Genomic DNA, 71,862 nt, shown 5'->3' on the forward strand with positions numbered 1-71,862 from the left:
TAGGAAAGGAAAAGAAACCAGCTGTTTAAAAGGTCTATATGGGCCTCTTTTGAAACGTTCAGTCCCTATTTCCATATACCGGTACCCCTGGGCTTTGCACTCAAGCTAAGGAGTATTAAAAGGGTATTAATAGGGATTTCCCTACTATAGTGAGAGAAATGTGGCTTAGTGGTCTGAGTATCAATGGGATTCAGAATCTCCTCCTCTCTGACCTGGCTCTGAGAGTAACTCCCTCTGTAACTCTGCACACCATGTCTCAGTTAGTCTGTCTGTTTTTGTCTTTGCAGCTATCTTCTCAAGGTGATCATGGAAGGTGAGGATGCAGTCAAGTTTCACTCTGGCGCATCATCATGTTGCACATTTTTACCACAGAAAGCTACGTTCGGTGTGTTTTTGGCACTCCAATTATCAAGATGAAATGCATTTACGATTGTTTTTCCAGATGTTGGTTTGAGCCTCCATTTCTGGAAGTATTTTTCCATCATTCGGAGGTCCTCTGTTAATGCTTCCTCAATGTCATGGAAGTTTGGTGCTTGGATTGTCATGGCAAGATCATCTGCATATCCAAATTTAAGCGATTTAGTTGGAGACATGTCACTTATGTAAACATTAAAAAGGGTTGGCACGAGTACAGAGCCTTGTAGTAGCCCGTCGTTTATGGCACAGGGTAAGCTGGTCTTATTACTCTGTCTGTTACTCAGCATGGTTCAAAGCAGGCAAAGTGTTTGGTAGCAAGGTATAATTCTTGCAGGTTTCTGCATCAGGCCCTTAATCCATACAGTGTCATATGCAGATGACAGGTCGACAAATACTGTGCCAGAGCTTAATTTTTTTTGATAGCCAGCCTCAGTGTGAGTTGTGAGTGCCAGAACTTGGTCACAACAACTACGTTTTGGCCAGAAGCCTGCCTGTTCAACAGGGATAACTGGCTCAGTAAAAGGGCGTATTCTTTTGAGGATGATCCGCTCAAGAAGTTTATAGGTTGTGCTCAGTGGAGAAATCAGCCTATAGCTTCCCAGTTCACCAGTGGGCTTCCCAGGCTTTGGAATGGCAATGACCATTGCTGCAAAGATAAAAACGAGAGCCAACATCATTCAGAAACTCGCAAGCACAACCTGGGGTGCATTGGCATCAGTGTTGTGACCATCTGCCTTGGCGCTTGTATAGTTGGCAGATGAATATTGTGCACCGGTATGGAGCAGAGGCAGCCAGACATGACTTGTTGACACCCAGCATCTCCTAGCAGCACCCACCAGGACTGGGGCCCCACTGGGCTACACTTTGGTACAAAACATTTTGCTAGCCAATTCTTTGGGGGGGGGGGTGTCTCCTACTCTATTCAGCATTGCTGAGGCCTCATCTGGAGTACTGTGTCCAGTTTTGGGCCCCACACTACAAGAAGGATGTGGAAAAATTGGAAAGAGTCCAGCAGAGGGCAACAAAAATGATTAGGGGGCTAGACCACATGATTTATGAGGAGAGTTTGAGGGAACGGGGATTATTTAGTCTGCAGAAGAGAAGAATGAGGGGGGATTTGATAGCTGCTTTCAACTACCCGAAAGGGGGTTTCAAAGAGGATGGATCAAGACTGTTCTCAGTGGTAGCAGGTGACAGAACAAGGAGTAATGGTCTCAAGTTGCAGCGGGGGAGTTTTCGCTTGGATATTAGGAAAAACTTTTTCACTAGGAGGGTGGTGAAGCACTGGAATGGGTTACCTAGGAAGGTGGTGAAATCTCCTTCCTTAGAGGTTTTTAAGGTCAGGCTTGACAACACCCTGGCTGGGATGATTTAGTTGAGGATGGGTCCTGCTCGAGCAGGGGGTTGGACTAGGTGACCTCCTGAGGTCCCTTCCAACCCTGAGATTCTATGATACTCAAGCTGTTTCCCCTGGGGTCAGGAACGGCCACACCCAGTGACACCTCATTTCGCAAAGATGGTGCAGACCCTTTTTCCAGGTCCTCTCCTGCCCGGCACTGTGAGACCCATGGGGGTGCGGCTGGAGAAGAGAGAGTGAAGATGATCATTACTGTGTGCACTGCGGTAGCTCCCAGGAGAGGCAGCCAGGGAGCAGGACCCCCTTTGGGCTCGGGGCAGGGCGCCCACCCACACAGCTAGCCGGGTCTCTGCCCCAAAGAGCTTCCAAGCAGGGTGAGATGGGGGGCAGAGGGGAAGACCAGGGGCAGCTCGGCTCGGCCCTTGGGAAGAGAGGCGCTAAGGGGCCACGCCCTGCTGCTCCCGGGGGTGGGCAACTCTCGCCCTGGCCTCGCCCCCCTGGCCAGCCCCAGCCGCGGCGGGAGGCCCGCAGCACAGCGGGGTCCCGCCCCGCGCAGGCAGGGGAAGGCGCCGGGTGGGGTCCGGGTCCGCAGGCGGCGGTGGCTGGGCGCACGGCGGGGCGTGGGCGCGGGCTGGGGGTTCCCGGTTCCCAGCACCCCGCCTCCTCCTCCTGCGGCCGGAGCGAGCCACCGGAAACCCGACTGGCTGCGAAGCGGGGCGAGGAGGAGCAGGAGGGAGCCGGGGCGGGGGGAAGGCGCCGGGGCCAGGCTGGCTGCACGTCCCGCTCCCCGGGCAGGCGGATCCGGACCCCCCCCGGCCCGGCATGTTTGAGCGCCCGGATCCGGTGTCTGCACCACCAGCCGCGGGGCTCCTGCTGCCGGGGACGAGCCCGTGACTCGCGGCGAGCAGGGGACGCTAGCGGGCTCCGGCCATGGAAGAGGAGGTGAGTAACTGGGGGGGGGCCCGCGGGAGCCGCCCCGACATCCCCCCCCCTTTCCGGGTGGGGGGGGAAGGAGCCCTGAAAACTAGCAGCCCCGCAGGGGGAGGAGAGGGCAGGACGCGGGGGGGGGGGGGGCGGCAGGGCGAAAATCCACCTCCCCCGGGGTAGAAGGGAAGACGCTGCCCCGGAGCCTGAGTTTTCACACCCCCCCCCCCCCCATCCCTAGTTGCATGTGTTGCAATCCGCAGAGTTCCTTGGGCTGGACAGACTCTTCAGCCCCTTTTTCTTTTTATTCTTTTTGGGTGCAGCTCTGCCCCCAGCCCAGCGCGTTGCAGTTCTTAAAAAGCAAAATAGGAATAACAGGATGGAGACAGGGAAAGAAAGTCTGCTCCTTGTGTGTGTCACCCCCCCCGGGGGGGGCTGGCGGGTGAAAGGGAACAGGGGAGAACAGAGGCAGCTCTGACTAGGGCCTGGCCTGGCCTGAAGACTTTTTTTTTTTTCTTTTTCTTCGGTTTTGGTATGCGATGGCATTTGGCCCGGGAAGCGGAGGGTGAGCAGATTGTTGTTGATGGATGATAGGCTGGTAATAAGGGGGAAAGGAGAACTCACTGCTTCTGTGAGAGCTGCTCACTCTGCTTTTGCTCTGACCCAAGCTAGACGCCGGCCCAAACACGCACCTTCTAGTGCACTGGGTCTCCTGGGTGGCACTGGAAGATGCTGTCCCCTTCTGCCAGCTGGGGTTATCTAAAGTGCCCCCAAAGCTCCTTGCTGAATGCAAACGTGGATGGGTTAGTTTGAAACCGAAACAGGAAAAGGGGCACCGGGCATCGCAACCCCCCAGCAGCTGGGTGCCGGTTATCACACGGAAGAGCCGCTGAGAATGGCCGCCCAACATGAACAAGCAAAACACCTAATGTCTTGGTGCCCCAGGTCCTCCTGTTCTTTTTGCGGATACAGACGAACGCGGCTGCTACTCTGAAACCTAATGCCTGTTGCAGTTTCTGCTGTCTTGGCAGTGCAGCAGGTGCAAGGCGCTCACGCTGCTGTAAATCGCTGCCTGATAAAGAGTATAAAGGCCTCCGTTTTTTTAAATGGCAGTCTTGCTGACTTTTGGCTTTCCCATGGACAAGTTACAGAATAGCAGCAATTCATTGGATACAAAAAGAAAAGGAGGACTTGTGGCACCTTAGAGACTAACCAATTTATTTGAGCATGAGCTTTCGTGAGCTACAGCTCACTTCATCGGATGCATACCGTGGAAACTGCAGCAGACATTGTATACACACAGAGATCATGAAACAATACCTCCTCCCACCCCACTGTCCTGCTGGTAATAGCTTATCTAAAGTGATCATCAAGTTGGGCCATTTCCAGCACAAATCCAGGTTTTCTCACCCTCCACCCCCCCACACACAAACTCACTCTCCTGCTGGTAATAGCCCATCCAAAGTGACAACTCTCTTCACAATGTGCATGATAATCAAGGTGGGCCATTTCCTGCACAAATCCAGGTTCTCTCACCCCCCCCCACCCCCCTCCAAAAACCACACACACAAACTCACTATCCTGCTGGTAATAGCTCATCCAAAGTGACCACTCTCCCTACAATGTGCATGGTAATCAAGGTGGGCCATGTCCAGCACAAATCCAGGCTTTCTCACCCCCTCCCCTTTTTTTTTTCCCCCGGGGACACACACACACACACAAACTCACTCTCCTGCTGGCTGTAGCTCACGAAAGCTCATGCTCAAATAAATTGGTTAGTCTCTAAGGTGCCACAAGTACTCCTTTTCTTTTTGCGAATACAGACTAACACGGCTGTTACTCTGAAACCTGTCATTGGATATAGTTTTCCCTCTGGCTTTTAAATACGAACAGCCACACTGGATGAGACCAGTGGTCCATCTAGCCCAGTATCCTGTCACAGGCCAATGCCAGATGCATCAGAGAGAATGAACAGAACAAGGCAATTTATCGTGTGATTCATCCTCTGTTGACCTGTCCCAGCTTCTGCCAGTCAGAGGCTTAGGGGCATGCAGAGCGTGGAGTTGTATCCTCGACCATCTTGGCTAATAGCCATTGATGGACCTATCCTCCAGGAACTTATCTAATTTTTTCTGAACCTGGTTATGCTTTTGGCCTTCACAACACACCCTGGCAACAAGTTCCACGGGTTGACTGTGCATTGTGTGAAGCAGTACTTCCTTATGTTTGCTTTAAACCTGCTGCCTATTAATATCATTTGGTGCCCCCTGGTTCTTGTGTTGTGTGAAGGTGTTAATAACACTTCCTTATTCGCTTCCTTCACACCAATCATGATTTTATAGACCTCTGTTGTATCGCCTCTTAATAGTCTCTTTTCTAAGATGCGCCATTCCAGTCTTTTTAATCTGTCCTCACATGGAAGCTGATCTGTAACCCTAATCATTTTTGTTGCCCTTCTCTGTACTTTTTCTGATTCTTGCATATCTTTTTTGAGATGGGATGACCAGAATTGCACGCAGTATTCAAAGGGTGAGCATACCATGGATTTATTAAGCAGCATTGGTATTTTCTATCTTATTATGTGTCCCTTTCCTTATGGTTCCTAACATTCGGTTAGATTTTTATGACTGATGCTGCACGCTGAACAGATGTTTTCAGAGAACTTTCCATGATGACTCCAAGATTTTTTCCTTGAGTGGTAACAGCTAAGTTAGACCCCATCATTTTGTACATAGAGTTGGGATTATGTTTTCCAATGTGCGTTACTTTGCACTTATCAACATAGAATTTCATCTTCCATTTTCTTGCCAGTCATCCAGTTTAATGAGATCCCTTTGCAACTCTTTGCAATCAGCTGTGGACTTAACTATCTTGAGTTATTTAAATGGTTTCAATTCGTTGCGTGAAACTGGTCTATCCCTATTTTTGTACTTTCAAAGTATGGGTATGATGAAACCCAGCCATTTAAAATGAAACCCTTATTTATGTCATCATACTTCCCAATTCTCTCCGTTTAAGGATTTTGTACTGGTGCCCATCACCATAATGTCTGAGCCTCTGCCAGGCTAATAGATTGACAAAGAGCCTTGTGCTTCATGAGGGTGTCAACTCTTCTCCCATATCAGGCTATGGGAGGTTCTGCTTGGGAAGGGATTGAATTTGGGAAAATGCATGTGGCAATTGTTTCTCTTTCCATGCACTGTCTGTGTTCGTGCATCTTCGACCCATTGCATAGTAATCTGTCTCTTCCAGGATTTATTCTATAAACTACGAGCTTGCAAGCAACTTAAACAAATGTCATTCTTTTTCTCACATCATCTGGCTACAGCATTATTTCCTCCTCCTTTCCCCAAATGAGAGTCTGCTGCCCTTATATGGGCAAAGCTCCCACTGCTAACTGGAATGGGAGTTCATCCTGCTTGAGGACTTCAGAATTGGGCCACGGCACATTTGATGTTAAGCCTTCAAGTTATGCCTTTCCCTACTTCATTTCCGGCTCCAAAACTGTGTGGCAAGGCCCAGGGTGTCTGAAACCTGGCAATAAGACAGTTGGGAGACTGCAGTGCAGCCCAAGTTGGTAGCGACTGAAAGTTATTAACCATGGGCCTACATGAAATTAATCCACATCACAAAAGCCACCTTCCAGCTGGCAACCTTCTTAGCTGTTTTGGTAAGCAGGCCGAGGCCTGAATGAGCTTGGATACTGAACCAGACCAAGAGGTGGTCACCCCCGGTTCAGGAGTGAGGCGCATTGGCAGGGTGCTGGGATGACAGCTTTCACTCCAGCTGCCAAGGCTGCCCCTTCTGTGTACCGATGACTTAAGTTTGCAGTTCCGCTCGCTCTGCACTTTTTTTCTAATGCTAAATTAACACTTCACAGGCCACTTTTTCAAAGACAGCCTCGAATTCTGCACCCACCAGTAATTGCAAATGTAGTTTCATGAGCCCGATCAACCATAGGTGGCAACGGTTAGCGTTAATTGTCTAGTTACCTGATTTGCTGTTACAGTGTTGATAGAAAGCTAAATTAGAACACTTTGGCCTGCAATATTGTATGTGCAAGATCAGAGGCCAAGTTGAGGTCCCCTGGGGAAAAAAAATAGTTTTACCAGATGGCACTAGGGCATTGGTTCTCAACCAGGGGTACGCAGAGGTCTTACAGCAACTCATCTAGAGATTTGCCTAGTTTTCCAAGGGGCTACATAAAAAGCACTAGCTAAGTCAGTACAACACTAAAATTTTATAAGGCTCTATCTACTATACACTGAAAAGTAAGTACACTATTTGTATTCCAATTGATTTATAATTATATGGTAAAAACAAGAAAGTAAGCAATGTTTCAGTAACCGTGAGCTGTGACATTTTTGTATGTTTATGTCTGATTTTGTAAGCAAGTAGTTTTTAAGTGAGGTGAAACTTGCAGGTACGCAAGACGGGTCACAGATTTCAGAGGAACAGCCGTGTTAGTCTGTATTCGCAAAAAGAAAAGGAGTACTTGTGGCACCTTAGAGACTAACCAATTTATTTGAGCATGAGCTTTCGTGAGCTAGGGGGACAGTTGTCTGGAAAGGTTGAGAGCCTCTGCACTAGGATATTCGTCAAAAGTAGAGGGAAGTAGTTCTTGTTAGAGGTGTACTTTTGATTAGTCATAGTTAGTTACAGTTGCTATCTATCTGCTTGAAATGAGATTAGTGAAACTGAGGCAGGAACTTCAATACCTTATGTATAGTTAGTTCATAAACCACCATAGTGATTAAATTTTTTTTTTGCTCAGAAGACATGAAACTTGTGGTTTTGTGAGCCTGAAAATACTGGGAGAGGAGGCTGAGGGGAAGTTAGAGCTGGTTGTTTAAGTTTAAAAAATAAAAAGCCTCTGAAGTTTTCCATCCTTGCTAAGATTTGTAATCCTATGTGACCCACATACCAGGTCCGAGAGCACAGAGTGGAACTGAGGCCCCGATCCTGCAGTCCTTGCTCTGGCAAAGCTCCCATTAACATGATATGCTAATGTTGTCCCTTCTGGCACGAACCTACTTCGTTGCCACAAAAATAGTCCACGAAAATGTCAGATGCTGTTTCTGAGCGGACCCTCCCCTGTTTCACTGTAACAAACATGAATGTTTAGTTATGTTGACGTTTATGCCTGTGACATTACATGTTTCCTTTGCTCATTTTCACCTCTCTCTTGAGAAAGGATTAGACTAGAAGCCAGATCCTGGGCTCGTATAAACTGGTTCACACTAGCTAAGGATCACACCCAATGGGTTTGATTTTACATTCCTGGTACAGTCAAAACTCTTTAGGATCTGATCCTTGGGTCTGGTCAAGTTTTTCTCGATGCCAGGCTGAGGGATGGGAGACTAAGAAGTAGAGCAAAGGATGACCATACCCTGCTCTAAGGGATGGGGCTAACGAAAGATGCCTTGTTTAGGCAATTCGACCCCCTTTGCACCACCGTAGTATCCAAGGAATGCTGACTTGAACCCCTAGTGTTTATGTTTTAGGAGAGGCCAGGGGGCTGGATGGCAAGTTCAGGCCTAGATAATTTCCCCCCGGATCTGCAGGGTGGGCATCTCTGCTCATGGATCTCCCTGCCTGCTTGGAAAGGAACTGGGGGCTGGTAGTCTCCACAGCACCATTCCACTGCCTGTTTATGGGAGCCTGCTCTGTGGGGTAAGGATCTGTGCAGGCCCAGACTGGCAGGGTGCAGGGCTGACCCGGTTTTGGTGGGTCCCACATCATCCCCCAACATCATTCCCTGGGGACAGTATCACAGCCCAGGCTTTATTTCCTTTTCCCCAGAAGCTGTTGGCACTGGGGAACCCTTCTGTAAGGGGGTGGGTCAAGTGTTCTGGCTCCCTTGGGCTATGCGGACAGGGAGCAGGAGGTTTTGGTGCCAGCAGCCAGATGCTAACCCTCCATGTGGATGGCTGCTGCAGAGCCCCTGGGCTACATGCAGATCCTGGAAGTTCTGCATAGTTTCGAGGCAGAACCATATGTGGCTCATTTCATGGTATGGAGCAGACTTGTGCCCCTGAACGATTGGAGGGGAAGCTCCACAAAGGGGTCCTTACAGGGATCCTCCTCCCTCTTATTCCCTCCTTGTGGATTCCAGCATGGAGGGGTCCGTCTAACCCTAACTGAAATGATAAAGGAGTATAGCGAATATCACTGAGTTTGAAATGTTAAAGAACGAGTGGATCCACAGGGAGCGCACAGGATCAGGACTGGTCCTAAATATAAGCCATGAAAGAGTACGGACTGGAAGGTTGTGGCTCTTACGGCACCCCTTGAACTCCAACATAACCTTGCACATTTGCCTCTTATAGTATAAGCTTGATGATGAAGATGAACTAAAACATGAGTAGTAACAGGGCCGGTAGGTTTCTAGGAGAATAAATTAACAGCTTATGTTTTACACCGAACATTTTTTATTTAAAACCACAGAAATAACAGGAATGGGGGAGTTTTCCCTCTGCAGAGCTAAATCCGAGGTCTGACACGTACATCCCTGGATGTATTTCCTGACAACATTGCTGCCATCTGATGGGTTAAGTGAGGATCACGCATGTTTTAATATTCTCTTGCAAAAAACCTGTTAGAACTCTGAGATTTCTGTAAAATTAAGCCCTTGGGGCTGACAGATTCTCCTCCCCGTATAAATCCAGAGCGGCTCCAGTGAACCCAGCAGAATTACACCAGTGTAAAACTGCTGTAAGTGAGATTGGAACCAGGCCCCAAGGACCTATGAATGACATCGAAAGGCAGCTCATTCAGGAAACCAGCATGTCTATATTTGTGCACTAGCTGATGTTTCCTGAAGTGGCAGATCACAACAGAGTACAACTTCCTGGCAACCTAAAAAGTTAGGTAGAACAAACGAACAAGAATTATAATACCGCCTCATTTCCATGAAGAGCTTTGCATGGACTGCCATCCTGTATTGCAGCATTTTCAATTACTATTTAGTGTGATCAAGATGGCACCTGCCTAGTGACCCAACTATCCCAGGTAAATCTCTCTCTAAATACATGCCAAAATACACAATTTCTTAGTATTGGCCTGCTCCAAAGCCCATTAAAATTAATAGGAGCTGTTCCATTGACTTCAGTAGGCACCGGAAAAGGCCCTATATACAGAACAACTCCGTCACTTTCTCCCCCTCTCTCTATTGGCGTGGCTGCCTTCCCTGCAGTTCCAGTTCAAACAAATGGCAGCTGCAATCCAAGGGTGTGTTCATTGTGAGTTGGATGCATGGAAACAGACTTGTTACCAAGGCTCATATCATCTGTCAGTAAATCTCACACTAAGTTTTTGGAACACCTCCTTCTACGCTCGCTCTGTCTGTAATCAGTTCTGGCCATGGGACTATCTGGTTTCGATCTCCGTCCCTGCGCATTGCATTTCCTCATTTGAAAAAAAAAAAAAACGATGGCCAAATTACAGTTACTTTGATGAACTTCTTTCCTACAAGAAGAGTTGCATTTTGTAACTAACCAGGACCATATTGGGATGGGTTGGGATTCTGCCTTCATATTGCATGCTAATTTAGCATTGCTAAGGAGAGCACAAAGCTTCTGTGATTTATCTTAGACAGAACAAGCCTCTTGTCCCAACAGAGTACGGAGGAAACTCAGCCTGTGTTTAAAGTGTCATTCTCCTGAAATACACTGGAGAATTCTGGGTCGGCCTCCCTGTTGCAGTCACGAGTTTGCTGAAGCGCTGTTTGCAGGGGAGTTGGCTCAGCTGAAGGTAGAGTAAGGAATTCCAAATCTCTGCCTGATCCTGCAGAAGAGACTCAGAAAAGGGTCATTTCTCCAACAGCAGCACAGATGAAACAGTGAGAAGCACTGGGGAAGGATGGATTCGGTTTGTGTGGAAGCCTCATCTTCCATTGCAGTGGCTATTCAAGAGCATGTCCTGAAGCTTGAAAAGAGCTTGTGCCTTCAGTGTTTTGTATTTAGGGGAGCTTTGCTGACCACAGACTCCCCCTCCTGGGTTTCTTTCTTCCAGCTGAAAAGCTTATTGGCACCAGATACATTTCCGTTTATTTTTTAAATCATGAGAGTCATTCATCCCCGCCGTTGTAAGTGGATTTGGAAAATGACAGGGCTCAAGAATGAAAAACTTGTGTTCCTTGTGACTCCCGGGACTTGTGATTCTCCTCCACATGTTGCAGTCACAGCACCTGCAGCAAGCCAATGGCTGTGGGACCTGCTTCCTCCCCCAAATCCTGAGATTTTTGGGGACAATCCTGAGACCCTCAAAAATTCCACTTCCCACAAACCTGAGATTAAGCAGGAATAGTTCTGGGTGGGGTACATTGCTGTAAACTGTGAATGAACTCTTAGGACAAATGAGTGGGTTCTAAACCCACAGTCCTGATTCTGATCCCACAGTGGTGGGAATCAGGAGTGACTTCACTGTGGTGAATGGAAGGCAGCACTTGTGTGTGGGAGATGAGAATCAGGCCTTGTAGCTCTGGAGCAGAGCAGATCTATGTCTGATAAACCCATGCAGCCAGCAGTTGTCTGTGAGCTGCCTGCACACGTATACAGTAGCGTCTGCGTGTCTAAGTGGTGTCTTATGATGATGGAACCTAAGACCAGCCTGGGGAATAAGCAAAAAAGGTACATTAATGTAGCAGCAGGGACTAGAGATTGGAAACTGATTTGCCCACCAGTGTTTCGTTAAACACCAAGGCACTGAAACAAAGCAGGCGTGCACAGCCAACATTTGGACATTGATTTTGCTCTTCTACAATCTCTGCCCCTTTGCACATACTTACAACCCCCTTCTTCCCATGTTTTCAATGCCAGGACTCAGACTGACAGGGAGGTTTCCCTAGCGCCAGCTTCCCTAAAGCAGTGTATTGCCTTTGCAGCATATTCCACTGGGAACTGGGGAGGGATAATGCACAACCCGAGCCCCACGGAGGGCCTCCCTTTCCCTATGGGCCAGGGGAGATGTGTGTGCAGTGGGTGCCCTCAGGATGATTCAAGCCCTAGCATCCCCTCCAGCAGTGAATTGGAGGTCTGGAAAAGGTGGCTGTGGGGAGGCAAGGATTGGCGGTTAGATGAAGATGGGGCGGGTGAGGGGGACACAGAAAACTTTGCTTGCAACAGCTACAAATGCCCCAACTAAAAGGAACTGTTGCTTTAAACTTCCTTCTTTTCCTGCTAGTCCTTTCCACTCAAGTTAAAATCAGCACGCTGCAGAAGTTAGCCTGACTGTAGGGAATGAGTCAGTGTGAGGAACAACAGAGTGCCGAGAGCTAAGCCCTTGTTCCTGCTGCCCTCGCGTTGCACGGTGCAATTCAGCCTAGCAGTGTTAATACGCAAGTCTCAGAATGCCGAACCCGGCATGACAGCGGGGCCCGGAATTCCACAGGGTACAGCAGTGCAGCCCACAGCTGACAGCATCGTGTGTCTGGAAGAAATGGCCAAGCTTCCAGGAGAAAAACTGGGCCTGGAGAAACTGCCTAAGAGCGGCTCTGGGCTGGATCCTGGGAGTTGTGGCATTGACTACAATGGGAGCAGGAGTAAGGCCAGGAGATTTTCCGGGTTTCCTAGAGTGGGTTAGGAACAGAGCGGAGTCGAACTCCAGCTCACAACAACTTGAGATGTGGGTGATGTTTTTCAGATGCTGTGGTGCAGGGAGCCCCTGGGATCATGGGAATTTAAAAAGGGGCCCAGGGGAGCAGCGGTAAGGAAAATCCCAGCAGTGCAGCTACACTACTGTGCTGAAAGTGCAGAGAGCACCCTGGGGGCTAACAAGGGGTGTGGTGGCAGAGGCAGCCTTCGCTTCTGCCAGCTCCCTCCTGAGGCGTTGGTTCTGGAGTCCATTCTGCCAACCCCCTCCCCGAGCTGGAAGCTGCCTGAGGGGACCCTGCCTGAGTTGTCCTTGCCCTGCAAGGTGAAAGCCTGACCCCAGCCTTTCTTCAGAGTTAGTGAACGGCGGGGAGTGTATGTCCCTGGCCAGATTGTGACTCCTGGTAAGAGACGTGCGTGGCAAAGAGGACCTGCCAAACTGAAAGGGATTGTAAGAGCACATGTGGGCCCTACGTCCTGCCAGTGGCCTGAGTGCGAGGGGTGGGGGGGCCTAGCACCTCTCCTCAGCAGGCCCTTTGGAATACGTAGCTACTGCTGCCTAGGTCTGGAAAGTGCAACTGAACGTAATCTTCCTTCCCTTTGCTTTTTGTGGTGTCTTTGCAGGGTGTGAAAGAAGAGGTCACGGAGAAACCGAAACGTGCTCCGACCGCAGACAAAGCTGGCTGGATTAAGAAAAGCAGTGGAGGGCTTTTGGGATTATGGAAAGACCGTTACATCCTGTTATGTAAAACGCAGCTACTGGTGTATGAAGATGAGGTACGGTTTGCTCAGGCTTTCCGGAATAAGGGCCCTCTCCTGCATGGTGCGGAATGGGATCAGGCCCTTAGTCGACACTGGATGTTTGTCCTTCACCCTTTCCTCCAGTTCATTTAGTCCCATTCAGTTTCTCAGGAAAAATCTTGGAAAGTTAAATGCAATAGAGAGGAGACAGCTGGTGCATTTTAGAGTATATTGTATATTATAAATATTTTCACCCATAACAAGAAACTGCCAATGTTTTTGCCAAATTTGGAAAAAAAAGAGATTCTGTAAGAAACGGAGCAGATTATCAATTTGGGAGCAGTGGGAAGGAGAGTGGGACATGGATTTTTTTGCTTTTTAAATTATAAAACTGAATTGCAACAGGCTGACTTCCCACCTGCTACTCAAGTGAATGACACAGCCTTGCAGCTGTTTGGCAGCCTTCAAATGTCTGGCCTGCAACGTTTCAAGCTTTTCAGGGTTTTACTTACCCATTCATGGGTGTGGAGTGTGTTTGTGAGCATTTGTAATGCTCCTTAAATGCAGACACAAGGCAGATTTTACTTGGCTTTCCCCTTCTATTTGATCAAAAGCAGGACTAAACTGCACTGGAGTAGGACCTGTTCCTTCAGCCTTTCTCCTGAGAGCCCTTCTATGCACTTCACTGGGATTACTTGCATGCAAAAAGTTAGAGGGCCTGGCTCTAGTTTAATACTCTTTTCAATCAACCGAGAAGTAAAAGCCAAATTAAATCTTCCTCGCATCTGCATTCAATGAGGATTATAAATGCATGAAAATATGGGGCCCAGTCCCACAGAGACTGCATGCGTGAGTAAAGATTTCCAGGATTGGGCCCCATGATTTCAGTGGGATTTCCTGTGTGAGCAAGATTTTGTGGCATCCAGCCCAGAAGTGTAAGAAAATTGTAAAGCAAAGCATGTAAATAAAGTTTGTGTGTCCTGTGTCAGGGCCACTAGAATGGGGAAATATTTTACCAGTTACATTATTGTGATGATTTGAGGAAGAGCAACCCTGAAAATACTTTTGGTTCTCTCTTCCCCCTCCCCCAAATGTGCTACATGATGGAGAAGGTTTGACACAAATCAGTCAAGCCAAATGCCACTTGGTATGCCCCCCGGCAATCACCATTGCCCCTTTGAGGCCATTTGTTCTGAGCAGAGCCAGTTAGAAAATGGAAATCCCCTTGTGCAAAAAAATTACACGTTTTTCAAAGACTGTTCATCCCAAACTGGGACACAAAGTCAGAAATGTGAGATTATTCATGGGAAGGGATTTCCTGAAAAACACCCATTTTGAGAGAACCAAACCCTAATTTTTTTGGCTTGCTGGAGACTGAGTACCTCTGTTTTCTGCCTCCCTCCCAAGTCTGGCTGAGGTCCCCCCAAGAGGCTCTTGGCAGTTTCACTCTCTCCCTGCGGGCAGAAAGGGAAATTGCCAGGAGCCTTCCAGGAGGGCACCTGGGGAGCCACCATTTTAGCTGGGGGGGCCTGATAGAAAAATCAAAAGTTGTTCATCAAAATCAAAATTTTCCCATGCGAAAAGGGCATTTTCCACCAATCCACCCTGAAGGGAAATTTCCAGCTAGCTCTGAAACTGCCAGCACCATGAAGTGCTTTTCTGAGCATTTAAATGAGGAGTTGGAATAAAATGCTCACCAGCAGCCAGAAAGTTAGGCACACGTTTATTAGCTTGGGTGTAGGGGGCGTAACTAGGCCTACGGCTGTGTGGCAAGACATGGGACCCAATTCTGCAAATTGCTGAGCCTCTCTTTAGAGCTGCCAAGTACCCCGGACTGCTGTAGACTCCAGCTGAAGTTTCAAGTGCTCAGAGCCACACAGATTTGGGGCTATAAAGACGACATAGGCTTCTAAACGGGGACATCTTTGAAAACTAGATATACGGAGGTTTTTATCTTCACAGAAGGAAATGAGGCATTTTAAAGTAAGATTAATCTCCACTGACGTTCAGGGGAAGGAAAACCCCTAGTTCTTTAAAGAGGTATTTTATTTTCTCAACAGGGAAAAAAGGACATTTGTAACAACCAGGCACAATATTTTCTGGTAGTGTATCGGTTGTGGTAACATCCTGTAGTAAATTGCATCTGTGACCTTGGTTAGCAGGCTCGTCCCACTGTTGGAAATACAGGGCCATGGTAATATCTATAGGCTGTTAAAGTGGCACATATTGAAGAAGTGTATCTTAGGAGTAGAAATTCTATGAAGTTATGTGGTAGTGTAATAAGACAGCATATGCTTGTGCAGATTTGCTGCCGGGCTACTGAAGGAAATGGCTGTTTTTAGTGAGGCACTTATAAAAAGGTCCCCATCCCTGTAATATGTGAGCCACTCACACTGCATGTCTTTGTCTCCGCAGCAACCCAGCAAGGTAGGGAAGTGGTATTATCTCCATTTTAGAGAGAGAGAACCGAGTCCCAGAGAAATGAAAATGATTTGCTCAAGGTCACACAAAAAGTCTGTGGCACGGGGGGAACTGAAACTGCATCTTCTGCTTCCTGGTGCCCAATCTGAACCCCAGACCCCAGGGCCATCCTACATTCCTTTCCGGTATCTCTCATTGCAGGCCTAAAGAGGAATACAGCTTCCCTTGCTCTTTTGAGAATCAAATAGTTTTAAATGGAATTGCTTGTGCTTTTGAAAGGTTGGGGTTATTAGCCCTAGGAAGTGAAGGTCTCTCCTTAGCCTGTGCAACATGATAGTACATGATTCCTTCCTAATGTGTCCCAAGCCTGACCCGAAGGGGTGAGATGGGAGGTGAGCTTCAAAGGCCTCTCTGCTGAGAGAGGGAAGGGAAGGGTTTTAGGATAGGCATGGCTGTCTATGAAGCAGTAGACCAGGCCCCACCAGTTCACTGGACTTCAACCAGTGACCAAGAGGCAAAAGGCAACACATCCTTTTACCAGCCTTCCAACCCTTCATGAATCAGTAGAAGGCCAGGTTTTCTAATGCTGACCCCTGACAGTTGCTTCATTTGTAGGTCTAAATGCCATGCTTGTTTTTCTGAGTGCACAAGTGTGCAAGCTGCACATGGAAACATTTGTGTGTACAAAGTTTGTGCATACACAATTGGAGGCAAAGCTAAGAGCAGCTGAAAATCTAGCTACGTCATATTGCATCACTGAAAAATATAGCATAAGACTAGCACAAATACTGTGTTAGCATCATTTGTGGTTATCTTCTATAATTTATCTTAGATTGAGATTTGGCAGTTAGGACTTGCCAGTCCCTTCTGAAACATGTTCATCATCTCTTAGCCAGGCTTAGGGTTGTTTTAAAGGGTAGCTGTCTGCCCAAGGCAAACTGTAATTGGCTATCATATTAGCCATGAGCGTATGGTTGGTGAAAATCTCTGGTACCTTTAATATGCTTCAAACTTCCTTCAGTTGATGTGGTATGAAGTTAGGTGTATTTCCTGTATCCCATTTTGGCTTCACCTACATTACCCACACCCTAATCTCCACATGAACTCAGACTGTGCTACCCGAGATACATTTATAGTATATACGTTGCACATATAACAGTAACTTTGGCTGCCCGCATACCCAAACTAATACATACAAGAACATGTATTACATCACATTCTCAGGGAGCTGCTCAGCTACTACAATGATAAACACGGTATAAAGCATATATAGAATAGAATAGAGTTGTTAAGAAATAATGATTCTGACTGTCTTCAAGAGAAATGTATATCCTGGCCAGAATGAAAATGAAACTCTGAGAATTACAAAGGATATCTGAAGAAAATAGACTCCTGTACAGACGGAGGTTAAACATAAAACTTGGTGCAGTCCCAGTACAAATTAGACAGTATCACTCACTCTTGAAATTACCTCTGATCCTTTTTTGTGCAAAGTAACAGAACTAATTTAAAAAGTTGGTGCGTTATGTTATTAAATGTATATCATTTAAGGCATCAAGGAACATAATCTAGCATGTAAAGAACAGGACTGGAGGTCAGGGCAGCTGGATACTATCTCTGGTTCTGCAGTAGACTTCCTGTGTGACCCTGGTCAAGTGCTCACCATCTCTGCCTGCATTTCCCCATTTGTAAAGTGGAGATAATGCATTCCCTACTTCAAGGCTTAATTAATTAAATTACTTGGAGATCCTCAGAAACAGAAATTATTATTACAGCCAATCTAGACATATACTCAGTGGATAGCCACAACTAGTACATGGGGGGCTGGACAAAAATTTTCAATCAAAACTTTTTTTTTTAAATGGAAAAATGGCATTTTCAGCTTGATGAAAAATATTATGCCCATGACAACTTTCATAGAAAATTCTTGATGATTATGTTGGAAAATCATAAAACCAAATCCCACCCCTCCTCCCCCCCCCCCAACACACATTTTGTCATTTTTACAGTTTTGGGCAGTTTTCAGTCAAAGATTCTTGACTGCCAAACACAACAAAATTTCAGTTTTGGGTTTTTCAACAAACATTTGAAATTTTTGGGTGGGCGGGGCAGGGAGGGACCTTCAGTTTTTCACTCAGCTGTACCCATATGATTTTTAAACACACAGTGCTTTGAGTACACGTATTAATGTGTTAAAAAGTGTCCCAGTGTGAACAACTTTCTGCCTCAGGCCCCCAGTCCAGCAAAGCACTTAAAGTTACATCTGTGCTTAAGCTACCTGAGTAATCAATGAGTTTATTTTCATGCTTCAGGTTACACACATGCTTAATTGCTTTCTTGCATCAGGGTTTTAAGTGTCTCATTAATGCCCCTAACCCTAGCCAGTGCAAAAGTGATTTAAAAATCATCCTCTAACACATGTCAAGAGAAAGGAGGATGGAATAAAATTTACCGTCCTGCTGTCACCTCTCAACAGTTACGTGTAGTGCTCCTGAACCAGTAACTGAACAGTATTTGAAATGCCATGGGACATCCCCAAACAGCTGTGCTACAATATAAAGGGAAACACTTGATTGCAGATTAAGGCAGCTGCTGAATTAAACTTTTGAATCTTAGCATGACAGAAAATGGTTTTTGTAACTCTCCTGTGACACGAGAGAAAACCAGAACCCAAGCAGGTGTGGGACAGACTGAAGAGTCCCATTTATAAGAGCAGGTCTCCAGAACTCAGAGGTGGCCTTAAAGTTACAGAAACATGCTGGCCGATCCTGGAAGATGCTATGTGTATATCGCTGCCACAAGATCCTAGGGACATGCTGGCACTCAGCGCCTCTCAGAGTCAGGCCCTTCAATTCTGTATTTCTGCTGTGGACATTAGATAGGTTGGATCTCCTTGTGACCTGGCTGGGCACAGAAAAAAGGCCAGCCCCTTGCCATTGGTAAACTGTCACATTTACACACACAAGTCACATTAAGACATAGTCCAAGCCTAGAATCTTCCTTGGCCTCTTATATAGGGTTTCCTTCTTCATATTGGTCCAGGCTACCCTTTTCTCCCCCTCACTAGAGGGGGTAATTTACTTGGGAAACTCTGATTTCTGAAATCCCCTCTCCCCTATGGGGGCATGGCCTAGAAATCAGGCCTGTGCCCTAGGACAGGGCCTGTGCACAGAGAGTTAGCCCTTCTGCAGTTCTCTGTGTCCCCCATCTGTACTGCACCGGAGGCGGACGTGTCCTCACTTATTCCCTGGCTGTGCCTAAGCCCCAACTCCTCCCCCCAGGGAACTAGTGAAGGTTAAATGCTGCAGTGACCAGCATATTTCCAGAGCTTTGGAGTGGGGGTGATGTCCATTGTAGAGCTTCTGGTCCCTCACCTGCCATGCCTTCCACTCCCCCAAAACCAACTATTCTTAGACAGGAGAAGGGCTTCTCTGGGATCTGGAGGAGGGTGCCTGTCAAACCCTCCAGGCAGGAAAGAAGGGGTGGAGAGATGGGGAGGATTACATGGCCCTTAGAGACATGCTGAGAGCACAGCTGCTGGCATGGAGTATTGCCCACAAGCTTTTTGAGCGAACCTCCCCACAAAGCTCTGCCAATCCACCTTAGTCCTCATCCCCAACAGACTTGCACAGAGAGGCGGCTAACTGGGTGGCAATTTTATGATGTGGGCAGCTCTCCTCTAACAACCCAGCTGAGTTCACCCAGCCTATAGGCACATGTGTTTGACCTCACTCTCCTCTGTCATTTGCTGGCTTGGAGGGATTATTAAATGTTCTATTTCCATCCTTTACAAGTTTGTAATTATATGGCAAGGAAAGGCAGCGTGAGCCCTGTGTCAGAATGCCTGCCATCTACATAGAGGGCTTGATCCAATGCTTAATTTGTGCCAGGGCTGAGTCCCGGCATGGCACCTCTAGGCGTGGCAGTTCAAAGCCCCAGCACCTCTGGGCTTGCTGCATCAATTATGAATGTACAAAAAATTGCTTGAGCCCTGGCACCAATTTCATTACAAATTAAGCAGTGACTTGGTCCTGCATTTTTGGAGTGAGTTGGTTTCAGTGTGAGCAGGAGCAGGTTCACGCTGCACATCAGACGCTGATGCAAATGCTCCCAGTTCTCCCCTCACACTCACCTCCTCTGTTTAAAATGGAAATAAATGCTACTTTCATTACAAAAAATCCAAACCTAAGTTAGGTCCAGACACCTTCACGTAGCTCGCACCCTGCTCTGCATCCCAGCACTGCAGCTGGGGCCTCCTCTGCAAATATAATGCAATGAAAGAAATTGCAACACAGCCAGAGCTGGCCCCTGTGACTTAAATGTCAGGTGGTAAACCAAGGAAATTCCCCTCAGCTCACTTCCTTGTGACTCTTCCCTGCCTCTAACTGTTCAGTAACTTCCTGGCTAGGACATGCAGCCCACAGCCTACACTCCTCCTCTGCACTATTTCCCTGGTGTTTGTTAATCATAGCTAGAGGCTGGTCTGAGCCACTAAACATTGGGCTGAGACCAGACCTCACAATTTGGGGGTGCTCACAGCTGGAGTTTTAGTGTGCGACGGAGACGGGCCTGAGTCACGATGTTTGGATTTGGATCCCCACCTTCCATAAAGTCCATGGGAGTTGGCGGCCAAGTCCCAGTCAGAGCCCACCCCTTCGCAGAACACCCCTTGGTTCACATCTCAGAGACCTCGGTGTTGCTGCTTCTCTCTCTCCTTCTGTGAGCGTCCCTCCTGCAGAGGCTGCTGTTCTCCACTTATGTGGCTTCAGGATTTGCTACACTAATGTGAGAGATTGATATGTCTGAACACTGAGCTGATCATGAACTCTTCCGGGCAGGGACCCCGCCCACCTCTGTGTTTGTACAGCACCTTGCACTGTGTGGCCCAAATGAGATTGGCACCTCTGTGATATAAACACATCATCATATCCCCTGTGTGTTACACTGTGCTCCCTACCAAATGGACCAGTTGAGAACGATGCTGTTTCTGTGTAACTACACTGAACCTGGACAACGTGTGCATGACATTTTCGCTATGTCATTAGGAAGAATGGGCCAAGTTCGTCTGATTGAAATCATCATGAACTGCCGTGGAGTTGCGCCAGGGACAGCTAGGCCGCAGCGAGGAACTGGCAGTGCTGCTTTCTTTGTCGGAAAATGATTCCGTTTTGACAGATCAAACGTGCAGGCAGGGAAAAATGTTCTTCACCAACCTACAGCGGTCACTGACCTTGTTCGTGTTGAGGGGAAAGGTGACCCAAGCCTGCAGCACAAGAGATCCTGGAGAGCTGAATTCTTGTCCCAGTTCTGCCAGACGCCCTGTGTGATCCTGAGTAGTCACAGTCTGTGCCTCAGTTTCCCCACATGTAAAACAGGGATAACCTTTACCTAATGCAGTGGAGGACTGCAAGGCTCAGTTAGGGCTTGTAAAGCGCTTTGAGATGGTGATAGAAAGTATGACAGAAATGCGAAGTTTTGCCAGTTCTGCTCAGAGCAACAAGAGTCCTGCGAGCGGACGCCTCTTCCGAGTGACATACAGCCTATACAACAGCAGGTTTTCTTCCACGAGGCCTTTGCCTGATTTATGGAGGCTTGCTGCCTGCGTAACTATAATTGCACATGGATTTTTTAAAGGAGAAAGAGCATCGGGGAGACATAAAGGTGGGCTGAAAAGGCAGATGTTGTTGGTATGGATTTGATTTAGAGGTATCATGTTGCAGATAAAGGTTTGCTTTCCCCTTCTCTCCCCACTCTGCAGGAGGAACAGAAATGCTTAGAAACGGTGGAACTGGAGAGCTATGAAAAGTGCCAGGATTTGCGCGCTCTCTTGAAAAGGAAAAACCGTTTCATTTTAATTCGATCCCCGGGTAAGAAGGTAGGATTATCCTTCTCTTCCCCTTAAACTCCACTGCCTACTGACGTATCTATGTATATGTGCCTAGACACACAAGGACACCAGAATTCTCATTCTGATTTTGCAGTGATTTACGGCAAAGAACTAGCTAATGTGTGTATCTATCATCCCCGCCCCGTCCCTCCTTCTGGGCTCTGCTGTGTCTCATAGATCCTAGATTGCTAACAAACAAGGGCGATTCTCCCTTTAATGAAATATGGACCTGTGCTTTTGGAGTGGGAGGCTCTCAGGTTCATCCCCAATGCAGCAGGGATGTTGTGAGCAACAGAGGAACCATCATAAAGTGGCTGTGAATTCTTTACAGGAGGTGGGGAGGGTGGAATGCCCTGTTCTTCTTGTGGGGCAGCAAGACGGGGGAGGAATTCTGTCTTCACAGCTACTTTCCCTCAGGAGAAGTGTTTCCTCATGAATTTTTCAGCTTCAGAGTCTTCTGTCCTTCTGTCACAGATACTGTTTCATCAGTGGAGAATGAAAAAACCTGCTTCTTTCTGCACCCATCTGTTCTCCCCTGGGTCCTGATTTAGGACAGCACTTAAGTTAAACATGTACTCGAGTCCCACTGAAGTCAGTGAGAGTTATATAGGAAAGCGTATGGCTAAGTGGCTAGAGCATTGGACAGGGACTCCAGTGACCTGGGTTCTATTCCTGGCTCTGACCTGATGCCCTGTGCCTCAGTTTCCCCATGTGTAAAACGGGAATACTGATCTCCTTGGAGAACTAGTGTTATTATAGGAAATCCCCCAAACTCTAGCACAAGGGGTTCCTGTGTTACCATCTGGTTCCACCTAAAATTAGTGCAGGAGTCAAAATGCCTTCATAAATATACTATAGCACTGAGCCACAGTGTCAAACCCTGCTTGCCTCGCTCGCCCACACAGCCTCGCGGCTTTCAACATAAGATTGTTGTGAGCCAGAAGAGCTGGATTGTGCCCCTAGTTTTGATAGTCGTGTGTCATAAACAACTCAGCTAGCCATTTTGTCCCGAAGGTGTGATTCAGCAGAATTCTCTGAACGCCAGTGTGTTTATTTGACTTATGGGTAGTGATTGTTTTACAGCACTGCTTGCTACTGGTTCTGCTTGGGGGTTTACCATAATTCCCGAATTATAGGCTACATAGTTAGTCATCTTTATGAGACAGAACTTTGCAATCATAGAAATGTAGGGCTGGAAGGGACCTTCCGAGGCCATCAACTCCAGCCCCCTGCACTGAGGCAGGACCAAGTACACCTAGACCATCCCTGACAAGTGTTTGTCCAAACTGTTCTTTAAAACCTCCAGTGATGAGAATTCCACAACTTTCCTTGGAAATCTACTCCAGAACTTACCTATCCTTAGAGTTAGAAAGTTTTTCCTAATAGCTAACCTAACTCTCCCTTGCTGGAGATTAAGCCCATTACTTGTTGTCCTGCCTTCAGTGGACATGGAGAACAATTGATCATGGTCCTCTTTATAACAACCATTAACATATTTGAAGACTGTTAACAGGTTCCCCCCTCCATCTTCTTTTCTCAGGACTAAACATGCCCAGGGGTTTTTTTAACTTTTCCTCCGATCTCAGGTTTTCTAAACCTTTGATCACTTTCGTTGCCAGTTATTCCCCATTGTGTAGTTATGGGCTGGGGTTGCAGGCTCTGGGGTGGGGTCGGGGATGAAGGGTTTGCTCTTAGCTGAGCAGTGCCACCGATACGTCCCGCTCGGTGGTGCTGCCCAGAGCGACCCAGTACCTGACATGCCGCCACCCAGTACTGGGTTGCGACCCAAACTTTGAAAAACGCTGCTCTAAGTGCTTACAAATTGATGACTTGATAATGCGTTCCAGTATCTTTGTTGCACTGCAATCTCTCACTTCTGGTTTTTCTTTTGATTTGTTTTGTTGTTGGTTTTCTTTGGCCTAAGATGGAGAACATGTCACTGTATTCCTGTGTGTCTTCCTAGTTCAGATCTGACAGGCTGGGGGCAAGGGGATTGATCAAAACAAATTCATTTCTACAAGGGTTTCTGCAGCCAAAGGTGTCAGCATCTCAGCTCTGCATATTTTACCTGAATGAGGACTATTTAGTCACTGCAGTGTTTTTTGCGCACACCCAGGTTTCAGTTCGTATTTATTATTACAGTAGTGCTGAGAAGTCTCAACTGAGTTCAGGGCAGAATTGTGCTACCTGCTGTACAAACCCATAGAGAGAGGCCCTTCCGCTAGGATCCTGCACCCCGACCAGGAGAAAGGAGGTAACTTTATACTAATTTTGCAGAGGGGAAGTGGAGATAGAGTGACTCGCCCAAGGTCACAGCGGAACTCAGTGGCAGAGCTAGGCTCCTAAGTGCCACACCAGAGCTGTCAACACAAGACCAGCCTTCCTCTCCTATTTGTGGGGTTTCTTGCAATATGACTAAAAATGAAGAGCAACTTAATCTCATATTTTAGGTCCTAAGAGCCTAACTGCACAAGACGCTGTGCAGAGCCTGTTCAGGGCCGAGCACCCACAGCTCCAGTTGCTGGGTCCCAGTAGATACTTCGGATCATTCACTTTTAAGCCGAAATCCCAGCTGCAGTCAATGGAGATAAGTCTGCTTAGAAATGACAGGCCCAGTAGGAACCTAGTGTATGTTGCTTAGATAGTAAAGGATCAAATCCTGCTCAGCTTACTCATGCAAGGAACGGTATACGTTTCAGCGGCACGACGCACGTGCATACGGGCACAAGAGGTGACTCCAGATATATCATACCTTACCGTAAAGGTCATGATTTCCACTCCCAAAACCCACCGCTGAAGGTTAACTTCACCTTTCCAAAGCACAGGCCTCATGACAGCCCCCCTCTATAGCCCCCCGGTCCACTGCCCTGTATAATACCAGGCACCTCCTTAAACGGAGACCCAGAGAGAGACCACTTGTTAATAACTCCATTTTGATACGTGAAAAGTTCACTGTCTGTAGTGGTCTTTTCCCCTTTGACTGTGAACTTAGGGAGGGTGTTGACACACAACGTACTTTCGCAGATGTCAGAACAGGCTTCCTCGAGCAGGCCAACGTACACAACTGTTGTCTTGCTGTTTTAAAATGGCAGCTGCGGTGATCCTTATCAACGAAACATTTTCCATTTGGGAGCCTTGCTGCCATCCCCTGTACGTGCAGCAGTTATCTGGATCTCTGCGCTCCTCAGGCCTAGCTGTCTTTTCTTGGCCACATTTGCTGATTGTGGTCTAAATGGGTGTAAAAAGTTTAAATATGGGAATATTACCCAAGATGTTCAATTCCATCCATAGTGTGTTTAGGTGCAAGTGCATGCTGTAAACATCTATCATGGATCTACGATATCATGAAGTATCTATCAATTGAAAAAAACTAGGCATTTTGTCCTGGTTTTAGAGACAGTATCTTCCAGTTGCCTTGCTAGAGATGGCCTCTTGCAAAAATATCTCAGGTTTTATTTGGCCTAGTCTCTAGGATGGAGGCTGTGTTATTCTGGGAGAATGTTTGAGCATAGACATTTTCATGCAGTCTTTACTCTTGTCTTGCTCTTTTGTTGGTTTACTTACTCCCACGGAACTGAAACAAAGTATAATTAAAGAGAAGTAAGTACAGCACTTTGCTGAAGACTTGAGACCAGGAGAAAGAAAGGTGGACGCACGCAAATAATTTGTTCGTTTAGAAATCTTCAAATGAGTCAATCCACCCTCATCAATTAAATTAAGCAAGTCATACAGAACTGAGCCTGTAACTGAGGACAATAACCTTGGAAATCTCTGGGCCAGATTTACTGGTGTAAAATTTATCTGGTGCAAGTGGGAATCTACATGAAAGGGAATCTACAAGGCAGTAACTTGCATTCAGTGGTTGTTAAAGCCTGCACCGCGGGGGGGGGGGGGCGCTGAGGAGTGAGGGATGTAGCAAGAAAAGCAACTAGCAAAGACTCATTTCAGGTGATGTCACTCCATTCCCAATGCAACCCAGGCATAAATGGGTGGAAATTCCCCGTGACTTTGCTGAACTCAACTCCAGTTCACTTCAATGGGGACTGCGTACCTGTGTATGCCAGGAGCTGAATTTGGAGCCCACCACAAGTTACAAGACTTTGCCACATACACATGATTTCTGATGGACTTGAGTCTGATGGACTGATTTCTGATCCTACCCGAGTTTGACGCAGATACTGCTCTGCATCCAGCCGCTGAGAAATACAATAAATCCCCACATGAACCATCCATTCTGATCCCACTTTTCACCTGAAGACATAATCTGATGGGGACCAGGATTCATGGTAGAAACAGGGAGGGAGAGGATTTCTTGCAGGGCCTATGGACAGGATGCATGTACCTTTCCCTCTCCTAAATGGAAAGCCGGGTAGGTGTGACTAGGAGGCCCTTTTAGTGCTTACTGGATGTACTATGTGTGGGAGGGGACACATGGGATCATATTGAGAGATGCCTCTTCATTTTACGGCTGAGAATGAACTGGATGTGCACCTCTTTTATCCCATTGTATCAAGTCAGTGATTCAGCCTGAACAGGCTGGTCTGTGCCCTCCTCTGAGTTCAGTTATAGTAAATTGCATAGCCCTATTCATTGCTTGCAGACGTCACTATTGCATCAGATTTAACCACAAGGGCTTTTACTAGAACATCAGGACTTTGTTTATGTCATGACTCAGTCTCAGCTGGCTTAGGAAACAGGAGAGCAAATTTATCATCTAGCTCATTGTCCTTTGGCTGTACAGTTGGGCTGCTGAATTTTTCTACTTTCAAGGGTTCTGAGCAGAAGGTCAGGCCACATGTTACATATCTGCCATTATAAAACTACTCACAGATGGTCTGTGGCTGCTCAGTGTCTCTCCTGCACTTCTTTAATATTCAGATTGGGAATACCTATACCAGAAAACATACAAAGAGAAGCAACTCTGTTTACTTTTCCTAGGTCCCACATCAAAGTCTGTGGTAACCTGAGCAAGACTAGTTTATAGACCCTTATGGGGAAAGGGCGGGTCAGAATTGGGCTCCAAGTCTTCCAGGGTCACTCTTGTATCTCCTCTTACCCTACTTTCAAAACACATGCATTGCAGAGTGCTTCTCCACATCAGCAATGGCTCGCTGCGGCTTCTCTTTAAGGCCATCAGCAGCACCTCTCTTCCTCCATCAAGGGTATGTCCTTGACAGTACAACACAGCTTAGACCCCAGACTCTGCAGATCCACAGTGAGGGTGTTCTTAGCAAGGATTTTCCTTAAGAAAAGATGCCCCGGGCAGCCCATCCTCTTCTCTCTGCCTGTGATAGTTAGCCTTTAACTTCACTGATTTAAAACAGAACGGTCTGGAACGCTGCTTCCCTGTGCTAAGAATGCATAGTACAGAGCCCAAAAGTGGTGACCATCTTCAGCATAAGGAGATAGAAGGGAGGGACTTGACTTGTGCGGGGATCATTAAGCCGACAGCGCCTGTGAAAATACTTAACACCTACACAGCACTGTCCCTATTCAGCCAATATATAACCTTCAGCCATTCTGGGTGGAAGGTAACGGTGTTATCCCCATTTTCTGATGGGGAAATAGAGTCAGTTCCCTCCACATGGCTGTTTGCATTAAGTAACCAAGGTTGTTCCATGTATCAAGACTTACGGAGTGGATGGAAGGCGAGTATAAGTAGCTAAAATACTGCCCTCAAAATACAGGTGCTTCCACAAGAAAGCCTATGACTTGAAGAAAAGACCAAGGGACGTACACAGTATCATCTTTGCACCCCTGAATTTGCTGGTAGTGAGGATTAGTGGCATTTTGGGGTGGGCAGAATTATTGCAAGTTTTTTAAAATACTTGCCACTTTTATGCAAGGATCTCAAAATGCTTTACAGATATTAGGGTGAAATTCACTGCATGCAGAGGGCCAGTCCAAGTCCCAGACATCACTCAACTCCCCAGAAGAGGGCTCAAGCGGGACCAAGACCCTTGTGCTGGTCTCTGGTCACCAATTAATGAATTTAGCCTTAATCCTCCTGCGAATACATGGGTTTTAAGGCAAAAAGGGACTGTTATGATCATCAAATCTGCCCTCCCACATAACAGGTCACAGGACTCCCCTGAACAAGTTGATGGCAGAACCGTGTCTGGCTCCTAGTCCAGTGTGCTACCCACAGGAGCACAAAGCTGGGCCTGTCACACAAGCCCCATTTTAGAAATCAGAAGACAACTAGCACAGAGCACGACTTGTGCCACGTTACACAGCCAGTCTCTCCCCCCTCCCAGTCCCGTACTGGAGCCTGATGAGCATCCTTCCACAATCTCCCAACCCACCTGGTGGGGTATTGCAACTGCCATAGCTGCATGTAGGTGCCTGTAACTGTAAGTCAGCATTAAAGTGTGCAACCCACAATTACATGCCAGAGGGACACCTCAGCTTCTCCTTAACGATGAACAGTCCCTGGAGCCTTCGCTCAGCCCTGCCACACAACCAACGCTTCGTCACGCTCCACTCTCGGAGGCCCATGGGCTTTGTCAGGGACACAGAAATGAGGCACATAAAGTGGCCACAGAGGAGGAAGCTTGAAAGCAGGGGATCTTTTCCTTGAACAACATGTCCCGAGTTCTCTGTACTCCCGGTGTAAGCTGCCAGGTCTTTGCCAGGCGGCCCAACAGCTGAGCTGTGCACAAGGAAATCTTTCTCAGAGGCTTTTCTAATCGCTTAAGAGCAAAACTGTTTCCAAACAAAGAGGGTTTTAAGCACACACAAAAAACAGGCCCTTTTGGGCTAAAACAAAACCAGCCTGGCACTGCGTTTTGGAGACTTGCTTTCCCTTAGGTTCCCTGGTTAGCGTGAGCTCTCGGCCTCCCCATCAGGGAGTTGTTTGTATAAAGCTCAGGCCCTTACATCTTAGTCGAGCTATTTGGGAGCATCTCCGCCTCATCTCCTCACCTTTTCCACTGGTTCCCATGTAGGAAGCAGGACATTCTAGGAAGGATTAACTCCCTTTTTACTATGCTGAAGCTAAGGGTCTCCTAAGGTGCCACAAGTACTCCTGTTCTTTTTGCAAATACAGACTAACACGGCTGCTACTCTGAAACCTGCCCTGTAACAGTCACCTTCATGGCCTTGTTAATGACTTATAGACGTTTAAAGAGAGGGTTTGCGCAGGACTGAGGCGAATTAGAAACTAAAGCCAGTGACACCCCATCCCTCCTGATGAAGGGCAGCTGCAGAGCAAAAGGACGATGGCCGAGTGGTTAACACTCAGGAGAGGGAAGGAGGAGGCCTGGCTTCTAGGCCTGTCAGCCTTCCTGTGACGTTGAACGTTTTGGCCCTGGTGATCTGCCTAGACAGAGGTTGCCTGTTGATGGTCACCTAAAAAAGGGACCTGGTTTTCAGAGGGTGCCAAGAACCCATCCCTCCGGTTAACGTCTGTGCTGCATGCTCAGAATATCAAACCCTTTGTAAGTGCCTCTGTAAGTATAGGTGCGATCGGTAGCCCTGCCTATTAAGGATGCCTGACACTTCTTCCCATTATAAGACCCTGTTTTCAGCTGCTTATAATTTGACCAAACTTCAACTGTTTGGGCTCAAACTTTCTAGGCCAGTGTCTGCTTTAGGCTGAATTTTTCTGGAAAATTTCAGCCAACACAGTTCAGCCATTTCCAAGAATGAGGCTAAGGAAAAATATAGGGGTTTGCCCTTGTTAAAATTCTGCTCATCTTTCCTTGCACCCCCCAGGCTTTGGAACAGGGAGACTGAGGTCAGGGCACCTAAGTTCTGTTCCCAGCTCTGCTGTGTTAGACAAAGTCAATTAACCTCTCTGCCTCAATTTCCCTCTCTGTATGCTTGAGGAAACTTATTTTATTAGCTAACGGATCCCTGTCAGGAAGCTTTTCCAGGTATGCAGACTAAGTTTTTCCTCTCTTAATTTCACTCCATTGCTCCTAATAGAAATAAAAGCCAGCGATGGAGAATGCCCATTAGGTCATTTCACTGCTGCCCAACTGAGAAACTTGCATAATTCCTTCAGGAATGGATAACTGTGTCATCATTTTAGTTACATTCCAACATCTGGATGCATGAGAGGATGTTACATTTGCCAGTGGCCACGGCCATTCTTTTGAACAAATGCACTGTTTCAGAACAGGCCTTGGGAGAATTTCCACACCATTCACTTATAGCTATTGCCAAGAATTGTCTCAATCAGGTTCAGAGATAAGTAGAAGAGAAATATTTATCATGCAGTGATCAAAAAACACTGAACTTTCTGGCATGGACATTATCAGGAGACCATCCAGTTAAGCACAGAGTTCAGACTCTTGGAATTCCGTTGCTTATTCATTCACTAGAGAGATTACATCCCACCTAAGATTTCCTTCAGGGACTGCTGCCTGGGGTTTGTCAAGGCAGAACACCAGGAATTCCTAGGACTAGTCAGAGCTGGTTGGGAAATTGGCTCCCTCACTGCAGAAAATTGTGATTAAAGTGGTAAAAAGAGTAGTTTTAATTGAAATTTTCCACGGAAAAGTTTGACCTTTCAGTGAAAAATCAAAAATTGAAATATTTTAAATGCTGCCATGGTTCAGAATGGAAGTTGTAGTTTATGTGCCTTGTGCACTCATTCTTTTCTATAGATTGGGCTCCTGGGTCAAACTACATCTCCCATGATGCACCATAGGCTCAGCTGGTGGTGAGCAGAACAGTTGCATCATGGGAGTCCATGGCCCCCCTGCACAGTCTGAAGGAACGGGTTCTGTGCTGGGGATCTCCTGCTCCTCTCCAGGCTTCAGCACAGCCTCTGTCCGGCCATAGCAGTGGCTCATGTCTGTATCTGGTACTACAGTCTCAGAGCTGCTGAGCCCCTGCTCTGTCAGGGTGGAAAGGGGAGAAATTATGGCAGGTGGATCCATGTGGCTCTGCCAGTTTATCCCTCTGAACCTTCACATCTTGTGATTCGGGTGAGCACTCCCCACCGCCCTGCAAGCCTGTCTGTGCTCTGCAGAACCAGGCTGCACGTACCCCTGTGCAGAGTCCCAGAATCCTGCCCCAGTCCTATGCAGCAGCACTATGCAAGAGCAAGCAGAGGTTGTTCCTCACAGATTTCACACTGTGTGTGTGTGTGGTGGGGGGGGGAGTTGGAGATACGGCATCTTATTGCACCTAACACCACAACATGAGTTGCCCATTTGGGCACGTCCCCTATACACAGTCCATCTATTCCCTAAGTAACAGCCATCTGTTGCTCCAGGAACATTTCATCACTCTTTGTGGGAGGAAGAAACTGTCACTCGCTTTATTAATTTAATTGCTAGTTGCAAAAATAAAAACTATAGCAACAAACCATCCAGCATAACAAAGGTTTGTTGATTGCGGCTGTGGAGTGAAGCCATTGCCAAAGTGCAAAGGAATGTCTAGTTTAAACACGGGCTCAGCTGGAGATTGAATTTAACACACTAATGATGTATAGGCTACTTCTCTGTCCTTGGCACGTAACGTTAAGATGAAAACATCTCTCTACATCTCTCATCTTGCAGGTCCATGATATCAAATTTCAGGGTCAGAACGCAGAAGAGAAAGAATCATGGATGAAAGCCCTGAATGAAGGGATCAGCAGAGCCAAAAATAAAATACTTGATGAGGTAAGACAAAATGGGTTTCAAGCTGTATGTGTTTGTGTGTCAACCTTCATTCACTACCGTGTAGAGGGGCGCTGACATCCCCTGCCTCCCGCACCTCCTAGCTTCATGGGCGTTCCAGCTCCAGGTCCAAATTGTGCACCTGGAGTCCAATACTGCTGTTAGCAGGTTTAGATTATAACAACACTCTTGACCTAGTGGCCAGGTGTCACGTTTGCCTTTCTCCCCCTTCCTTCCTTTGCTCGGGCCTCCTAAATACTAAGCAGCAACAAAGGTTAAAGCAAAAAAGAAAAAAAACTCTTGTGGCCAGATTCAGAGGTGGCATAAGGAGAAGTGAGTTACGCTCCCTTACGCTGAGTTACACCGCTTACCAATGTGTAGGCAAGGCTTAGTCATGGCAGCGGAGCCAGAGCATGTAAGAAGTTAAAGTAGCAGCTGGTTCACACCATCTCATGTCCTGCTGCTAGTTGCTTTTCCCCCTCTCTTCTGGCCCTGTGGTATGTGTGTTACACAGACTACCTAAGACTCAGTGAGCCAAATTCAGAAGAGCAGTGTGTGGAGAGTGATAGGGGTATATTAGGTTGTTAAATGGGTTAAACTCTGATTTGGCAACATGTACATGCGGAGGGGCCTGGAAGGTGTAGGTATGTGTGGGTCTGTGTGAAATCAAGCTAGAGTCTCTCTAGACTTCCCCAGAATTTGCCCCTTGAAAGTGGGAGAACAATGCCACATCTTTTCCTCTCTAACAACATACCTGTGAATGCGGAACATGGTCGTTTCAGCAGCATTTTATAGAAGCCTCTATGGGATAACATGTCTAGAATCCACCACCCACTAAGCTGGGCATTCACCATACACGTCATTTGCCCCCTGCCTCCACTGTAACGCTGGGACTCTCCAGGAGGACAAGAGGGGGGAGTAGAGGAAATTGCTGACACAATGGGGTTGGCCTGAGCTGCAAAAGCAACTAAGAGCCTGGTCCAGAGCCCACTGAAGTCAGTGAGAGACATTGTAATGACTCCAGAGGGCTTTGGATCAGGCTCTAAGTTAATCCACTGGAATCTGTGTCCATCCCTGTGGAAGGAACTTGGGCACGAGAGCTGCTGCAGCTCGGAATTTGCCAAGCAGCTGCTCTGCCCCATGGAAGGACTTTCCTTCCTCTCAGCCCCGTGGCTCCCTGCAGCACACAGCCTGGTTACTGCACCTTTAAATCTGGACACGCGTGTAATGTGACACAGAGTCCACCAGCTTTTCATGCTGCCTGGAGAGACGTCTAGTGGAAAGTTACTACATGGGCTGTTAGCGCTACCATCCGGCAAGACGTCGCCAAGAGCTACCTGCGGCTGTGGCGGAGAGGTTGCAAGGAGCTGCCTCCCCCCCCACGACTCTGAAACTACCCCCAAATCCAGACATTCGGGCAAAGGAAGGACTAAAATTACACAGCGTAGGGTTTGACATGGAGCTAACCTCAATCCCTTACCAGGAAGGGCAGTATCTACTATGCAGTAGTTGGAAGGAAGTTCGTAAACTCCACCAAGCTAAGGAGAAGCCACCACAAAGGGAATGAAGCCACCCTGAAGAAATGAGTAGGGGGAACTTGGAGACTAAGAAACCAACAAGATCTGATTAGTGAGAAACAGTCTTTAGGGAAGTGGAAACTGGAGTGTTGTGTAAAAATCTTTGAGAGAAAGGCAAGGGATTAAAAGACACCACATGCCTTCATCAAGCATGCATTACAGACGTGGAGTTGTAGAATGCATACTCGTCGGGCTCCATCCTGGGCCTCTTATTCAGGCAATGAAGTCAATGGGAAATTGGAGTAAGGGGTGGAGAATCGGACTCCAATTGTAGTGTGCCATTTTGATGAGAAAACATTTACATTTAAAAGATCCAGACTCTCTATTTTTATTCACGGGAGGCACCTCGCAGTAACTGGAGGTGGCCCAGAGAAGCACCCTCCTGGCATTACCAAATCACGTTCAGTGTCAGGTGTTTTTAGGGCAGGCATTGCTCATTCATCCTTCCACATAAAAAGCAGCATTTGTAAGTAACTGGACCTACTGGGAGCAGCAGACAAGCGAGGGCTACATTATAAATCTGAGCAGCAGCGAACTCAGCATTCAAGCTCGCTCTCTTGTTACCGATGAGCAGGAGAGGTGATGTAATGTAGCGTAATGCTGGGCAGTCTTTGCTGTAGCAACCTGCCTCTGGCTCCCTGGTTGCTGGGGGAGACCGGCGCTGGTGCTGTGCTGTCTTTCCGAAGTGGAGGTCTCTCTCTCTCTCCCGCCCCGGTGATGATGACGTGCGATGAATGCCGCACTCCCTAGCGCAGAGTATCGAAGAGGGAGCTCAGATGATCACCCCCAGCCACAGGACCTGTGGGGAGGGAAGTGCTGCTCACTAACTGCTTCAACATCTGTGTGCACAGGCCCTGTTGAAAACCAGCGGGCCCAGTCCTCCGCTGGCACAAGTCAGCTGTGCTCCACTGAAATCAATGGGGCTATGCCGACTTACACCAGCTGAGGACTTGGCCCATTTTGTTTTTAATCCCTCCCAATTTTTTTTTTTTAAATTGACTCCATAGGCCTGGTCAGTCTTTCTACTCCAGAGAACTCTCTTCTCTCTGGGGAGCTGAGCCAGGTAACTGGAAAGAGATGCATGCAATCAGTTGGCATTTCTAAAGCCCCTATTGGAGCTTCCCCCTGTGCCTTCAGACACCGAGGACTGAACCCCTGGCTGTGGCCAATAAGCGCTGGGTGCGGCTTGGGGGATGCAAAGGAGACTTTCATGGCTCCCCGTTCCTGAGGTCAGCTCTGTGACCAGCGTAGTTTAGAGCAGCCTTAGAGACACTCTGAACTATATCAGCTTAGGACCATTATGCCAGCTGGGATCATTCGAGTGTGGTACGCTGTGGCAACACCCCAGCATGCCCCCTTCGCGAGGTAGCTGGAGGGGTGGGGGAGGCAGGAATGATAGGCATAGAGCCAGAATAGTAACAGGACTTAGCATTGGCTCTCATTTTCCATGTGCGACGCAATGAATTTTAAATCTGATTCCAGTAAGTAAACGTGTTAATTGAGCCACTGTTGCAATTAATCCAGGTCACTGCTCACATCTTCTGTTCAGCTTCCTGAGATCATTAAAGCTGTACAAAGAAAGGTCTGTTAACAAGGCCTGCGGATACAGTTCACAGTCAGGTCAGGATTATTAACGTGCCTTCACCTCTTAGATTAGTTTTACTACATCTCCCTGCCACGTTCCAAGCCCAGCCTGGGTGCAGGACAACAAAAGTCTCCTGTGCCCTCCTTTTCCTGCCCTGCAGGTACCTAGGATTGGCAAACCTCAGAAAGTTGGATGGGCCAAGTCAGATGCTCTCAGTTTCACCTGGGGGGTTGCAGAACTAGCTCAGCATCTTGTGGATGAAGTCTGTTCTACTCTGACACTGAGCCATCATGAATGTGCATGTTGCAAACCAAGCGGAGAATCTGGAGCTAGCATCGCATTCCAAGGGCCCCTGGCTAAGGTTCTGAATGCGGTTCTGCCAGATCACAGCTGGGTTTGCTTTGAAAATACTAAAGAGACGTTGCAGACACGTCCAGCACCGTTTTGTAGATGTGCAAGTTCACATTGCTGGCAGCCCGCGGTAAGGAATGGAGGATGGTGTTTAAGTCTTCCCCCACCTTTTAGCTTTCCAAGAACAGACCCTGCAGATTGTCTGCATATGTACGGCAGGGGCTAAGAGGGTGAAGGAGCCCGTTCTACAAACGTCCACCCAAGAAAGAGTTGCGTAACTTTCCTGCTAAAAGAGAAGCTTTTGGCAACTTTTTCAGCGCTCAAGTGTCCGATACATACGGCTATAAATAAGAGTGCATCATTGAGCTCTATTCTAAATGCTTCTGAAAGGGAGTGCAGGTTTTAAGGCAATATAATGATGCTGGTGAGCAATAAAAACCACACAGAAAACAAACGTTAACGGTTTGATTTCAATAAGCCTAGAAATCTGAGACCTGATTGTAATGGCGACATATTCAAAAGCCATCCTGGCTACAAATGCACCCTTACCAGATATGACAGAAAAAGACCTCCAAGGAGATGGTTTTAGGCATGGATTGATAAGTCAGTGATGTTCTCCTTTCCTCCTCCCATTTAAAGGTGAAGGTAGATCAGAGCCTTTCCCTGGAACATGTGACTCGAGACAGAGTGAAAGTGGGTCATGGGCGCAGACCACCCACCAGAATTCATCTGAAAGAGGTAAGAATGCACTTTGGGGTTGCATGCTGCAGCGCAGTGAAATCACCTGTATGCAATCTCCATCTGGTAAAAGTCCCAAGCCGGCATCAGAGAACTATTTCTGGGTGTATTGTTTATGCTGATTACATGCAACACACAAAACACAAGCTTCTAGCTGACCCCTTACTTGTAAAACCAGCCGGTAACAGGAGTAAGGGAAAGCAAGTTTTTATAGGATGGTGGACTGCAGCAGTTTAAGATTTTTGCATCCTTCAGGTTGGCAGCTGCTGCAACAGGTGGCGATATATTTGTGAGTCTTTCTATAGTTCGTGAGCTGCTTCGTTGTTCGGCACGTGCCATTACTGCTCAATTACATAAACAACCCGAAGCACTGAGAACGGGTTATAACTGGGTTTTCTAAGACAGGTTTATAGAGCAGCCTGTATTCTGTTCCCAGTAGCTTTCCTGTAGCTAGCATTTAAAACAAAAACACCCACGCCTAATAAATATTAGATTCCTGTTTCTGGGGGAGTTTCTACATTGTAATAGTACTGATACTTTAGAAGAGGATTAAACTAACGAACGGGTTTAAGGCTAAACCCCTTTCTGCAAACGTCACAGTTTGCCGACTCTCACCTTCTGCGCAACTCTCAAGTGATCATAGTGCAGACGACATGCTCCAGAGCTTTTTAGTCTAGCGCACAGAAATCCTGCAACATTCACAAGAGAATCTTTCTTCAGAGAAATAATCACTGGAGAGCCAGACAGTCCCTCCCTTCTCCTCAAAAAGATCTCAGAGGCACAAATACTCTCCGGGAATTTTATACACTGATGTTATTCCCCTAATTCCTTGTAAACTGGGCCTGAAATCTCAGCTGTTATTGCAAGTGCCCTCACCTTGAAGGGGACAATTTGCCATTTATAGGGTAATAAAGGTCTTCTGTGGACATTGGGGACAGAGGGTACGTGTAAGTGGATGTTATTTGGATGGAGGCCCTGGGTACTGACATGCCACAAAGATTAGTATTAGGGACGACTATACAGACGCTGCGTGGAAGAGAAAATGCACCCTACAGTGCTGGTAAGGAGGAGGAGAGCAACAACATCCCTAGTGAAGTAGCTGGTGAAAAAGCAGTTTACGCATTTCACTCCCAAGAAATGTAATGTAAGGAGTCTGAACCAGAAGTCTGATCAGAGTCATTGGCTCTGAGAAGTCATGTACAGCAAGATACCGATCAGGATCGGGACTTAGTGCGGGGTGAAGACCTGTATGCTGCAGCACTGCTGAACGGGAATAGGAGAGTCTTGGGCTGCAGACCCCGAGGAAGGGGACACAACTCAGTTCTCCACCGTGAAATAGTGACGCTTCATCTTGAAAGCCGTGTTCAGTTCCTGTCACCTTATGGAAAGGACACAGTAAAGAGGGTGACCAGACAGTTGTAGAGTAGCAGCCGTGTTAGTTTGTATCCGGAAAAAGAAAAGGAGGACTTGTTGCACCTTAGAGGCTAACAAATTTATTTGAGTATAAGTTGTAGGGACTTGAATACTGTAGTAATTACTGCCCCCCCCCCCGTTAACTGGACATTTTAATTGCTGGTCACACAATCCTGAAGGGAGATACTCTGGGCTAGCTTCACACAGGAGACCTGGGACACATATTGAGAGGGTCAGGCAGTACAGGGGTACTTCACCCAGGTGAGGAGGTCTCTTAAAAGGGCTCAAGTGGGAGGAAGGCTATAGCCAGCCTCCCTGTTCTGGAGGGAGTCTGAGCCTAGATGCATTTGGGCATTGTCTGTCCCCAGGGCTCCCTCAAACAGGGACTCTCTCCTCATTTCTGCCTCTGGGGTGGATAGGAGACTTAGGAAGTTTGGGCTTCAGTATGGAGATAATGCAGCTCTGCATGGCCATCCCTTCTGATCCGGCAGCTGTGGTTGAGCAGTTTGCCTGGAGCTTGTGACATGAAGGACTAGCTGGCTGAGGCCCAACCCAGCCGAGACAGATGATGTCAGGAGGGGAGAGGAAGCAGCCAAACGCAAAATGATGTTACATTAGTGCCCTGGACTGAAGGATTCGATACATGAACTAACAGACCTGTACATTTTATCAATCTAAGAAAATGCAACAAGTTATGTAAGGACAGCAGCAATAGGAATTCTGGGAAACACTCTTGGGGGGGATGACTTGGGTAGTAAGGGGATAAAATATGCTAGGCTACTTCAACAGCTATTCCTACAAGAGGATAGAACCAGATGATCTGCCTCCATTGCTCTAGGTTGTATGCAGCGTGGTAGCCGTGTTGGTCCCAGGATATTAGTGGGACAAGGCGGGGGAAGCCATTTTTATTGGACAAACTTCTGTTGGTGAGAGAGACAAGCCTTCAAGCTACACAGAGTTCTTCCTCAGGTCTGGAAAAGGTACTCAATCTCACAGCTAAATGCAAGGTAGAACAGATAGTTTAGCATGTACTTTAAGGGACCATTCAAGGTGAAGTGGCCCACTAACACCCCTGTATTAAGACCATTTACATGGAAGAGCTCTGTGTAGCTCAAAAGTTTGTCTCTTTCTCTCCAACAGAAGTTGTTCCAATAAAAGGATATCTCCTCACCCACTATGTCTCTTCTTTGCTCCGGGAAATTCTTTGCATTTATCAGTTCAGACAGCGCACCTGCCCATGTAAATATTTGTAACGCGCAAACTGTCCACATCAGAACCGCACAGCACAGTGTTGATAACTTAGAAAGGAAGAAGGATTTTTGATAGGCTGATGGTCCAAAGCAGTCCAAAGTACACATTCTTGACCTCTTGGGATTATTGGCTTTGAGGCGCTCCTGACTGTCGCCCACTACTGGAGACAAAATAGCACAGCGGCAAGTACGCACACACTGAAGCGGGTGCTGGTGTAATGTCCTGCAGGGTGTTAAATTGAGTAAGAAGTGGGGGCGTCAAGGGGAGCAGAAACAGAGGCACTACTCAGTCTCACATGTGTAAGCTGTGCTGAGGTGTACAGGTTTGTCTGTACCATCCTCCTTGTGGGAGGAAAGATTTGTAGTCAGATGCTGGACTTGTCTACACTGCCACTTAACCTGATGTAAGTTTCATTCCTCAGGGGTGTAAAAAAGCCACCACCCCCACCTGGTGCAACGTAAGTTACACCGACTGTACGCGGTGTCCGCACCACGCTGTGCCAGCCAACACAGCTTCCGCCTCTCACGGAGGTGGAGAAATTATACTGATGTGAGAGCACTCTCCCGTCAGCATGGCATGTCTTCAGACACGCTACAGTGGCATAGCTGCGCTGATGTAGCGCGGGAGTGTAGTCCAGCCCTCAGTCACCCCATCTCCACTTCTTTGACTTAAACGATTTGTTAAGACTGGTTTTGAGGACAGGATCGTTCAGGGGATTGATACAGGACACAGTCTAAATAAAGCTCTCTCATATTACATTTCTCAGGTCGCCAAGTCTACATCGGATGGAATCTTGAGGCTGGATCTGGATATAGTGGATAATGGCCCTCCAGACGTCACCTTGACTGTGAGCGATAATGAGAACGTCCCTCCTCCAAAGGAAACTCCAAAGCCACCTATGCCTCCTACAAAACCCAGTGTCGTGTCAGAGAAGCAGAGTGCAGTTAACAGCGTTGCTGATCAAGAGCCTAAAAAGCCTCTGTTGCCTCCAGCAAAGAAGTTGAAGGAGAGTACGCCGTCAAAGGACGATCTGAACGACAAGGATGAGGGTTCGGTCAGTCAAGGTGAGGAGGGTGAAGAACCCAAAGCTTCAGCAGGGGACAAGGAAGAGAACCTCATGGAGGTCAGCAACAGCAGCACGGCAAAGCCTCCGATTCCTCCTCCTAAAATCTTATCGGACAAGCTGAAAGGGGTCAGGTGGGATGAACCAGCCCCTCACCCTCAAAGCACAGAAGGTTTGGAACCATCCAAGGGTGGCAGTAAAGAAAACCTCACAGAGGTGGTCACAAAAGCTACTGTGAAACCTCCACTTCCTCATAAGATTTTATCAGAAAAATTGACAGCAAGTGTGGATTCCACCCCAAGCAATTTAGAGGCGAAGAGTTCAGAAGGCGAGGAGCCCCATGATTCCAAGCCCCTCAGGGATGAAATGGAAGACGGGGAAGTGACAGAATCCACTCCCCAAAAAGTAGAGCTTGAAGAAGGAAGTGAGAGAGCTGCTGCTGAGAAAGAGGAGCCACAAACAATACAGGAACAAATAAAGACTTCCTTAGTTACCGAAGCAAAGCAGGAAAGTACAGAGGTTCCTAGTAAAGAGAAAACACTTTTACCACAGTCCATAGCAAATTCCTCACCTCTCAGAACTCGCTGTGTATCCGTAGGAGGACTGCTGAATGAATCGAAAAATGCAGAAAAAGAACTTCTGGGTCAAGGCTTCCGCAAGGAGCCCCAGTCCTGCCTGGCTAAAATGGAGGAGAAAGTGGCTTGCGAAAGGGAAAAGACAGAAAAACTTCTGCAAAAGGTTTTAGGCAGAGAGTTAGAACAAGCACAGGAGGGGAATGGGCCCCCCGTAAATGCAGAGACATTGCTTAATGAGGCTGTAGAACAGCTCCGGCAAGCAACACAAGTCCTACAAGAAATTAAAGGGTTAGGAGAACTGAATAAGGAACTGACAGAGAAACCGAAAGAAAAGCCGAAGGATCTAGTAACTCTTTATAGGAGAAGTGCTCCCTGAGATGTACTTAAGACGACACTTCTTTCTTACCGTCAAGCTAAATATTTGCTATTTACGACTTATACCATTGCTTGGCCAGTGTTAAATAAGGTTATGTTTTGCTATGCACAAACCAAGCATTCAGAGCAGGGCATTTCAGTTATAATTTTCTTTTTGTTCTGTCTTTATGCCATATTCCCATCCCTGATCACAATAGGAAGTTAGAGGACATCGAGTATCAGTTGCAAAAATGTGAATATTCTTTAAGGTCTTGATCCAAAGCTCATTGACGTCAGCAGAAAAAACACCAATGGGCTTTCGATTAGGCCCTAAAAAAAAAAAAAACCAACCAACCAACCAACAAACAAAAAAACCCACCACCACAACACTGGTAATCAGACTAAAGGTCAGTTTTTCAAAGGAGGGCATGGATATTCCAGCAAAAAATTCATGTGTGCATGTATAAACTGGCACGTAAGACATGGAATTACTCAGTTTGTACTGGCACCCAGAGAGTTTTGCCAATGAAATCATTCCACTGGGAATCTGGCCGCAAACATCCGTAAATTTTGCTCAGTTTGTTCACTTGCTGACAAGTTTTGCCTACCTGGCCCAATCATATTCTGGAACAAATGGTTAACAGTTTCCAAAGATACTCACTGAACATATCGGCAGTTCAAAAATTGTCTTAGAAATTTGTACAAAACTGGCAAACTGATGATGGTAAGCAATTGTTTTCAGCTCTAGACCAGAGCACTGTTCTAAGAACGGTACAAGTATTCATTGAGCCTCAAACTACCATTGCCAAGCAAGTATTAGTTTTTCCTGTGGGGAAACAGGCAGGGATGTGAAGTGATTTGCCGACAGAAGGAGTTCATTTCAGAGCCCGGGACAGAATTTAGCAATCCTACCCCTAACTCTGTGCTCTTTCTCCTAGACAGTGCTGCTTCGTCTGAAATACTGCTTCTTGCTGAAGCAGCCCAAAATGTTCATTTTGAAGCAATACATTGACCTGGTAACTAGAGTCTCCTGTATTTGTAGACGTAAACAGTCAGTTGTTTGGAGGCTCATGGGAGCGGTTGGCTGGTTGTTCTGAAAGTAGACTCTCCCCCTGCTGTGTGTCGAGCAGCATTGTCCTGGGAGGTTGACTGATGACATGTGCGTCATGACAACTGGTTTTGCTGGAATGTCTAATCATATCATTTTAACAGGGAAATGCATTTTGCAGTTTAAATCTTGGTGGGTAGGTGGCTGAACTTAGTACACTGAAATGAAGAAGGCATTACTAAATAAGGGCCCAGTCTGGTTCCCATGGAAGGCAATGGCAAAATGCCCTAATTTCTTGGTCCTCCTTGGTCCTTCCTTAGGGAAGTCGCATCTTCCTAAGCATCAAAGGGGAGAAACGTGATGAAATGAGAATAGTCATGGTGACAAAATGATTACAAAACTACGTCTTGCATGACAAAGATTAAAAGTGTAAGCACCCTTTGCACCCTCAGACAACACGTGTGGATGTGAACCAGTCCAAGTTCAGCGATGCTCATTTACCCAACCAAGCCAGGTCATCACAGGGTGCGGGTGCATCCCTTGTATCCTTCTTTCAGAGTTTTTCCCTAAAATATTCATTCTCAATGGCACCACATCAACTACCCAGGGATTCTAAGGGCCACCACCTCCTCTTGGCTTTATCTAGGTTTGTGCAGCAGAGGAAGGATTGGATTTTTCTAAGCTGATCTTATGGAGCTCCGGGGAAGGCAGGTGGATGTTGAATAGCTAAGGCCCAGCAGAATACAAAGAATTTCTGAGCCAGAAGAGAGTTCAGCTTGGCAGTTCTCATTGAAAAGTATCTACACTACCCAGTAGCTTGTGCCATCTGCCCCTTCCAAGTACTAAGCCAGGATCATGCTATACGCCTTCTTTATCTCAGGTTCCTTCTCCAGTAGCTCACTGAGGCTCCATGGTACCCCATGCTGCAAACATCTACCATAGCAGCAGCCAAAGTAAAACTCAAACTACAGTTTCCCCCCCCCCCCCCTTCCTAATTCAGCTGATGAGTACTCCTTGACATGTCCGGCCCAGCCCTGACCTAAGGCATTTCAGGAACTGAAAAATGGGAACATCCTAGATAAGAGCTACGTAGTCACTCAACCCGACACTTCCAAATCGAGTGATTAGAACAGCCTTGTTTTAAGCTGCCTCATTCTCAAGCCAGTCATAGGAATTCTATTGAAAGTCTCTCATTCTGTCACCCATAAAGTTTCTGCATAGTAGAATTTGCTTGAGTTTCAGGTGCCAAAACAGCCCTGCTTTTAGACACCGGATTTCCAAATATATGCAGTCCAGAGCATAGTCCCCTCGATGCAGGCCAAGGATGAACTCTGGTTCTGCATAATTTACTGCTGTAGAGTCAATGTGAACTGAGGTATCTTGTTTTCTTATGAGATGTACTTATAAGACAAGGGCTAACAATACAGACCTAGTCTATTCAGTGCCTACCAGCTTCTAATATGTCTTTTTCTGCATGTGCACTTTTGTTTACCGAACACTGTGCGATGTGAACATGAGCTGTACAAACCTGGTGAGTACAGAATGTCTTGGGACGTCAGCCTTCAGCGAGCGGGAGGCATTTGTGAGATAAAAATTGTATAACAAAAGGATAAAATAGATGGCTAACAGAGATGTATATGTAATAGGGATGTGCCCAGACCAGAACCATGATCTGGCCTTGGTCAACATTTGGATGCAGATTCAAATCCCAGTGCTAAAGTTGTCCCTTATCCCTATTAGGACCAAACCAAACCCCTGGATTTGAATACCTTTGAACACTGGGGAAGGTTTGGATCTAGCTCAGACTCATCTCCGATATACATGGATGCTTTCGCTCTTACAAATATTTTGTCATCACAATGTGCCTATTAAATATCTACCTACTGTAGTGCTGACGAAGAGTCCCAGATCTCCTTATCTATTGCAGCAAGAATCTACAGGATGTGCTTATATTTACTGTATTTTTTAAATCATACTGAATATTCTAATGTCTGATATTTTACTGAAACCCCAATAGGATTCCTAGCAGAAGACACCTGAATCTGTTAGGAGATGGGAGAGCTAAATACTGTATGTACTAACGTCACTTACCTTCATGTACTATGTCTTGTAAATAACTATAAATTAAGTGAACTCTCTTTTTAACACCCAGTGTCTCCATGGCTGAAAATGTTGTGTTAATTATGGAAAAATAGCCTTTTGTATAGGTTTAGCAGTTTCATTCTAAAAGTGATTAACCCACCTAGAATTTTGGGTCGACTGGGCTTTTATATATAAACAAAGCTTCATGGTTTGTTTAGACCATTTAAGTTTTCGCACATGTTATTCTTGTTCAGGGCATAAGCCAATCTCTGCCCAATGGGGATGGCAGGTTATTCCAGAGCTGTCTTCTGGGTTTCTTGCACCTTCCTCTTAAACAGCAAGTACTAGCCATTGTCCCAGCCAGGTTCTGGAGTAGAAGACCCATTACGCTGATCTAGTAGGACAATTCCAGTCTTCATTTTACCTACCACCAGTGAGCACCTAGCTTTTCGTCACTCAAAATCCCCAGCTGCACTAAGCTTGCTTTCTCACATCTGAAGACGCTGTGGGCGTGTCGAGATGGAGCATGACTCAATTTCAGATTTGTACAAGGACTGCCAGAGCTGCATGGTTCCGACAGGAAGGAAGTGAATGTGCTAGTGAGTGGCAGTAAACGATTGTATCTGAAAATCAGCTGTCATGGCTAGTGGAAAGGCAGCGCTGCCTTCTGCGTGTAAAGAGCTTTGAGATTTGGCAATAAAACTCCTTTTTAAGCACACTCAGCTTCAGAGCAGTTTGTTCGGAACAAGAAGGAAGAGCAGGCATCGGGAGAGAGTATAAAGTCTTTGCTCGGATACGTTCTATCACAGCCATAGAGGGTTGTGCAGACTGTGTCCAGCCTAGTCTTTGGGCTAGCTCACGGGCTAGCCACAAATCCCAAGGAAGGGGCGGAACAACCATGCACTGCCCCAGGAGCAGGCCAGGAATCAAACTGCGGAACTGATAACCCTGTGCCGAGGGCAGCTTACTACTGCCATGGCTGCTCTGGCTGGGATGCAGGCGCACGCTTCTCCCCCAGCTGTGGAGGAGGGGTAGTAGCACCCCTGCAGCAACAACTTTCCTTCCTCTCCCCACACAAACACACAGACTAGTTGTGGGGGGGAACCTCCCACCCCTTCCTCTCCCGCACCGGTGTATAACTCAGCTCACGACTGAGCCCCCCCTGAGAGTGTTAGAGCTGACTTATGGGAACAGGAGCAGGTCCTAAAACTGGGGAAGTTCCTCAAGCAGATTGCAAGTGTCTGATTTAAGGGCAGTGTTGCCTAGTGGTTGCAGCAGAGGCTAGGAAGCCAGGGCTTTGAGTTTCTATACCCCAGACCGCCACTGAGTATCTGGGTTTCTTTGGGAAAGTCACTTACTTGCCCTTTGCTTTATCCAGTTATAAAAGTGAATAGAATCGCTTCTGTGATCCCTTGCAGGGACGGAGGAATATTGCAGGTCACCTTTTATCGGAGGCTGTCCAAGCACCAGTTTGCTTAAGTGCTGTTTTTGGAGTACTGATAAAAGAAAGCCGATCGATCCCGGATATACAACTTACTTTAAACAAGATTTAATTACTTCCTTCCAGCCACTCTAAGAAGTGGCCTTTAACTGCATCACAGATTTTCTAGAACACTAATGTTGGTAAAATTAAATATCTAGATTAAATGAAGTATGTGGAGCACGTATTAATGATTTTAAACGCATTTAGACCATAATGTAGTATTGACATACGAAACATTCCCCCTTTTGCTTCTGCTCCCATGTAAATGCAGAGATTTATGGTCAGAAGTAGAGCTGAATAAAATGTTTCAGACTTTTTGCCAACCGAAACCGTTCCTGAAATTGTCTCCATTTAGTTGAATTAAAAAAAAAATTAAAAATCGAAACGTTGTGTTCCGACGTTTTCAAAATGAAATGTTTTTATTTTTATTCAAAAATGGCCTGTGTCAAATTTTGCCTCCATTAAACCAGTTACACTAAAAAAAAAAAAATTTAAACATTTTTGTTCAACTTAAAACAGATTTTTTCACCTTTTTCAAGGTCACTGCCGAATTTGAAAAGTGTGTGTTTTGGGTCCACCTGAAACCTTTTTTCCCAGTTCAGCCAGTGAACAGCTCTAGCCCGAAGGGACCATTATGATCACCTCATCCGACTTCCTGCATAAAAACAGGCCCTAGGTTTCACCCAGTGATTCCTATATCAAGCCCAACAATTTGTGGAGGAACAAGAGCATCTCTTTCAGGAAGACCTCCAAGGCCCAAGTGATGGAGGATTTGCTACATTCCTGGCTGGTCCATTCCAATGGTTAATTACCCTCAGAGTTAAAAATGTGGCTCTTACCTTAAAACTGAGCCATAAACTACAAAGCTCTCCAAGATTTCGCCTTTCAGTTCAAGGGAGAATTAGAGGAATTAATCAAAGGCACAAAACACGGCCACAATATTTAGAGACAGAAGAACCCTATATTTCATTCTGCTATGCAAGCCCACACATTTTGGAAAGCCAGTTTTTAATTTGTTCCTGGAAACTTAGTCACGATATCCCCCAGTGCCTTACCTCATGGTTATGCAAACTGCATTATTCTTGTGACAACTGCTGATGTGGCACTGTTTAACAGTTAACAATTTTGTGCTTGGCAAGAGCATTCCTGCTCGTCGAGGAGCACGTGAAGTATTATTAAGCAGCATTTCCCACCCACCCTCCTACCCTTCCATAGTGATGGCCCAGTTCTGCAAAATAGAACTAGCCTTGGAAGGGTCTGCAGGATCAGCCCTTAAACCACCTGCTTTCAGCTTTATGGTTCTCTCTGGTCATGCTAGCCTGTCTTGTTAGCGTTAAAGGCCAAGGGTGGGAATTTTATACAGTTTCTGTAAGAGGTTGGCTGGGCCCCAGCAACCAGGCTATATGACTAATAACCCACTGCCCCCCTCCAACACTCATCAGTTTTAAAATATTGAATCTTGTTCTCTCTCACACGAATTCAGAGAATTCAGAGGCCTGTGTTGCACCTGGAGCTGCAGGGTGATATATTACAACTCAGAACACGTGGAGCATCTCCACACTAGAAATTCCCCCATACCCATTGCCTACATCTCCTTGCACATCTCCTATCCTTCCTGCTACCTCTGCTTGGTCCAAGGTCTCCCCTTTCCCACCTCGTCTCCTAGCCCTGACATCACCCCTTCTCTCCTGCTGTCCCTAGTGTTTGGAAAAGCCTCTTAATTAACATTCACCAAGTGCCCTCTACCTCCTATTCTCTCTATCAAACCCCTTCCCAAACTATCCATTCCCAAGAAGCATAGAGGCGTCCTATGCCATCTTGTGCCTTTAGACTTAAAGTTCTTTGAGGCAGGGACACACAGACAGACACACATGGTCAACTTTGTGTATAGCCATGCTGATATAAATATAATTTTACTTGTGCAGCTGTAATTTGTCCTCCTTACTGATCATCTCATTTGGATTCAAACCTCTAGGAACCCCCTGGAGGAGGGCTAGGTTCACACATTAGATGGTGCCCCAGTGTTTGGGGGCTGCAATGGAAGAAGATTAATTTTAAATGGGTTACTTAAAAATAAGGGCAAGTGAATCAAATTGACAAGAAGTTAAAACTCAGTCCCCACTTTTGACTCACATCATCATCCGCGGAGTGATGCTGCGCTTTTATAGCATCTTTCCCATCAGGATCTCAATGCACTTTCTGGACATTTATTATTCTTTGTGCTACCATATAGCCCTGGAGTCCCAGCCATGGACAAGGACCTGATTGTGCTAGATGTTGTACAGTCCCAGAACTAAAAGACAATCCTGCCCCCAAGAGATTACAATCTAAATTTAGCCTCAATACCCCTGTGAGGGAGGGAGATATTACATACAGGCCACAGCTAAAGAAACTGAGGCACAAGAGAGGCTAAAGCCTAGATTCTCAAACATTTGAGTTCTGCGTCTCTCTGCTTTTGGTTGCTCAATGGATATCTTGCCCCTGAATGTCAGAAACGCTGATGTTCATGTTTCCAGTTGAAGTCAATCCAAAAATTGAGAGAGTTAAAAAAAGTGAGAGTCCACTTTTGAAATGTCGTCCTTTAATGACTCACCCATCCCCCTCCAGAAGTCCTTGGGCAATGGCAGGAATAGAACCCAGAATTCCTGCACTTGAATGGGTATAAAATATTGGACTTAAAAGGCAGCAGGTTTAGGGCATGTCTTTCTGGGACAAGGCGTGCTGTTAGGCAAGGACAGTGCAAGAGGAAGAGCCCTGAGTGACTACGAATGCTGCGTAGTTTGTTGTTTAAACATGAGGGCGAAATAAGAAACTTGACATTCTTTTGGAGGCATTTCAGGGTGAACAATGAGGTCATCTAGTGCAAAGACTGCAAGGGCCTGTATGAAGGAAGAGGTCAAGGAGGTAGAAGGAGGGAGGATGTGGGTGGACAATACTAAGAATTATCTGGGTGTAGAGATGAGACAAGAGTATTGCAGACAGTTCCTGTCATGCCTTCCCCACGTGGGCCAGACAACTTGCAAACAGAGGCTGTTGCAGGGGTTACTGGCTCCCCCTCCCCACACAACTTATGTCAGTGTTTAATGGCCTCTTGGCTTCCAGAAGTTTCACAGATGCCTGATCTAAATTTGAAACATGTTTTGGGTGAGCTTTACTAAAGGAGAAAGGATGGTCCTGGGGTTAAGACACAGGATGGAAATCAGGAGAGCTGGCTACTATCATGACCTTGGGTCAATCCTGTAGCCACAACTTCCTCATCTGTGGGGGGGGGGGGTGTCTCCTAGAGCTGGTCAAAAAAGTCTCTTTCAGTGAAAATTTTTCCATATTTTGGCTGATGAGGTTTTCTTTTATTTTTAATAATAAAAGAAACCCAATAATTTGAGGAAAACTGACTTTTTTGGGGGTGCCAAGTTTCTACAACCCCCACAGTAGTGTTTAATTAAACACACTTCTGGGACAAACCATTTCCACCAGCCCTGGATTCATCTTACTTAGTACCTCTCACCTGCACATGGGGAGCCCAGGTTCACAGACCTCTATGGAAGCTCAGCTACCACATCGCGCAGTGTTCATATTCACTTAGGGCTCTTCCTCTTGCATTTTCCTCATCTAACAGGATACCTTGTCCCAGAAAGACATGCCCTAAACCAGCTGCCTTTTAAGTCCAATATTTAATACCCACACACGTCGTGATCTTCCAGAGGTCCAACAGAAATGACAGCTATTGTTTATTGCGGACTCCCTCGGAGGAAATAAAGCAGCCACCTCCATTTTAAGGCCTCAGCTATGTTAGCTGCCACAAGGAGCATATTTCTGAGGCACAGGTCTGGCTATGATGGCCCCATTACCCTAGTATATGAGCTCCCCAGAATCCCTACAACACCCCGGTGAGGTAGGCAGTGCTGTTATCCCCAATTTTATGTAAGCAGTGTCAGAATGAGCTCCACCCTGACATCTGGTGGTGCGGTGTGGCAAGTTGTGGAAAAGAACTTCAGGGGCCGATCTCATTTGCATAGGCACACCCACCCCGCCTAGAATGAGGCCATAGCTGCCCAAATGGTCACTTTGGCTGCTGTGGGATCCCCACTGTCTCTGTTATTGGGGGAGGAAGAATAAATTGTTATTACCCTGATTATGGGAACTGTGCTTGGAACTGTACTGGGCCTTTTGTTACGATGGAGGGACTCACCATCAACGAAGTAGTACTTGCTAGGCAAGGGTCATGGGTTCCAAAACTCTGTGAATTGAGAGAGGCTGGGGACAAGTATTAATACTTGGTGGCATGGGCCCCTTGGTGAGGGCCTTACATGCTAATTGCACTTCCTCCTCTCTCCACTGTGGAATATCAGAGCTAATTTTGATTCCATTAGGAGTTTAGTTACAGGCTACTGAGCTCACTTTGGGCTAATGGTGTACCAGCACTGAGGTGCCCCTACTACAAGCTGAATTCACCTAAGAGCTGAAATCACTGAGCATTGTGTTAAGTAGTGGGGGAGCCTGAAGATATATTGTGGAGCAGTTTCTGGGACGGCTGGAGTGCCTTGTGGACAGGCTGGTGGAGCAGTTCATAGGATGGCGGGAGCTGCTTGTGGGATGCAGAGCAGTTTGTGGGATGGCAGGAGCTGCGTATGGGCCCCAGAGCGGAGCCGAGCAAAGCAGTTTGTGGGGCGGCTGATGGAGCGGAGCAAATGGGCTATGGAGCTGTGGGGCGGTCAGCTTCAGATCATGTAAGGTGCCCCTTACCTCTCTTTCCCACCACCCCATCTCGACCCAGGTTGGGAGGTAAAGCTCTGCAGATAAACTTTCGAACTCTGGGGCTGCCCTGACCGGGGACAGAGACTTTTGGGTCATTGGACTTTTGGGACTTTGGGTAATTTGGGGTTGCTGGACTCAAGAGCCAAAGGGAAAGGGCATGCCCCAAATTTGCTTGGGGTGGGTTTTTGCTCATGGGTTCGTGTTATGAATCCTGTTGGTGGTATTTCCCCAACATAATGCCACATTGTTTCTCTCTGTTATTAAAAGGCTTTTTGCTACACTCAGACTCTGTGCTTGCGAGAGGGGAAGTATTGCCTCTTGGAGGCGCCCAGCGGGGGTGGTATATATTTGTCCCAGGTCACTGGGTGGGGGCTCAAGCCAGTTTGCATTGTGTTATTGGAATGGATCCCCTAGATATTGAACCTGGCCCTTGTTGCTGCCAACTCTGAGGGGCAGAAGGGTTACATTTATAGATGGGAAACAGAGACCTAGAGAGGCTATGTGACTTGCCCAAGTTCACACAGGAAGCCTGAGAACTGGAATCTTTGATAGTTTTCCATGGAAATGGTGTTACTTCCCAGCAGCACAGATGGCAGCTGCTCTGGGTTGGTTTTACTGAGCAGAGCCAATACATTTGACTTGTTTTCGTCCGAGTGGAAGCCTGAGAAGAACTAGTTAACTTTTAAAAAGGCTCTGAATGCCAACTGTACTTTGTATGCAAGCTGCTGGATTAAGGAGGGGTAGTATCCAAATCTCAGATCATAATATTCAAAGTAGTAAGACCCTGATCCTGCAGTTGCAGCCATATGGGTTCAAAGTTCTCTCCCTATGCAGATGTAATTGCAAGATCAGGGCCTCAGAGCAAAACTGGCAGAGGGCCAGTCAAGATGTGGAGTGAGTGGGATTTAAGCAGCACAGACCGTGCACTGGCCTCACCCTCACTGAGCATTTACTTCAAGGATCATTTAAAAGTTGGATGGGACTTGAGATCAACCCTAAGCTGTGGGCACATTCATTTTGGTTGCAGACCACAGTGGCTACACTCTGAGGTGGTTTTTCAAACTGCATCCGTCACCGGCCAGGGAAAGGAGTGTCTTGTACTGCTCAAGGGGAGGAAAATAGTCACAGTGAGTTCAAAGAGTCTCAGAACAGGGCCATTTTCACATTTCTTTAGAAATCTGATCCCATTTTTGCAAAATACTTGGACAAAAAGGGGATTGTTTCCTTCTGGAAATTGGGCTAATTTTGAATGAAAGTATTTTTGCTGCCAAAAAATCATCCTCCTCCTTGATCTGGTCACCAAATCACCATTTTTAGCACAAAAATAGGAGAGCGGTTTCTAGAAGTTTTGCGTGACCCTGCTCAGCCACATGGTACCTGTGACATTGACAAGCTTCAGAGAAGTCTTAGCCAGGTGGGACGTGGCCTTCTGGCTGGGCTGCTCCACAGGAGAAGAGAAGAAATTCTCAGGCCATGAACCAGGACTCAGTGGACCCTCCCATTCACCTCCACAGTTCACAAAGTCTCCTGAAAAGTTAGCAGCAGGAGCACAAGATGCCGCTGTTTCCCACCTGTTATCCTGGAGTTCTCGTGGTGTCCAGATATACCTCTTCCAGCAGCTCTCCAATCTTGTATTGCCACCGGGGCCCCAATCCTGCAGTGACCTCTCCAGGTGGATGGACCCTGTACCCACACAGAGGGCCCCCCCCAACAGGGCTCCACACAGGCTTGGGGGGGCTGAAAGCACAAGATCAGGGCCTCAGGCCTGGTCTCCACCTAAAACGTAGGTTGACCTACCTACATTGTTCAGGGCCGTGACAAATTTCACACCCTGTGCAGAGTGGTCAGGATTAGACCCTCCGATTGGCTCAGAATTCTTCCACTGGCCTAGCGACTGCCTCTTGGGGTGGTGGTGGTGGGGTATGACAGATCTGGAAAAACCCCTTCCATCGCTGGACTAAATGTCCACACTACAGCGATGCAGCTGCAACCGTGTCACCGCAACGCTTGTCACACAGACATACCCTCCGATGGTTACTGCACGGAGACACTCAGGATGCTACTGGGCCTTCCTTTGTCAGTTCAACGAGTCAGAAGGGGGGAGGGGGGAACTGAGCAATTCAGTATGCTGGAGAGACAGTGCAGAATGGCACAGTACTGGTTAGCCTGCCGTAGCTAGAGCGCACTGGGACTAAGTTGCATACTTCAGATTAGCAATATAGCGATCTGCACCAGAAGGCAGTTAAGCAGATAAGATAACTCAGAGTTTTCCCTTTTAAGGATAATGACATTGTCATGATGAAAGCAACTGGCTCCGGCTGCCTGTCAAGCTCTGAGGACGCCCGGCCTGTCAGGGGCGGTGGTGAAGTTGGCTGTAAGATGTGTTAACAGCCCATAGGAGCAGGTCAGCTGTTACTACAGGAGCCCTCTCTGCTTCCGCCACCCTTCCCTCTTCCAGTGCAGTGCGCGTTCAGCTCCTCATCACCCCCAGGACGCCGGGCCAACCACCACCCTCCTGTGCAGGGGAAAGTTTACCAGCGTCGAGGGAGCACAGCCACGCAACTGGGAAACCAAATAAACTCAGCCTACCGTTGGTCGCCAAGACCTCAGCTCAGTGGGAAAGTTTCCACAGAGAAAGGAGCAGGTTGCTGGGTGTGGAGGTTTGAGGTTTCTGAAATCAAAACAAGGTTTCCCCCGGGCTGCTCGTTTGTGAAATGTTTTCACATCTGACTAACACTCACCTGGCCTCTGGGTCGCAAAGCCTGCCTACGCATTCACATTTTGGGGTCCGCTGCCATGGAATAAGGAACCTTCACGTACGTTAGAGGATATTAGCATTGTTCTGTGCTCTGAGCGGGGAGCGGCGTGTGTGCAGACAGTGACCGGCAGGCTTCAGCTGTTCACTTTGGAGAAGCACTCCGCAATCCAGACACGGATTTGAACTGCTGAAGCCTGGACTGCCATCTCACAAGGCTCAGCTCTCCCAGAAGATGTCTACTTCTTCCTGCTAGTCCAGAAATCCCGCAAGGGCCCACACAGGATAGATTGGCTCTTCCGCTTCCCCTCCCAGACAGAACCAGGAGACACCCCGGAGCATAACAATGAACCAATCCGTCCAAAAGTAATCAAACTAGTTACAAACAGCAAAAGGTGGCGTTTGACCAGGCTCTGCTTCAGGCAATAAAGGAGGCCAGCGAGGAGATCATATTTTAGGAGGCATCAGAGTAGATGCAGAAGCAAAATCCTTCCCCCCCAGTGGTGAACCCGGGCCAATAGTAGATCAGGAGGAGTCCAATGGAGAAGGAAGTCTGCTGATAGGTGAGAGCACCCCAAGCAAGGCCATCGCTAGAACAAAGGATGCTAGGGCATGCTTCAGAGCCTAACGCTGGTACTGTGAATGCAGGCAATGCACCCAGGGCCAGATCCCGGTGAAATTCTAGGCTAGGTTCTATACAATCCACTTCCTCCACCTCTAGCACTGACCTTTGGTTGGAGCTGGAAGGGGGCAGACAGATGTCAAGGCCCAGGAAGGGGAGTAGCCCAGCAGAATAAATCATTGCATTGGCAATATGTGCTATCTGTTTCTAGGTAACCCAGAGAATTCCCTAGTAAAGGGATGTCAGGGGAAAGCTGGATTCACTTCGGCACTGACTGGTTATCCCTAATGGTGCTGGTGCCCGGCTTTACCCCTCCACTGCCCGGACTGTCCCAAACTCTGCCCCCTCAGTGGGGCGGTTCGGAAGGTGGATGGCACAGCGTGTGTGATGGGCCCTTGCTGAATGCCAGTTGTGGAGCCAGAACGCAAATGTCCCTGGGCAAAGAAAGGGGGCAACACCCAGCCAGTCTGACCCTGCGGTGGGGCTCCCTAGACTGAATAATACCCTGTGCAGCTGGGGCCCAACAGCTCAGGATTGCAAGCACCTTCCATTGCTATGGACCTCACAGGTTGGTCCTTCAGTACTGCTTCCTGAATCTCCCACAGGATCAGGACCAGCTAGAGGAGTAGGAGCAGAGGACTGCAATAGCATGCAAAGCCTTGCACTGCAGCGGTAACCCCACTGTGCTAGGTTACAAAACCCCCAGAATTGCCCTGGAGTCTCCAGGAATTAAAGATCAGGTCAGGTGATGACACCTCCAGGAATACGTCCACCAATATTGGCAACCCTAAGCCCTGTACAAAGACAAAGTAAGAGAGAGAGTCCCTGTCCTGAAGGAATTGCCCTTTGTCCGTCTTGTCTATTTCAATGGCAAGAGGAAGGAGGTGCTATTATCCCCATATCATGGATGGGAAACCGAGGCCCAGAGACGCATGGCCAGATTTTCAAGAGCTCCGTCCCCAGCAGCTCTGACTACTCTCCATGGGAGCTGATAGGTATTGAGCACTTTGGAAAACCTGAGCCTAATGGTACGTCTACACACCAATAAAAAAAACCCAGAGCACCAAGTCTCAGAGTCCAGGTCAGCTGACTCGGGCTGAGGGGCTATCAAAATTCAGTGCAGACGTTCAGGTTTAGGCTGGAGTCTCCCCCTGGTGTGGTCTCAGAGCTGGAACTCAGCCCAAACGTCTACACTGCAATTTTATAGACCCGCAGCCTGAGCCCTGCAAGCCAGCTGACCCAGCCCAACCACGCGTCTTTTATTGCAGTGTAGACAAACCCTAAGTGACTTGCCTGGGGGTCACCCAGGAAGCCTGTAGCAGAGAGTTTGGAACTGAAGCCAGAGCTCCTGAGCGTCTCACCCTTCCCCAAAGTGTGATGACACTGCAGTGCGTGTCCTGCTAACTGGGTAGGATAGGATGGTGATCGTAACCTTGAACGCTTCTCTTTGCAGGACTTCATTAAGTTGTATTACATCACCTTCAGGCTGTCCTAGCCACGGCACAGACATCATATAAAATACACTCCCTGCTCTGAAGAGGGACCTAGCGCCACCTTGGAAAAGCAGGAAATATTTCTTCTCAGTGGACAGAGGATGAACTGAAGCCAGGAGAAGATTGTGGCCAGATTTTCAGAACTGCCAAACTGTAGCAAACCAGTGACTGCAGTGAATTTGCTAGTGCCCTGTGCCCAGCACCTCTGGAAATCAGGTCACTGCTGACTTGTCCAAGGCCCCAGAAAGAATCAGTGTATTGGCTGAGGACGCAGCAGCTCCTGGCTCTCTGACCTGTGCTCGCACCACTCAACCATAATTTATTGGAGCAATTGTGAAGTGACTGAAAGAGGCCTATTAAGTTCATGCTTCATGGGCAGCTGTAAAAGATTTAGCGTACATCCTCAGATCTTGGTTATAAAAAGAATTTCCTTTCTAATCAGTCTCTCTACAAGGGGGGAGGGGAGCTCCCAACTTCTCCTTAAACAGGAAAAGCCTGTGAGCTCTGATAAGCAGAAATACGTCCCATGGGACCGAGTAAGAGGCAGACAGCAGAAAGGAAGAGGAATATGGCAGTGAGGAGTGATGCACAGGTGTCTAAGGAGGCAGATTGTGATCACGTAAAAAAGGGAAAGTGCAGTAGCAATTAAAATGTGTGAAGCTGCGTGGCTGGAATCATGCAGTGTGTGTGTACATGACCTCATTTATGGATGCTAGCACTAGGAAAAATTGTGTGTGGGGGGAGAATCTATAAGTGATTGTGTACACTACAAATACATTGCTGTGCATGCAGTGTAAACCCAGCCTTGGGGCCTGAGATCTGCAAGCCAGCCAGGATGGGAAAACCAGTGTGTGTGATGGAAACATTTGATAAACATATGACATCTGTCTTCTGTTTCCGGTGCTCTTTACAGAATCATCAGGCAGAAAATCTCTCGCTGCTTGGAGAAAAGCTGAATTTAACAAACAAACGCACAGTGATCTGCTGAGACTTACTAAGACTCAATTCATCTCAGCTTACCCAACACAAATCAGATCTAAACCAGTCAGGACAGCCTGTGTACTTTCTGGATTCAAGCACTTTTTCCTTCATGAACTGAGCAAAGTTCACACCCAAATAAATTCAAACCACCTGCGTTGGCGTAATTATTTTCCATTTGCACTTGATATGCCGAAAACAAGTATCCCCACTGGATTTCTGCATCCCTTGGAGGGGTCATTTCTGCACCAACAGCCAAGGAGTTCAGCAGCAATCTTAAGAAAAGCCTGTTGGACAACAATAAAAACATGGATTGGCCTGAAATTCTGTACCAGCGGAGTTCCTTGCAAGCCATACAATTCCAGCTGCTGTATGTTCCATCCCCCTTCTCTGAGCCCAAGACCATGGAATTACTCATTAGCCCTGGAACAGAACCATTTCTGTGAACTTGCACATGTCCAGGGGCAAAGACAGATGTGATAAGCTCTGGAAAAAAAAAAGAACAAAAAAACCAAAAACACACCACCACACAGAGAGCCAGAAATGAAACACTTCCAAGGCTGCACTTAAGCATCCTTCTAACACAAGGTGTTGCTTCCCCATCTGTTCCCTCATTAAACTATCCATGGGCTAAAAGAGAATTATTTGCTAGAGCCCATGTGTCTTCATTCATCTTATTTAATGCAGTTTCTATTAGATGCTCAGAATCAGAATTGCACCCCTTCCTTATCAAGTTTTACATGATGGAATTAACACAATCAACTCAACGTCAGTGTAAACATCCTCCTGCAGAACTGTTGTGGGAGCCTATTGGAAACCATGTGAAAATTCACATTGCCTGACTTCAGCAGGGGCAGGACTCGGTCCTCAGTTTTATGGCCTCAGTTTCCCGCTGCACTGAAGAAGCCGCAAATGGTGTCTCTCTAGGACCTCTAGATCACTTCTGGGTTGTTTGGTTTACTGCCCAGTGGGCCTGCTTCAGAGGTTAACACCATGCTCTCAGGATAGATTATTTCAGGGCATGGTTTCATTTTTGCCGCTCGTTGCGGTTTTAGAAGAAGGGAGGGAGCAGCGCTTGAGTTCTTAACCCAGGCAGCTTGTTCAGAGCCATTGACACACTATCTACAAGCTGAGGCAGTCCGGAGAGCTGCAAAGTAAGCAGGATACGCTGGGCCGCTCAGCGGAAAGGACATTTCATAATCTGCGCTAGTATTTTGGATTCCTGCCAAGCCAAGATTTCCTTGCTTTGGAAGAGCCTTCACACTCACTGCAAGACCATCCATTTATCTGCAGTGGGATTTCTGCTACAAGCCACCATAAATTACAAGAGACCAAAAGAGATTAATTTGGTGTGAACTGACCATTCTAGCTGCGACATACTAGGCTGTATCTACTTTTCTATTACGTGCATGTTTAGACAACTTTATTTATGAGGCAGCCGCAGCTGTTCTTCTGTGGCGATCCCTGCTGCCGAGTGTGGGGGGAGGAGCAATTACCACACACAGAGCAAACCTTTGTCAGCAGAGATCTAACTCAGCCTCAGATCCACCACCTTGTGCTTTTCCGCGCCATGTGTGGCTCCTTCAGTGCAGAGGGAAACAGTGACCATGAAAGCAAGGGCTCAGACCTGCTCCCGCTGAAGTCAGGTGAAGGCAAGGTGAATTTTCACACAGTCTCCAGTAGGATCAGTGAAAGTGAAAGTAGAAGACAGAATCAAACAGAGTATGGCAATTTCCTTTGGCCCTGGTCCCCCTACCACCCTAAAGGCCACCCTGGCTGGTGATCAGCCATTAATTCCCTGATCCATATGCCCATCACTGCAGTATCCAGGCTCCTCTAGGTGGAGTAGGACTGGCCACAGCTCATGCTGGGGGCCATCATGTGCTGACTAATCAAAGTAACCTCTCCATCCATAGGACCTGAGCATGCTGCCCCCACAGGCTCTCACCAGCCCCAAAGTACAATATATTTCATAGTGCAACAAAGAATTTGCCACGTGCAGTGAACCACCTTCTGCCGTAGTCTGCCCCCAGCAGTGAGCTTTGCTTGAGACTTTAGAGGAGAGTTACCAAAAGCTGATTAGGCAATGGTCCGTATAGCAAGAAGATTCTATACTGACTCCTGTGGACATCAGCTGATGGCTCCAAACTCGGGGCATGAGGATTATTCCCACCAGTGTAACCGGAGATTACCAAACTCTGCAGCTCAGGTTTTATTTTGCATTACTGGCGCAAAGGTAACAGACAGACAAAGGGTGGGAGGGGAATCAGATCACTCACCCAGGGGACTTGAACCCAGGTCTCTCTAGACCCACTGTTTCATGCCATTTCTCAGTTTGAATTGCCAATAGAACTTCTTCAAAGTTCTACATTGTGCCAGAGGTTTTGGTCTAGGCTCAGCCCTACCTGTTGTTATTGGTCATAACTATTATTGTTCATTCTCTTTATTGAGCATTACCTATTAGCATGCATGGGTTAAGTTTTAGCTTTACCTCAGGGCCTTCATTTCCTTCTCTATATTGTCCCTGCCCTTCCTCCTCTCTAAAACCACTCCCCGCCCTGGCTCTGTACTTGAACACATCCTGCACAAAGGGAAGAGGAGCCACACTAAGAAGAAAGCCAAGTCTAAGCCACGTAAGAGAGCAGGGGCACGTGGATATTAGTCCTTTTGCAAATTTATCCTCCCACCACGTGAGAGCTGGAAATGGTGGACCTGATTTGAGCCAGGCATCTCAAGCTCTTCTAGCTAAACTGCCTAAAACTGTATTTACTCAAGAGACAAGCTTTCAGATAGTTGTCCCTGTCCCACCTACTGCTGAACCTTCCATCACCTCATGGCTCCTCCGGAGCCTCTATGTTTTGTAGAAGCAAATCACAGGGAATGAGGAAGCAGGTTGTCTTTGGACAGTTTGGTTTTTTCAAATTTGATTCCTGCAGTAAGTTAACTAGAGCCCTGTTCTAAGGTGCAGACTCCAGTAAAAAGGATTCCTTATTTATAAACAAGGGACCTGGTTCTGATCTCAGAGACGCTGGCTTACGTAAATCTGGAGTTGTGCCATTTCAGTCATTGGAATTACTCAGGATTTAGACTGGTGCATGTAAGAGCAGAATCTGGCCCCTGGTTTCTCCTGGAAAGAACGCTGGGCTGTTTCATACAGAACACATGCAATCCGCCTTCAAAAAAAACCAATCTCATTTGCTTCCAAGTGACCCTTTAGTAGTAGAGCCCTCTGGGAGTTCCTAATTCATAACTGAGACAGACTAGAATCATGCCCAAAATATTTCATAAGAGTTTTAAAAAAGCCTTGCCAACACCTTTTCCTATAGGCCTCCATGCAATCCCTGTTTCCTTGCAGTCTTAAGTCACTGCCCAGCAGACATCACATAGCCCTGTCTACACCAGGGAAGAGCACAGGCTTCAGCATAAGCTCAGTGGAACCTGTGCTGAATAGGACTTGCCCTGGTGCTCCCTTACAGCTAACCCTGTAGTCAGCACCAAGTCAGCTAGCCTGACTGCTGAAGCCATGTGATTTCCTAGTGTAAACAAGGGCCTGGGCTGATACTGGGGGAAGATGATGGAACGAGCATGCCACAGAGCTGCTCTTCCTTGCTGTAGCCCTTCTGGGCTCATCTGCATGTGCATTGGCAACTGGTTTTCTAAGGAGCTGGATGGCAAATTTCACGTTTGAGGCTACTGCTGCAGCTCCCTCCCGTGCAGGCTTCTAAGCCAGAGAGCTTTTTGTTGAGACGTGGCTGCACTTTGTGGGACGCAAACTGGAGTCTGCTAGAAAACATTCAAAAAGAGGAACCCCTAGGGAAGTGAAAAGTCCACTAAATTACCCCATACCAGGAAGTATGTGTCTTTTCAGTAGACTCTGCTAACCACATGCATAGATATCGCTTGGACTCATGTAATCTATACAACATAGTCAGACATAAAGCATCCAGTAGGTCAGATCTACAAACATTGGCCAACAAGACAAACAGATATATAACCACCTAGGACTTCATGCCCATTACTGTTCTGCACACCACAGGCACTTGGAATTGTGTTGGGCCAGCAGTGATAAAAGACCCTCAGATTCACTTTTTGCTTGAGCACTTTGTGCTTTATGCAGATGGAGAATCTCCATTAGTTGTTAGTAGTATATGGACAATGACACACAGCTGAGTAATTCTGATCCCACCTAGCAGAGGGCAATGACACAGACACTGCCTATTACATTTCTATTACACAGCAGCTAGTGACATATCTTTGGTGTTTTACAATACAGGGTATGGGCCTACCTCTGAGATGATCCTCATTCTAGTCCTGACTTTACCTATGCTCCATAAACAATTTTGTTGTTGACCATTTACATGAGAAAGAGAGACTCATGAACCTAATACCATAGAATCACTTACAATGATCAGGGATTCAATCCTTTAGTGTAATTTGTATCCGTCATCTTTGTCACAGTCTCCCACATTTGAGCGTTGGCAGGCTGAACGGTAAGGATACAGCCACAGACTCCAAAGTAGAGACCGAACTTAGATGTTCTTCTACACCCCCGGCTAATTCAGACATAGGCCTCATCTAACCAGGCACTTGCCCGTTATTCAGTTCTTTTATCACATGGACAAAACAACTCCCAAGAAGCCAAGGGCCAGACACTTTTCAGTCTAACCATCTCCATGTATGTAGACAGCAGTCATCTTATACAGGGGCAGGCCTAGCTAAGGTGCCAGAGGTACACATCAGAGGCATAGGTTTGACCTGCCAATCTCCAGTAAGTTGCTGATCTGTATCAGAGTTGTCCCTAAGAGCCTCAGTGGACTTATTTCTGCCTGTAATAGGATTGAGAGCACAGCTGAAATGCCTCTCTCCAAGCTGTTGGAAAAGCTACCTGGGCATAAGAGAGTCTGGAAAAACAAGCAACATGGTACTGAGTGACCAGCTTGTGCCAATGGACATTGATGAAGAACTGAAGCGTTGAGCTTGCTCAGATGCTGTCTGTGTTTCATCCAGCCATCAGACAGTCTCTGCTTAACTAAATATTTGACTTCAAAATTGGGCCTGAATTATTACTGGCACAGCTTTCGAGCGACCTGGGTCCCTTTAACAAGTTGTTATTCTGTGGGAATCGGAATAAATTATTTGAGGAGGTTCTGGATAAACTCCTGGGTGTTTGTTGAGTCCTGGTAGCTTTCCAGGTCTCTGAAGCCCCAGTATGAGTGACTGTTAGAGGCTAAAGGTTGATGTTTATGTGTATTGCTGTGATGCCCTTCAGGGTTTTCTGTTTTCCAGCTTCTCACCCAAACTCATAACCCATCCTAACCCTGTAATTGGGACACACAATCAACTTCTCTAGGAAACATTCAGTTAGCTGTTTCAGACTCAGAGTTGAATTACATCCAGCTGTTGGCACGTATGTACAAACACCCAGTGAAGTCAGTGGGAATTCTGTACCATTCTGGCCTGAGGTAGCCCAAAGCGGTGGGCTTAGATCCTGAAAGGGCCTGTGTAGTTCACCCACAATAACCGCTCAGCCATTGTAGCTCAGGAATAGGTCCTGGACACGGCTGTGTGCATTAGAATGTGTTGGCATGAGAAGATGGAACGCGGGCACTGTAAACAATGGGCATAATTCGGATAATTTCTTGGCTGTTGCATAATGCTCTGGTGATGCCCCATCTACCTGCCATGTCCCCCCTGTAGGCAGCACAGAAAGCCACCAGCAACAGGTAGAGGGCCTCATTCTAATTTTTCATTCAAAGGCTGCTTATAATTTAAGACAACTTTCTAAACCTTTTAGGTGAGCAAACGCTGAGGCACAATGCAACTGCACAGCTAATTTGGGAGAAACATTACACCCGCACATTGGTAACTGTGTGCAAAGCTGGCTATTTTCAAGTCACTTGCACATTGCATTCTGGTATAATTGTAACAGCCAACCCAAATGTAGAATTGTTCTTTTAACCAGTCATGGTTTTTAAGCCACTTTCAATATTTGGGGCCTGATTCATCACATTGCCAACCACAAGTATTACAATTCTGGTGCAAGCAAATGGGCACATGCCATCACATTGACTGTGCATACAAATTAAGTGTACAGTGCCACCCATAAGATGTGTTGGCACAAGAATAAATGGGAATAAACTGGCCATGAATAAGTTTAGGCTGGGAATTGGGTTTCTAACGATCAGAGGATTGAAGCTCTGGAATATCAGTGGGGACAAACAACTCAACAAGTTTTAGGATGGAGCTTGATAAGTGTATTAAATGGGTTACATCAGTGGTTTTCAAACTTTTTTCTGGCGACCCAGTTGAAGAAGTTTGTTGATGCCCGTGACCCAACAAAAGCTGGGGATGAGGGGTTTGGGTTCAGGGCTGGGGTAAAGGGTTGGGTTGCGGGGGTGAGGGCTGCAGGGTGGGGCCGGCAATGAGGGGGTTCAGCGCTCTGGGCTGGGGCCAGGGATGACAGATTTGGGGTGCAGGAAGGGGTTCCAGCTTTGGGGGGCCTCAGAGCTGCGGCAGGGGATTGGGACACGGGCTTACCTCAGACAGCTCCCGGTCAGCGGCACAGCGGGGGTGCTAAGGCAGGACTGCACTGCACCCCCGGAAGTGGCCAGCAGCAGGTCCAGCTCCTAGGCAGAGGCGCACAAGTGGCTCTGTGAGGCTCTTGCCTGCAGGCACCGCCTCCCCCAGCTCTCATTGGCTGGGAACCGGCCAATGGGAGTGTGGAGCCCATGCTTGGGGCAGGGGAAGTGCGCAGAGCCCTGTGGCTCCCCTGCCTAGGAGCTGGACCTGCTGCTGGCCCCTTCCGACACCAGGCTGCACCCCGGAACAGGTAGGGACTAGCCTGCCTTAGCAGGCAGCACCACTGACTGGACTTTTGACTGGAGTTTTAATGGCCCGGTCAGTGGTGCTGACCAGAGCGACCCAATACTGGTTTGAAAACCACTGGGTTATATGACAAGGTTGCCCTGATAAGACTGGGAGGGACCTCCTAGTTCTTAGGTCACTTGCAGCCAGTTTTTTAGACATGAGACAAGAAATAGCATCTGGCAGGATTGGCTAAAATTATCCTTCAAGTAAGAAGAGTGCATGCAATGAGCCAGAGGACTATAATTCTTTCTGCATGCAGAATCAATACCAAACATCTATTGTAAGGGGGTTTGGATTAGCCGCTCACATTCTACATCACTGTCCAATTCATTATGCCATAGCAATGGCAGAAAAGGGAGAAAGCGCCTTTAGGATCAGTCTTTTATTAAAGGGCATGTTGATTGCTATGCAAGTAGCTGGTAATAGTAGAAAACCTTTCAAGAGTCAGAAGAACTTTAGTGTCAGCAGAGACCTGTTAGATCTTCCTACTCTCTAACATACCCCTATTCAGTAAGGTAAAAAAATATATATATATATTTTTATATATATAAAAGAACTTGCATTATATTTTGCTGGCTTCAACTATTGTCCTGGAACATCAGCAGCCTGGGACAGGCGCAAATTCCCACAGCATCTGTGTGCTATTTCAGTCCATAGGTTAGGATTAAGCAGCAAACAAGTGTGGGGTGATCGGTCTTGCCTGACTCAAGATCCAGAATGCACTTCTGCAGAACCTGGCACCTAGCGTTACCACCTTTGAAATGAACCCCGCCCAGAGGCAATCCCAACACCCAACCACAAGGCAACTCCACACATGTAGATAAAAATTGACAACACTACACTTCTCCTCACTCTCTCATGACTCAAACCTCTCTCACGCCCCTGCGCAGTGCCCTTGCACGGTGGTGGGCAGGCAGCTGCTGTATTTTCAACAGTTTTGATCTGTTTAGCTTAAACTGCGGATGCGGGAACACTGCAGCCTCTTTAGCTGGACACAAACCTCTAACATTAGCTATCCCAGTGTATTGGGATAATAATGCAAATCTTTAGACCCACTAAAAACATCAACAAAATGGCAGATTTTTTTTTCTAGTCACCAGAAAAATAATTTAATCTATAAAAAAATAACCAGCAGAGCCAGTCAAATACCAGCCAGATGGTTACCCTTCTTTCACCCGATGATCTCAAAGCACTCATTCATGTTTATGATGGCAAATGCCTAGAGGCCCTAATTGACATAGGGGTATCAGTGTGCCAGACACCGTATATATGCATAGTAAGTGACACATGCCTGCACTGAAGAATTTACAGTCTAAGGGCTTCTCTACACAGCCCCACAGTGCAGACTACCAGGGTGTGAACAGACATGTGCACGGAAGTGCTGTGCTGTAACTCTCCTGTGTGGACGCCACAGGCATGACCTAAAAGGTTCCTAGTTCGTGTTAAGAGAATTCTCTTCAAACAGAGTTACATCAATGCAAAGGGAAAGGTTCACATCTGCAGCGTCCACACAGGGGAGTTACAGGGCAACACTTCCATGCGCTCTGCTGTTCACACCCTGGTAGTCTGAACTGTGGGGCAGTGTAGACATAACCCAAGTGGCCAGACTAAAGAAAATGTTCTCTCCATTTTACAGATGGGGCGCTGTGGTCCAGAGAGATTAGGTGACTTGTCCAAGGTCACACGGGAAGTCTGAGCCGGGTCTTGAACTCAGATCTCCTGCCTCCACTCACGTGCTTTAGCCACAAGAGTCCCTGGGTAGTAAAAATAAAACTGGACTTTAGTTGTGAAGTTCAAGTCAGTTTCGGGGTGTTCTGTCCAAGTGATCGCTAGAGTATCTAGCGCCTGGGGATCTAAGCACCGATCCTGATCCAGCGGAGCTCTAGGGAAGACCTGAAATCTTACACCCAGACTGGGACACAAACATAATGCATCAGTCCAGTGCGCAAGAGCCACAGCACATTTTCCTTTCAGTGGCAATCACACACACCATTTCACCTGGGGCATTTCAGGTCCTTTTGAAAAAAGGTCACATCCATTTTCTTCAGACAGCATGTGGGAACCTCACGTGGCAAACAGCGGTTTTCCAGCACAGATAGACCGGTAAGCGTTTTAGCAACGGGACAGCCGAGAGGCTGGACTAGGAACCTACACACATCCTGCAAGCTCAGGATTCAGCCAGCTAGGGGATCCTAGCCTAAACTGCGGCACCCAGAATTGGACACCACACTCCAGCTGAGGCCTCACTAGTGCCCAGTAGGGCAGGACCATTACCTTCTGTGTCTTATGTAGGATGCTCGTGTTAATATACCCCAGAATATTAGCCTTTTTTGCAACGTCACCACATTTGGGGGCTCATACTCAATTTGTGATCCATTTAAAAACAAAACAAAACAGTCTTTTCGGCGATACCACCATGCTAGTTATTCCCCATTTTGTAGTTGTGGATTTGATTTTTTTTCTTAGTATTTTGCACTTGTCTTTGTTGAATTTCACCTTGTTGATTTCAGATTAATTCCATGATTTGTCAAGGCCATTTTCAATTCTAATCCTATTTTCCAACATGCTTGCAGCCCCTCTCAGCTTGGCGTCATCCACAAATCGTATAAGCATACTCTCTACTCCATTATCCAAGTCACTAACGAAAATATTGACTAATATTAGATGCCGGACCCCATTTGATACTGAGCTGAAATTGTTTGAAGTCGGAGGAACCCAACAGTACTTTGCGACTTCCATTTGTTAAACAGGCTCCCAGAGAGGATGACCTGTTAAATGGGCTCTCTGAAATGTATGAGCCAGCAGAAGAGCTAGGATGTTTGTCTGATCCTTCTGGTGGCTGTTCATCGCTTCTAGTTCACAGCTCCCATGTTCCCAGGTGCAGCTCTCTGGCACTGCTGTGGATTAGCTTGAACAAGTGCCCATGCAGCCAGGCTACCCTGCCTTTCAAGTCTCCTCAGATGCATCTGCTTCCTGGAGCCTTCTTCTGGCCTCCTCATTGAGCCAAAAGACTTAGAGTCAGACTTAAACCTGTTGTAACTCCATTGTCTTCATCGGGCCAGACCTGGTCCCTTAGAGATAACTACGGGGCTGACTAATCTCATTCGCTGCGAATTGTCCCCCTGTTCACCAGTGCAAAATGATGGAACACAGAGGCTGAAAGTTTACAAGTTAATAACAAAAACCAGACATACTGAGAGAATGAGCTGTTGACAATACTGTATTTGAATAGCTTAGGAGGGGTTCTGATGCACTTCACAGAAATATAGGACTGGAAGGCTGCTAAAGAGGTCACTGATCCCTCCCTCCCCTCACAATGAGGCAGGACTAAGGAAATCTAGGTCATCCCTGACAGGTGTCTGTCTAACCCGTTTATGAAAACCTCTGATATTGGGGATTCCAGTGTCTCCCTTGGAAGCCTGTTCTAGTGCTTAACTAATATCAAACCTAAATCTCCCTTGCTGCAAACTAAGCCAATTATTTCTTGTCCTTCCCTGGGTGGACATGAAGAACAATTATCGCTGTTCTCTTTATAACCGGACTTAACATATTTGAAGACTGCTATCAGGTCCTCTCCCACCCCCTCCGGCTCCTCTTCTCTGGACTTAACATGCCCTTTTCTTTCAACCTTTCCTCCTAAGTTAGGTTTTCTACACTTTTTATTGCGCTCCTCTGGACTCGCTCAAATTTGTTCACAGCTTTCTTAGCGTGCAGTGCCCAAAACAGCACACAGCACTCCTGCTGCTGAGGAGAGTGGAACAATGACTTCCCAGGTCTTAAACATGCGTATTCGTACATCCCAGAATTACAGATGCTTTTTTTGCAATAGCATCACGTTGTTGACTCATATTCAATTTGCGATTCACGACAGACCACTAAATTAGCGAAAGGAGGTGGATGAGGCATTTCTAGAACAACCAGCAGAAATATCCAAACCACAAGACCTGGTCCTAATGGAGGACTTAATTGATCCAGACATCTGTTCGAGAAGTGACATGGGAACATGCAAATTGTTAGGGTGCAGCGGCTCTGCACAGAGCAGGACAGGTGCACTCCAGTCGTGACGCTGCATCTTTGCAGGGCCAGTCTCCCTGCACCCAGTCTGAGCTGCCAGAGGGCTGCTCTAACTTAGACTGGCTGTAAACAGATGCCCCCATTTCCCTGTTATGCTGGCAGCAGGGAGATGGTACAAGGGCCACAGCGTCAGTTCTGTGTGAGAGGATCCCTCTTAAAGGGCCAGACTCTGCCAGTGGTACAGTGTGAACTGTAGAATCTGGTGTAGCTACTGGTAGCAGCCTCTACTAACAGCTGTAGGTCATTAGAGGAGCTACCGATAAATAGCATGACTTCTCAAAATAGCATTGGCACCCTCATGTGGTCACCCTAGACACTGTATACGCTCCCAGTCAGCCTATCTCAGACAGGATACAGCAGAAATAGAAGATGCCCAGAGAAAGGCACAGAAACTGACCAGACACCTAGAAAGTCTTAGAATCATAGAATATCAGGGTTGGAAGGGACCCCAGAAGGTCATCTAGTCCAACCCCCTGCTCGAAGCAGGACCAATTCCCAGTTAAATCATCACAGCCAGAGCTTTGTCAAGCCTGACCTTAAAAACCTCTAAGGAAGGAGATTCTACCACCTCCCTAGGTAACGCATTCCAGTGTTTCACCACCCTCTTAGTGAAAAAGTTTTTCCTAATATCCAATCTAAACCTCCCCCACTGCAACTTGAGGAGAGCGTATAAGATTGCCTCCTCTCTAAAGAAACAGCCCCAAACAGGAAACCTGATGGAGGTATCTAAAATACTGCCATGGCATAAAGAGAAGGTAAATCAGGTGCTCTTCTTTGCCTCCTCTCAATAATAGAATGAGGCTTTGAATTAAAAGGCAACAAAAAGTATCATGTGGAACTCACTGCAACAAGATATTGAAGCAAAGAGCTTAGCATGAGTCTACAAAATATTAGACATTTCTACGAATAAGAATATCCATATTATATTATACATAGGACCCTACCAAATTCACGGTCCATTCTGGTCAATTTCCCGGACATCGGATTTTTAAAATCATAAATTCATGACTTCAGCGATTGAAATCTGAAATTTCACGGTGTTGGAATTGTTGGGGTCCTGACCCAAAAAGGAGTTTGGGGGGGTCACGATACTGCTACCGCCGGCGGCGCTGCCTTCAGAGCTGGGTGGCTGGAGAGCAGCGGCTGCTGGCCGGGATCCCAGCTGCGAGGACAGAGCCACCAGCAGCAGCAGGGCAGAAGTAAGGAGGGCGTGGTCTGGTGTTGCCACCCTTACTTCTATGCTACTGCCTCCAGAGCTGGGCCCTCAGTCAGCAGCTGCCACTTCCTCATGAAATCTGTACAGCATAGGGTAAAAGCACACAAAAGACCAGATTTCACGGTCCATGATGCATTTTTCATGGCCGTGAATTTGGTTTGCTGCTTGTTACTAGCAAAGCATTGTGAGAGACAGCCCAGACTGGAGAGTGAAGGGGGCACAGCGGTCCTGCGGTCCCAGGCTGCACTCTGGGGATGTGTCACAATCCCGTCTACTGCTTCTTCCCCCCCAATCCTCTAGGCCAGTAACCCTGTCAAAGGAGGGCATTAGGTTGGCATGACAGGATTTGTTCTTGAGAAATCCATGGTGGCTATTCCTTAAAAAACTCTATTATCCTTTTGGTGCTTACATATTGGTTGTTTAATAATTTGTTCTGGTACCTTTCCAGGTATCAAAGTTAGGCCGACTGGTCTATAATTCCACAGGCCCTCATAGCTCCCTTTTCTTAAGGATAGGTGCTATGTTTGCCCTTCTCCAGTCCTCTGGGATCTCACCCATCCTCCATCAGTTCTCAAAGATAATTGCTAATGGCTCTGAGATTGCTTCAGCTAGTTCCTTAAGTACCTTAGATGAATTTCATTAAGCCATGTCAATTTGTTATGTCTAAATTAGCTAAATATTTTTTAACCTGTTCTTTCCCCCTTGCTCTGAATATTAATTGCATCAAGTATCACCATTAATCTTTTTAGGGAAGACTGAAGCCAAATAGGCATTAAACACCTCGGCCTTCTTGAAATCATTAGCTCTCCTCCCCACTAGGTTGAGGACCTACACTTTGTCTTTCTCTTAATGTATTTATAGAACTTGTTGTTGTTTTATCTCCCTTTCCAGTTGTAACTCATTTTATGCCTTAGTTTTTCTGATTTTGTCCCTGCATGCTTGTACTATACTTTTTTATGCCTCCTTAGCAATTTTTCCATATATCCATTTTCTGTAGGATTTCTGTTTGATTTCTAGGTCATTAAAGAGCTCCTGATAGAACCACATCGGCCTCTCGCTATTCTTCCTATCCTTCCCTCACATCAATAGTTAGCTCTTGTACCTTTAGTATTGTCTACTTGAGATATTGCCAGCTCTCCTGAACTCCTTTATCCCTTAGGTTGTCTTCCCATGTGACGTTACCTACCAGGTATCTGAATTTGTTAAAGATTGCTTTTTTGAAGGCCATGCTCCTTATTCCGCTGCTCTCACTCCTTACTTTCCTTGGAATCATGAAATCTCATGATCACTTTCACTCAAGTTTCCTTCAACCTTCAGATTTGTGACAAATGCCTCTCTGTTAGTCAGAATCAAGTCTAAACTGGCTGCTCCCCTGGTTACTGCGTCCACTTTCTGAAACAAAAACTTCTTCACTGGGAGTTTGTCCGAATAAGCCTTCCACAAAGGCTACTAGATCTAGTAGAATTGGTAAGGCAACTCCCATCTTTTCATGTACTATGTATATATATCTTCCTAATTTGTTAGTCTCTAAAGGTGCCACTAGTACTCCTTTTCTTTTATCTTCCTAATGTATTTTCCACTCCATGCATCTGATGAAGTGGGTTTTAGCCCACGAAAGTTTATGCCCAAATACATTTTGTTAGTCTCTAAGGTGTCACAAGGACTCCTCGTTGTTTTTGCTGATACAGACTAACACAGCTACAACTCTGAAACCTAGATCTAGTCAGTGATTGCCATTCTCGTCACAGGGGTGTGATGGGTTGGACCCCATCCGGGATGCCACCCGCTATGCTGGGGTCCCACTGAGCCTGCCCTTGCAAAGCTTTGTTGACCAGTCTCTGCAAGGTAGCACCAGCATTTACCCAAACCAAAAGGTAATACTGCGAATTCATAGAGCCCTATGTCAGTGATGAAAGCAGACTTTTGCTGTGCCTCCTCCTCCAGAGGGATCTGCCAGTAGCCTCTAGTTAGATGAGAAGTACTGAGGGATTTGGCTTGGCTCAGCACGTTGAGCAGATCATCATTTCTTGGCATAGGGTACGCATCTGCTACAGTAACAGCATTAAGCTTTCTATAGTCCACACAAAATCTTACAGTGCCATCCCTTTTGGGGCCCAAGAGCACGGGGATGCACAGAGGCTGTCAGATTCCTTAATTACTCCCAGGTTCAACATGGTCTGTATTTCTGCATGAATTTGCTCTTTCACCTTGCAAGGCCTGGAAGTGGGGGGGAAGGTTGTGTCCCTTTTGTGAGGATTTTATAGGACAGCAAGTGCATTCTCCCTGGCTCGTTGGAAAACACCTCGCCGGACCCTTGCAGCACTGACAACCCCTCTCCATTTGCGACTGGGGTTAATTCTTTACAGATTTCAATGCTTTGCAGAGTTGATCCATCTTGGCATTCAGCCATCAAATCAGTGAGTGGGTGTGCCTCAGTTTCCCCTTCCACACAGCAGATCATGTTTACCCTGGCCTCCCTACGGTGACAGGCTTTGAGCCAGTTCATGTGTACCAGTTGGGAAACCAGTATCATCATGGGGCTTTTTAACTTGATCGGTGTCCTCGCTTGCCACTTCTACCACCTCAAAAGGGGCCCCTCCCAAGAGTTTTGCATTTTGAAACTTTTTGCGGGGCTGAGCACAATCACCAAATCTCCTGTGTCAAAAGTGCGTTTACAAGTATGTTTATCATACTGACTGTCTTGGAGGCTGTTTTGGACAATTTCCATCTTGTCTTTTAACTCCCTTCTGAACATACTCAGTTACTGGTTCTTCCCTCACCTCATGGCACCCTTCCCATGAGTCTTTAATGAGATCAAGGCACACCCTTACTTTTCTCCCATATGTCACAAGGGGTCATTAAAGTCTCTCTATTCCTGAACTGTTTTAACTTCTTATTTTACAGTCAAATGGTATTTTCCTTAAACTTCCTATGTGCTGATTACAATATGAACACAAACTATGCTAGACACTCGTTGTCATGCATTAAGAAGGCTTACAGAAAATTTTCACTTGGTTAGTTCTCCCTTCTAGCATTTAATATGCAAAAAGAGAAGGGTCTCTACAAGACAAGCAAAGCCTGCTTCATTTCAATATATCCATCTACAAATCTAACCTCTATTTGTCATCTATACCAGTGGCTCTCAACCTTTCCAGACTGCTGTGCCCCTTCCAGGTGTCTGATTTGTCTCATGTACCCCAAGTTTCACCTCACTTAAAAATTACTTGCTTACAAACTCAGACCTAAAAATACAGACGTGTCACAGTACGCCGTTACTGAAACATCGCTCATGCTCATTTTTACCACAGAATTATAAAATAAATCGACTGGAATATAAATAGTGTCCTTACATTTCAGTGGATAGAACAGGGGTGGCTCCAGAGCCCCAGGAGGCTCCTTGTCTCGGCACCGACTCTCGGGCTGGAGCTACAGAAGCCAACTTTCCAATGTGCCGGGGGTGCTCACTGCTCAACCCCTGGCTCTGCCCCCACTCCACCCCTTCCCACCCCCTCCCCGAGCCTGCTGTGTCCTCACTCCTCCCCCCCAGAGCATCCTGCATGCCACGAAACAGCTGATCGGGAGGTGCGGGGAGGGAGGGGGAGGCGCTGGGAGTTGGGGGTGTGGGGAAGCGATGGGGGGCTGCTGACGTATTACTGTGGCTCTTTGGCCATGTACATTGGTAAATTCTGGCTCCTTCTCAGGCTCAAAAAGAAAAGGAGTACTTGTGGCACCTTAGAGACTAACCAATTTATTTGAGCATGAGCTTTCGTGAGCTACAGCTCACTTCATCGGATGCATACCGTGGAAACTGCAGCAGACTTTATATACACATAGAGAATATGAAACAATACCTCCTCCCACCCCACTGTCCTGCTGGTAATAGCTTATCTAAAGTGATCATCAGGTTGGGCCATTTCCAGCACAAATCCAGGTTTTCTCACCCTCCACCCCCCCACACAAATTCACTCTCCTGCTGGTGATAGCCCATCCAAAGTGACCACTCTCCCTACAATGTGCATGGTAATCAAGGTGGGCCATGTCCAGCATAAATCCAGGTTTTCTCACCCCCCCACCCCCATACACACACAAACTCACTCTCCTGCTGGTAATAGCTCATCCAAACTGACCACTCTCCAAGTTTAAATCCAAGTTAAACCAGAACATCTTGGGGGGGGGGGTAGGAAAAAACAAGGGGAAATAGGCTACCTTGCATAATGACTTAGGTATAGTGTATAGAGCAGTGTAAACAAGTCATTGTCTGTATGAAAATTTTAGTCTGTACTGACTTCACTTGTGTTTTTTTTTTATGTAGCCTGTTGTAAAACTAGCAAATCTCTAGATGAGTTGCTGTACCCCTGGAAGACCTCTGTGTACCCCCAGGGGTACACGTCTCCCTGGTTGAGAACCACTGATCTATAGGATGGGGAAATGATTCTTTTCTCTCACCCTTGGTCTGTCTCGTCCAAGTTAGACTGTGAGCTCTTTGGAACAGGGACTGTTTGACTATGTGTCCGTTCAGCACTTAGCATAATGTGATCCTGATCTTGGTTGAGGCCTCTAGAAGCTACTGGAAAACAACAAATAAAAACAAAGTCCCAGTATCTTTTTTCCGGATTTGCAAAATAGTGGAA

At 46.9% G+C, this 71,862-nt stretch overlaps 1 protein-coding gene across 2 annotated transcripts; it reads left to right on the forward strand.

Annotated features, from left to right (window-relative positions):
- Positions 1 to 2,343: 2,343 nt before the first annotated feature.
- On the forward strand, positions 2,344 to 43,706 carry PLEKHO2 (pleckstrin homology domain containing O2). Of its 2 annotated transcripts, XM_048867133.2 has the most exons (6): positions 2,344 to 2,716; positions 12,913 to 13,065; positions 21,209 to 21,325; positions 30,850 to 30,954; positions 35,104 to 35,202; positions 38,633 to 43,706. In XM_048867133.2, exons 1-6 carry the CDS (start codon positions 2,705 to 2,707, stop codon positions 39,878 to 39,880), a joined length of 1,734 nt encoding a protein of 577 aa, XP_048723090.2. In that variant the 5' UTR covers positions 2,344 to 2,704; the 3' UTR covers positions 39,881 to 43,706. The 2 variants fall into 2 exon arrangements, with proteins under 2 accessions (XP_048723090.2, XP_074989312.1); XM_075133211.1 differs by lacking the exons at positions 2,344 to 2,716; positions 12,913 to 13,065 and adding an exon at positions 23,480 to 23,591 and having other exon boundaries at positions 21,236 to 21,325.
- The last annotated feature ends 28,156 nt before the right edge of the window (positions 43,707 to 71,862 follow it).

The sequence above is a fragment of the Caretta caretta genome, chromosome 10 (assembly GCF_965140235.1).
Source record: "Caretta caretta isolate rCarCar2 chromosome 10, rCarCar1.hap1, whole genome shotgun sequence".
Taxonomy (NCBI): domain Eukaryota; kingdom Metazoa; phylum Chordata; order Testudines; family Cheloniidae; genus Caretta; species Caretta caretta.

Excerpts from the sequence above, each read along its gene's own strand:
- PLEKHO2 (XM_048867133.2), top strand. Across the intron at positions 21,326-30,849 it reads TTCGATCCCCGGGTAAGAAG|GTCCATGATATCAAATTTCA; the intron begins GTAGGATTATCC and ends CTCATCTTGCAG. Across the intron at positions 30,955-35,103 it reads AAAATAAAATACTTGATGAG|GTGAAGGTAGATCAGAGCCT; the intron begins GTAAGACAAAAT and ends TCCCATTTAAAG.